General features: G+C 38.7%; 1 protein-coding gene across 1 annotated transcript; it reads left to right on the top strand.

The window, feature by feature from the left end:
• The first annotated feature begins 46,684 nt into the window (after window positions 1-46,684).
• LOC132106471 (11-beta-hydroxysteroid dehydrogenase type 2-like) lies at window positions 46,685-58,594 on the top strand. The gene is made up of 5 exons (XM_059512180.1): window positions 46,685-47,220; window positions 53,419-53,631; window positions 54,530-54,715; window positions 56,386-56,523; window positions 57,361-58,594. The coding sequence occupies exons 1-5, from the start codon at window positions 46,947-46,949 to the stop codon at window positions 57,792-57,794; spliced, it is 1,245 nt and encodes a 414-aa protein (XP_059368163.1). The 5' UTR covers window positions 46,685-46,946; the 3' UTR covers window positions 57,795-58,594.
• Window positions 58,595-72,089: the final 13,495 nt, after the last annotated feature.

Here is a 72,089-nt window from a genome sequence, read left to right as displayed (position 1 = left end):
ACCCACGTCGCCCTTGATTCATAGATGGCTCTTTCCATTTTTTAAACAGGTTGATGTGATAAGTCTGCTTACCTCTGCCCTTATCTGGATGGTGTTTCCTTCACAGGTCCCATCTTCCTCACCACAGTGTATGGCTCTTACTATTTTGCCAGCAGTTTGTTGGTTGATGCTGGAATTATTAGTAGTACCTTATGCCACTGATGTAGCTGTATTTGTCTTGGGTTCTAGTCATGCTGCGTTTTCTGGGCTTTCTGTGCGTGTTTCAGGTTCTTTCTTGCCTGTTCTTTATAGCGTTCAAGCCGATGCCTCAACTCCAATACATACTGAACAATGTCCTTTTCTTCTTCTCTGCAAGCGGGATCCGAACAGCACATTACAGCAGATTCCATATCAGGTCCAGGGGTCCTAGATTGAGGAGCTTCATGAAAAGCATGGGAGCCATTTGTCCCAGTCATGTCACGTGTCTTACACAAGTTTCCATAGCATGTTCCTTTTTTTTTTTTTTTTTTTTTACAATATATTTATTTCCTTTTTCAGTTTGCACATTACAGCAGATTACACATTTAGTAACAATGTAAATACAGCAAACATTTTACACCCTGTTCTCCCACCCATCACCCCATTCCCGTACAAACAAACAAACAAAAATAATAAATAAATAAATATGAATAATAAATAATTAATTAAATTAAATTAAATTACAATTTTAAAGATACCTAAATCAAGTAAAGAGTGTTTCCCAAGTCAATAAATAAGATCATGATAACACACTACTTCCTCAGAGCTTGTTGTAGCAGGATATCAACATCTTCAAAAATGTTTTGTTTCTTTTTGCAATATACATGATCTTTCCATTGACATGTTTGATGACATTTCTTTGATCCCTTTTCAATTCTCGGCTCATTAACATTTTTCCAATTAAAGGAGCATTTCACCCATGGGAACATTGATCTTCATTGAAAGTGGGTCATATATGTAGCCGAAATTTATTAAAACTTTCGAATTTGGTGCCTTTTTGACCGAGTTATTACAGAAAGTAACTTTAGGGCTCATTTGTATGTAAAACCACAACTCCCACAATGCAACACATTTGCACAGCTCCACAAGCCACTCCCACTAATCCAGAACACCGCTGTTAGGCTGTTAGGCGATCACAAGACATTGAGGACACAGTTAGCGATGTATGGTATTTACGTGCCACAGTAGTAAACAATGCCACAGTAAGCTTTTTGTGCATTAAAAAAGGTACTGCACAAACAGTTTACAGTTGACGTTACGTAACCTATTAACCGGGAATCATTTTGTGATAATAATGCTTGAAGAAATTGTGTACATTTCACAAAATGAATAATAAATAAAATTGAAACACTTATTTTACAGTTAGACGTCCATTTGTCCCTGCAGGCTTCGGCTGGCGTTTCCAGTTTAACTTCGGAATTCAGAAATATGTCTCCAGGACGCCTCTGTCCATATGCGGGGCGAAACTAGGATGGTTCACAACGCAAATATCTGTGTCCTTTTCTGCCTCAGACATTTCTTCGAGGAGAAATTGGCATCTTTCAAATTCTTGCAGCAGACGGACTCGAGCTCTGTGTCCGTAGGCGCACAACGAGAGCACAGGCACCACCAGTCCGCACCAGCTCGAGCACGCCCGGGCTCCTCGGACGCGACAGGCAGGTCTCCGGCCTCGGCTGCAGCCGCCGCCTGCTGTTCCTCCATCAGCCTCAGCTGCTCTGCGCTATATTGTGGCTCGTATAGATAGCCACGAACATCTGTTTCGAGCAACAGACTTTGAAAATCCTCTTCTTCCGTATCATGAGTTGTTCCTCCAGCCATTCTCGTAAATCTGACTCCATAAGCACTTGTTAGCTTAGCTACATAGCTTCCAAACAAGATGGCGGATTTTCATTTTCGTTTCTGTAAGTTTAGTCCCACCCACTGATCTGTAATAGGCCTGTAGGGTGAGTGGGTCCCACACCCTGGAATAATAATAAGCTAGTGTCTGTAGTCTCTACACTTTTCAATGAATTTTGACTTCCTGCTTATTATGACGCAAAATGACGATTTTTACGTCATAATAAGCAGGAAGTAAAACACTTAAATCCTTATTTCTCCCATCTCAGGGAAAAACAAAGGAAAAATCCATGATCATTATAATATATGACTGGGTTTCTAACAATACAAAGCTAAATGCAAATGGGTGAAGTGATCCTTTAAAAGCAATTATTCATTAAGCTTGTAAAATACACATTTCAATGAATCTGACCTCTTTAATTTGTAAGAGAGGACTTACAGGATATATACCCAGAATAAAAAGCTTAGGATCCAGTGGTAATTTCTTTGACAGAATTTGGTCAATCAGATCAATTATACATTGCCAAAAAGACTTCACCTCACATTCCCATATGCAGTGGTACAGTGTACCTTTTGCCACATTACACTTTATACAGGTATCAGGAATATTATCATTAAACTTGTGCAACATAGCCAGAGTTATATGTGTTCGCATCAGCCATTTATATTATATGAGTTTCAAGCTACTGTTGATTGTTTGTATCTGAGCCTTCTTGCATGCCTCATTCCAATCCTCTAGAGATATTTCATCATTTATATCTTCTTTCCATAATCTTAGTTTAGATTCTGAGGATTCATTAGACCCAGACACAAACAATTCATTCAAAGAGGAAACTGAACCTTTATCATAACAGTGACCTATAATTGTTGCCTCTAGTGGTGAGATTACAGGAATATCTAATGAATGATTTTGAGATGAGGATATAAAGCTTTTAAGTTGCAGATATTTGAAAAAAAATGGGTCTTTGGAATGCCATATTTGGTTAATATTTCTGCAAAGGACATAAATACTTCATCCTCATTGTACAAATCATGCACTTTCCTTAACCCTTTTTCAGCCCATATCTGAAGCCATGCATCATATTTTCCCTGGTTTAAAATTAACATTACCCCAAATAGGACTGAAACGTGACCATTAGGGGTTTATGTTCAAATATATACAAGAATCGAACCAAATGTTAATCATGTTCAATACAATAGGGTTGTCTGTGTTTTTTCTAAGGTATTTGTGATCTGCCGAATACAAGTAGTGCAATGGTAACCTTGGTGTAATACAGCATGATTCCAAATCCATCCAAGCAGGAGGGTGTCATCAGATGAGAAATAAAACATGATTGTATGCAATTGGGCTGCCCTGTAATACCACTGGATGTTTGGACATTTAAGTCCTCCTCGATCAAATGGCAGGTATAATAAAGATAAACGTAGTCTGGGATGTTTATTTTGCCAAATATAGTTAGTAAACAATTTCTTGATTCTAGTAAACAAAGATGAGGGAGGGGGAAGGGGAATATTTTGGAATAAATAGAGAAATTTTGGAAGTATATTCATTTTTAGAATATTTATTCTGCCAATCATTGAGATGGGTAAAGATGTCCAGCATTCTACTGATGAGGTAGTTGCTTCCAAAATTGGTTCATAATTTATCTGAGCAATCTTTTACACCTCATGAAATATTTTTATTTCCTAAATATGTAAAATTATCTGTTGAATTGAAAAAAAAATTATTTTTCCTCTCTGTTTCATTAAGTAACATTAAATATGATTTGGAATAACTTTACAGTATATAGATATTTTTCCAAAAGTTTCAATGAGATCCAGGAGTGCGGGGACAGAGCTACTCAGATTTGTCAGGAACAAGATAATGTTGTCTGCAAATAATGCTAATTTATGTTCCAAATAACCCTTTCGGATTCCATGAATATCATTATGCGCCCTCACTGCTATGGCAAATGGTTCTATTGCAAGGATAAATAATAAAGGTGAAAGAGGACTCCCTTGTGGGCAGCTCCAAGAGATACTAAAAAATTTAGAGACTATATTATTGGTCAAAACTTCTGCAGTGAGCCCAGTGCAAAGTAATCTTACTCATTTAAAAAATGTATCACCAAAGCCAAAGCGTGTGAGCGCTTCAAGTAGGTAGTGCCATTCGACACGGTCGAAGGTCTTCTCTGCATCAAGGGAAAGTAAAGCAGTATCTTTCGCCCCTCCCTGGCTATGTAAAATATCGAGCACTTGTCTGACATTATGAAAGCCCTGTATTCCTTGAATAAATCCATTTTGGTCCTCTCCCGCCACCCAAGGGAGGAAACCCTCCAATCTTTTTGCAAGAACTTTGCTAAGTATTTTTGTATCTGAATTTAAAAGGCTAATTGGGCGCATGTTTTCACATTTTGTATTTGGTTTCCCTGGTTTTGGAAGTAAAGTTATTAGGGCACTCCTCATGGATGTAGGGAGAAGACCATTCTTGAAAGACTCCTGGAACATCTCCAAAAGGGGTCAAATTAATTTGGACTGAAATTTTCTATAAATATCTATAAGTATGGCATAAGTATTGGATACAGTTAATTGCATCTGCATTTTCTTTTCCTGTTAATTCTCCATCTAACACTTTAATTTCATTTTCCGAAATTTTAGGAATATTAAGGTTAATTAGAAATTGTGTCTATTTATCAATTCTGGGAGTACCCTCAGGGGTATACGCTTTCTCATAAAATACCTTGAAGGCCTCATTAATCTAGTTGGCATCTACAGTACTATACTGTAGTTTTACCGCTTGGATCATCAATGTAGTTAATAGACTTTTCTGTTTGTTGTTGTTTAATTCGCCATGCTAAAAGTTCCCTCTGGTCATAGTACGATTGTTTATGATTACGATTGTTTCATTAAATTAATTGCTGCTTTGTTAGCTGACAGTTCATTGTACTGTGATCTAAGTAAGAGTAATTGTGCATTTGCATCGATAGATTTAGTTTTATTATTGTAAAGATCTGTTTCAAGTTTTTTTATTTCTGTCTTAATTTCCATTAAAGTTCTCTTTTTCTTTGAGCTGGTAAAACTTATTATTTGACCACTAATAAAGGCCTTAAATGCCTCCCATCTTATACTAGCTGATGTTTGAGAAGTGTTACATGCAAAATACAAGTCAATTTGTTTATCTAAATAATCTATAAATGAGGGGTCTGTAAGCCATCCTGGTTGAAGGCACCATTTCGGTGAATCCCTCACAAATTGAATATCTGTATAAATAAGTGATATAGCTGCATGATCCGATATTACTATACTACTATAATAACAGTCATCATTTTTTTAAACAAGTTGTGTTGAAACCAAAAAATAGTCTATACATGAGTAAGATTTATAAGTGCTGGAGTAACAAGAGTATTCTATTGCATTAGGTTTACTATGCCTCCATATATCCAACAAATTTAATTCTGTATTTAAATTGTTTATTGTCTTCCTCAATCTATAGTGAGTGTTATCTAAACCTGATGATTCATATCATGCTGGATCTAATGTACAGTTGAAATCACCAGCTATTATATATTGCCCAGGGAGATTTGACACAGTCAAAAACAGATTGTTATAGAATTTAGGGTCATCTTCATTAGGACCATACACATTTATTAGATTTATATTTTTAAATTATAGCATACCCTGAACTATGATATATCTACCTGCAGGGTCCTTAATTATATTTTTAATTTGTAGTGGGACAGATTCATGTATTAATATTAGAACCCCTCTAGCATGAGTGGTATAGGAAGCAGACAACACCTGACCCTGTCATCTTCTTTTTATTTTAGAAATATCCCCACACAATCAATTAGTTTCTTCCAAGAAAATTATTTTTGATTGCAAGAATTTTATCCTGTACATCACTTGCTTAACCTTTGTAATTTTGTTTAAACCCCTACAGTTCCATGAGGTAAATTTTACCTTCAAACTACTAAACATTATTTATATAATATATCCTTAAGATTTGTTTTGATGCAATAAGACATTTTGATGGAAACACACCTGAACATAGCACAAAAAAAGAAAGAAATAAAAAAAGGCAAGAGAAATAAAAAAATGCACACCATATACCAACCGTTTATGACCGAAACGGGTCCACACATTAAAGGGTTAATTGCTTCTCAGGCACATAACCAATAACCGATGTCTGAGGCCTGAACTGAAGGGTGGACAATATCAAGGAAATATCAAATAATACTGTTGGCCATGTGTTATGGGTTGAACGTCCCTTATAAATGTCATGGCCATGTTTTCCCATTCCACCTCATGTCAGTTTTTATTGTTTGTAACTATGAAAATAAACACATATTTGGCAATGAGAACTTGAAAGAAAACGATATGTAGTAATAATTAACGTTAAATGCCTCCACAGAGAGAGAGCATGTAAATTGTTGTCAGACTGCAGAAAGCATAAAGCCTGGTTGAATATGTATCCATTTAACAGAAAAGCTCTGATTGGGCTCTTGATATCTGGCAACCATGAACATGAATGCTTGTATTATAGTCTTGTCTTGTAGAGCAGTCTGAAATGTTTTCCTCCACATTTTCCGACAAAAACCCACTTTGGTAAAGTTTTTGTCTTTTAACTGCATTTTAGTCTCGTCTTTTTTTCATCAGCACTATTGCATGTTGATATAGTGTCAGTTATAGTTTAATGACCTTATAATAATTTCGTCATCGTCTCACTTTAGGGGTAATAACTTAGTTGACAAACATTTTTCATCATAGATTTCGTTAACAAAATTAATACTACTGCTATCAAAAGTGACCAGCCCATGGAATGTTGTGATTGAGGTGCAGGATAAGGGGTCTACAACATTTAGGAACAATTAAACTAGTAACAAAATTGGCTTGCAAGAACAACACATCATTCACAATCACATACTTTTCATCACACAGATTTAAACCTTAGCTTTAAGGACCTCCACAGGGGCCATAGGCTCAGGGAATGGAGTACCCAGATACGAGCGGAGCTTGGCCACTTGGTGGGACCATAAGTCTGAAAAACATAAATACAGCTATTACTACAAAGCCATTAGTCAAATCAACTTCAAACTTGGTATGCAGTGTCTTTGTCCACTGTGCCACAAGTGTGTATGAGGGCATTATTATATCACAAGAAACATGGCCTCCATAGCCAGTAAAATTTGAGCACCTATTAGACAAGGTTAATGGAAGCCAATCGGAACCAAACTCAGTGGGCATGTTCTACTCATGACCCTAAAGGTCTACAAGAATTTTGAAAGAAATTGGCCACTAGTTCTTGCTAACAAGTTTTATGCCTCTGTAATCACATGGTGTTTCACACATCCACACAATCATCAGATAGATCTCCTAATACTGAACAACTTTGCCTCATAAAGCCTATAAAATCTAAATGGAAACTCAAAACTTTGAACACATGCGACTGATGATTCTCAACAAGCACCAAACCATATTGCGTCGAACCATATTGAGTCAAAAAGGCTTCAAAATCAATATTTTTATGGTAAATGACCTCGAATTGCACATAAATTTTCATATATTCACATTTACTCTAAATCTTCATATCCTATAATATAGCTCCTTATTCTGAACAATTTGTCTCTAGGACCACTGCTGTCAATCAAATTGTTCTTTAATTATTTTAGATTGTTTAATAAACCTACTTTTGTGAACTAGTCCTTGATTTTCAACTCAAACTCAATAAAATCAGTGCAGTACAATTCTCTGGAGTCTCTGGGTCAATATTTATGAAAACAATGTTGAATATCTGCATTTGGACTGTTATAACAGGGCCATTTAATAATAATATGGTCTTTACCTACTGTACCCAAACCTATAAATCCTAAAAGAAAACTTAAAACTTCACAAAACTAAGTCCATTCGTGCATCACATGATTCTAAACAAGCATGCAAACTTTTATGGAGAATGAATGTTAATTTGCAACTGTTAATCATCTTCAACCATTTTACACCATGCAGGTTTAACCTTAACAGTAGTGCTCAATACTGTCAGACTTTCATCATTCTTCATCACCTGAATTAAGATGATCAAATTTGAACACATCCACCACACAATCAGACTTTAGTACTGCCTTTTACTTAAAGATTGATCTGAAGTTCAAAGCAGATTTAAAATCAAAATAAATAGTTTATAGATACTGTTTTTGAAACCAAATCGTTGCATAACTACAGGCATCTAACTGCATCTAACAATGGTTTGGGGAAAAATAGTTAATAAAAAAAAAATAAAAGCATATACAACCCGAATTCCGGAAAAGTTGGGACGTTTTTTAAATTTTAATAAAATGAAAACTAAAGGAATTTCAAATCACATGAGCCAATATTTTATTCACAATAGAACATAGATAACGTAGCAAATGTTTAAACTGAGAAATTTTACACTTTTATCCACTTAATTAGCTCATTTAAAATTTAATGCCTGCTACAGGTCTCAAAAAAGTTGGCACGGGGGCAACAAATGGCTAAAAAAGCAAGCAGTTTTGAAAAGATTCAGCTGGGAGAACATCTAGTGATTAATTAAGTTAATTGATATCAGGTCTGTAACATGATTAGCTATAAAAGCTTTGTCTTAGAGAAGCAGAGTCTCTCAGAAGTAAAGATGGGCAGAGGCTCTCCAATCTGTGAAAGACTGCGTAAAAAAATTGTGGAAAACTTTAAAAACAATGTTCCTCTACGTCAAATTGCAAAGGCTTTGCAAATCTCATCATCTACAGTGCATAACATCATCAAAAGATTCAGAGAAACTGGAGAAATCTCTGTGCGTAAGGGACAAGGCCGGAGACCTTTATTGGATGCCCGTGGTCTTCGGGCTCTCAGACGACACTGCATCACTCATCGGCATGATTGTGTCAATGACATTACTAAATGGGCCCAGGCATACTTTCAGAAACCACTGTCGGTAAACACAATCCGCCGTGCCATCAGCAGATGCCAACTAAAGCTCTATCATGCAAAAAGGAAGCCATATGTGAACATGGTCCAGAAGCGCCGTCGTGTCCTGTGGGCCAAGGCTCATTTAAAATGGACTATTTCAAAGTGGAATAGTGTTTTATGGTCAGACGAGTCCAAATTTGACATTCTTGTTGGAAATCACGGACGCCGTGTCCTCCGGGCTAAAGAGGAGGGAGACCTTCCAGCATGTTATCAGCGTTCAGTTCAAAAGCCAGCATCTCTGATGGTATGGGGGTGCATAAGTGCATAGGGTATGGGCAGCTTGCATGTTTTGGAAGGCTCTGTGAATGCTGAAAGGTATATAAAGGTTTTAGAGCAACATATGCTTCCCTCCAAACAACGTCTATTTCAGGGAAGGCCTTGTTTATTTCAGCAGGACAATGCAAAACCACATACTGCAGCTATAACAACAGCATGGCTTCGTCGTAGAAGAGTCCGGGTGCTAACCTGGCCTGCCTGCAGTCCAGATCTTTCACCTATAGAGAACATTTGGTGCATCATTAAATGAAAAATACGTCAAAGACGACCACAAACTCTTCAGCAGCTGGAAATCTGTATAAGGCAAGAATGGGACCAAATTCCAACAGCAAAACTCCAGCAACTCATAGCCTCAATGCCCAGACGTCTTCAAACTGTTTTGAAAAGAAAAGGAGATGCTACACCATGGTAAACATACCCCGTCCCAACTATTTTGAGACCTGTAGCAGAAATCAAAATTGAAATAAGCTCATGTTGTGCATAAAATTGTAAACTTTCTCAGTTTAAACATTTGCTATGTTATCTATGTTCTATTGTGAATAAAATATTGGCTCATGTGATTTGAAAGTCTTTTAGTTTTCATTATATTAAAATTTCAAAAACGTCCCAACGTTTCCGGAATTCGGGTTGTACATCAACTCAAATGCGGTTATCTAATAAGCATGTGTCCTATTTTGTGTACTAAACTCCTGAAACATTGGTGTCTTTCTGAAACACTGCTGTCTCTTTGTATATGATATGATGATAGTTTCTCAAAATAAGTAAAAAATGCTCATGAAGTGACTGTTCTAGAGATTAATTTCCATGAGGGGCGGACTGGGAAAAAAAATAGGCTGGGAAATCTCACACTCATACACCCACAACCGATTCTGAAACATGGACAACACTATTTTGTGTAGGGACCTGACGTGAAAAAGATTTGAATCCTTAGGTTGGGGACATGCAACGTAATTAAGAGTTCTCTCCTGAACTGCACCTTCACTTCCATTATCCACCCATCTCTCTCATGACTTTAATACTGAAGATTTTTATTTGACTTTTACCATGTTTTGTAAGTGCAATTTTGTTTTTTTGGCAAATGAATTTCCACTTGTATTTATTTTTACTACAAATTCCATAGTTAAACCACGGTTAGTGCCATACCATAGGCTATATTAATTTTCCTTAGGGTTGTGTTTTTGTATCCACTAGCTCCCCCTAAACCTATGATAAAATATGATGATTTGTCTGCTAACTTACTACTGTAACATTACAATAGATAATAGTGACGTCGTTTATACAGTATTTTGAGTGATTGTGAGCAATGTGCTGCTGCTGCTTGACTAAGTAAACAAAGACAAAACTACATTAGCATATTTACAGATGAAACTGACCTGCACCTGAAACCCTGAACAGAAGTGTCGCTTCTCTGCTCCAGCTGTGCGCTTACACAGTTCACTCCGGTCTCTCTCTCTCGCATTGATTACTCGGAGTCTGATCCAATCCGTTCGGCGGAGGCGCAGAGAGCGCGCGAGCCCAACCATTGCCAGTCACGACTAACCGATTCATGATTTCTTAGAGATTTAATTATCGAATGGCGGATTCGGAAATAATCGCTTTAGTACATTCGGCCTGCAATTATACAATAACAATATTAAAGTAGAAGGCCAAATCGTCTGCCAGGCCACCGGGAATAGTCCCGGTTCTCCCGATGTCCAGCCAGCGCCTGATTTCCACAGACACGCAGAACGTGCAGGATTCATATTCAGTCTTTTTGCGGCTTAATATTCACAGACATCAGTCCATATCGGGTTTTGATTCAAGTGTACTGACCTACTTTTGATTTATTCGTCCAAAATGTGGCATATTGCGTCCGCGTTATAGGCTGAATTCCATTTTTATGACTGGATTCGAATGTGTTTTCCGCGTCTCGGAGATTATGGGTCATATGTCTTAGTGCAATTTGGGAAAGAAATAAGCTGTATGTGGATGTGTGTAAATATTCAAATGTAATCCTCTTTGTAATCGTTACAATTTTCATAAGTAACTGTAATTTAATTACTCATTTTTTCTTAGTAACTGTAACTGATTACTGTTACATTTATTTTGTAATTAAATTACGTAACGCCGTTACATGTGACTAGTTACTCCACAACACTGGGCATAAGTATGTATTTGTTCCAATTAATTTTATAACCAGACAGTTTACCAAATGTATCAAATAATTTTAAGCATTCCTTAACCAAATCTCTGATGTTTGATATAGGCAACAGAACATCATCAGCATAGAGTGAAATTTTATGGGACGTATTCTTACAACTTATTTGAACTATTGCGGGATATTGTCTGACTGTTTGGGCCAAAGGCTCTAATGATAAGTTAAAAAGCAAGGGTGACAGGGGGCAACCTTTACGAGTACCGCTGCCAAGATAAAAGGAAGGGGAGATGTAAGAACCAGTGAGCTCTCTGGTTGAGCATTCAGAATTAATGGTTTTGACTGCTTGAAGAAAAAAGGAGCCAAACCCAAAATGCTCTAGGTCAGACCACAAAAAGCTCCACTTAATTCTGTCAAATGCTTACTCTGCAAACAGAGGAAGGATTTTAGAGAAAGCTGTATATGAATCTGCTTGTTGAATAAGAAGAAGGAGCCTAAAGAAATTGTCTACAGCAAATCTCCCCCTTAGAAATCCCTTTGACAAACGACAATCAGCAGACTGGAAGTTCATTCATTTTGAATGGAAACTAGCGCAGGAGCTGCGTGGAGTTCCGATCTTATTCGTATGCGGTACAATTTCTGTGAAACTGTGCTTTAGAATAATTATGGAAGAGATAATTATTTTATAATTAATTAAATCATTATTCATGTTGATGAGCCCCATAAAACATACTGTTTTTATTTTAGGGGTTGATTTGTGATGATGCATTCAAACATTAATAATATTCATTAAAATGATTAATTATACCATTGTAAATATTCAGAGGTAAAGGTTGCTGCAGGACCAGTTTGAAAGTTCTGTGTGACTGCCACTAGAGCGAGAAAGGCAACAGTCATGTCCAAATGTTGTGTGCAGTGGAAAGGTGGCTTTATGCAATACAGATGCATGTAGTGTAAATAAGGGGTTGCACCGTGTCTACACCGGATTCGACAGTTGTCATGCCGCACCGCAACAGCTAAAGTTTGTCTACACTGAACGCGAAAATTTGACCATTCTTCATCATTTGAATTTTGACTTAGTACGTCATACAGTACATACTGTACATGTAGAACGAGGCAGCAGTTTACTGTCGGGGATATGTTGTGCCCAGTGTAGACAGCATCACTGATTTTAATGGGTTCTATAGTATTTTGTCACATCGCACTGTGCTGCTCAAATCCGGTGTAGACACGGTGTGAGGTAGTGGTGCAATGGGTCACAAAACTCACAGTTCAGATCATATTATGGATTTTGAGTCACGAATCGAATCATTTTTCGGATCAGCAAAAAGATTTATTAATACATGACTGAAAGCTTACTGAAAGCTTACTTAAAATTAAAAAAAGTTAGTTATAAAAAAAGAAAAATTACACAAATTACAAGCATCTGAAAACAACATAGCGCAGTTACATATAAATTCAGTAATAGTATTCAGGTGCAGAAATATAATAATTAAGTGTAAAATAACACAATAGTGCTCACTGCACAAGTTAAATACAGATTAATATTTGTTAAAGCTGTGGTGTTATTTGATTAACAGACAGAAGCATATGTATGTATTGGCTGCTGTCCCTTTAAGACAAAATGCACTGGCCTAACACTGACACACATCCAGTTTCTTTTTCAGCTGTTTAATTTCACTTAAGACATAACCGACTGTGTTAAGAATATTTAGGAAAATGGGTATTTTAACATAACTTTGTGTGTATGTAAAAGAGGAGTCAATTCAGTGTCCACGCGGTGTCTCTCTTTCTGCGTATGCAGCAGCGGCTGAGCACACAGAAAAAAGTGGGCATGCTAAAATTGCTTGAATGTGTAAATTGGCAAGAGAAAACGTGCAAATGATAAACTTTCAGTCTATGATGGTTAAAATTAACTGTTAATCCGGGAATCGCATGCGTGCCAAACCATGGGGCCTGGTCTGTACGGATCACGGATCATCTACGTTCCGTTGCACCCCTAGTGTTAGGGCCACCCCAAATGCTGTGTTTCATTTCAAAAGCCAAACTACTTTGTAACGTTATATGACCACTTTAATTAATGTGTTAATGCGATAATAACACGTTACTTTGCCCAGCCCTAATTTAAACAGCATATTTATTTTTTCTCTAATGACCATGCATACAAAATGGTCTATACTGCTTTAAATTTTAAATTGATCTCACCTTTTCTGTCTGAATGGAAATAAACAGTTAGTCACGTAAGGCCAGAAAGTACTTTAGAATTCAGAACAAAACCAGCTTGCTTACTATTTATCATGTATCTTACCATTTATCATGTACCTTACTATTTATCATGGCCATTTATCATGTAATCCACATCTTAATTATGGTATTATGCATGTGACTGAAATCAAAGGGAAGATAAAAATAAACCTTTGAATAGTTCAAATAAATTCCTAGAAATTCAGTAGGTCAGACCAGTCAGAAATATGATTGGTGTCATACTATGCCCTTCTATAATGAAAAATTAATTTTCCCACTCATATCTGATGTATAATGTACAGTGCCCTTCGATAATATTGGCACCCTTTGTAAATTTGAGCAAATGTGGCTGTGAAAATAAATCTGCATTGTTCGTCCTTTTTATCTTTCATTCAAAAAATTCACAAAATTCTAATATATCATTGTAAGTAGGGTGGCCAAACGTGTCATTTTTATGGTACACGTCCTGGCCAAGATTTCTATATTTGGCTTTGTTTTGCAAATGCAAATACATGTACAGATTAGAAAGTAGCCTAAAAATAGTAGCCTATTCGTTCACTCAAATTGAAGCAGCACTGCACAGATCGATCAGTGTTTGACCTCAAAGTACCACGAGAGTGATTTGAAAGAATAAGGAGCTTCTGCTCTCTTTACCTCTCATGGATGTCATATACCGATTGTTCTGCGCAGCGCAAACAGCCAAAACCTGCATATTTGAGACAATATAGAATTCCTTGCCAAGACATGTCCCATAAAAATGACACGTATGGACATCCTGATTATAAGATTTCTCCCATAAGCAGTCAGATTTAGATTTTTATCTACTGGTATTTGATAGAATCCATGATGCCATGTACCTGAACAAGATGTCCAGGGACTCCAACAGAACAATAGACCCACAACATTAAAGACCCAAAAGCGTATTTAACTGCTGGCATGGGGTACTTTTTATTACTGTTTGCACTAAACCCATCTGGTGGAGTTTGGAAGTATAATTCAGAGTTATTTTACTCATAAGAATTTTTTTAGGGGTGCCAATAATTGTATGAAAAGAAAAATTATAATGTGAGTTTCCCCACACTTTCAATGGTTTTGATTCAATTTACAGGATATAATTTTGCTGAAAGAAAGATCAAAAAGATAAACAATACAGATTTATTTACACAGCTGGCTTCGCTCATATTTTTAATAAGCATGCCTATATTAGTGGAGGGCACTCTATGAGGGTACAGTCCACCCCAACCCCCATTTTTTTCAGCATGCTATATTTGTAAAGATAGTTTTATCAGATGCATATAAGCTTTACAGATCTTTATTTTAAATGTTTTCCATGCTTTTTCAATGAACAGTAAACAACTGCACATTCCTGTGGAAAAGTCCTTATGGTTTACAGGCAGCAGGTAATGAATGTCACAATTATAATGACTTAGGATTGTGAAGAAACTGACTCTGAAAAAAAAAACAGGGTTCCTGCTGACCTGCGTGAACATGCCATAGCCCTGTGAACGATGAATTGGGATCACTGTCAGAGCGTCATGGGTGCTGCCCCTTCCAGTGCCCTGTGCGAGCCACCTGTGCCCCTATTTGGTGTAGGCTTGGGCTCAGAACAAGTAGTTCCACTCACCATTGTCAAAGCACAACCACACCAAGTGAGACTTGATAACACTGGGAAAATTTACCCATTCCACTGGGAACAGGGACACTGCCGAAGCCCCATCCTTCCTACAGGAGTTTTCAGAAGCAAATACACATATAGCATCCGTTTAGGTGTACAGTACATGGAGAAATTCGAGGTTATTGTAACTCTCTTGAGGTGGCAGAAGTCTTCCAGGGAATCACGGCTTTATCGTGGACTATACACATATGAGTACTGCTTATATGGAACCCAGCCGAATTCATGTGTGTGATGTCGTTGCCTGGCTACCAGTTTCTCCATAGCTGGCTAAGTGGAAGCACACTATTTGATCAAACAGCCAAGTAAACAACTATACAACGTTCAATATAAAAAAGAAAAAGATGTCTGAGACAGGTTGGTCTGTGGAGGAATCATTTGCGCTTATTGATATTTTACCCGTCGTCACCTTCTGTTTATTTTATTTTTCACGTCAAGACTAGAGTTGTCTTTTTTTTCTTTTGTTATTGAATGAAGTAAATATCAGATTAAAAAACAAAAAATAGTCCCAAAAACAGAAATATCTGATTATCGTCCATATACCTGTTTATAAACCAAGGGAACAACTGATGCATTTTTATTGCATTCCAAAGAGCTCCGTTATAAGCACCACAGTGGAAAATGAAACAGTATCAATCCAGATCGGCATGGAATGGAACAGCTTAAGCCCGATAGTGGAAAAGTGGCTTATGAATCACCAATAAGTGAATGTCATGATTCAGTTTATCTGTAAGAGTAGGCAAAAATGCTGAAGACCTCATCTGTGTGAAAGCACTTTAAATTGAGTGAGGACAAGACAAAAGGCAGTGTGCCAGATATGCAATTTGATTTTTGCAATCTGTCTTACCACAATAGCACATCAAGTTCAACAAAATCAAGTTCTGTAAGTAGTTCACTTATAATAAAATTTTGATGTAAAAAAAACGAACTGCTTTTATCCACCATGTTAATCAGTAATTTTACACATGATAAAAATGTGCACTTAATTTGCATGGAAAATACTGCGATCCAGTACAGAATGATACGACAGTAGCCCAGGCTTTTAACAATTTGTCTATATTAAAAGTATTGCTCTTAACAGACCTGTATGTTTTGTATCACAAGTGCAGTGTCCGTTTCAAACATCCAGCCTCGAGGGCTCGGACACGGTGGAGGTTTCCACTCAAGCCCTACCCCCTCGGCGGCCCGGGAAAGCATAGCCATCATCTCCGGATCCGATTCAGGCTTTGCTACCATCCCAGAGGGTGGCAGCATGGCCAAATCTTCATTGGAGAGCTCACATGGGTGAAACGGCATCCTTTATAAGGACGATCCATTGTCTTTATAAAGACACACCCGTGGAGCTCCTTTAGAGAAATATGCTCTTTTAGAAATGTTCTTTGTGAGTATAGCCTCAAGAGCGCAACCCACTCAACTCTGGAATGACCATTGCTGAAGCACTGTGTCGCTAACACAGGAAGCTTCCAAGAGCGAGCTGAACTTGTAGTTCACAACTGGACACACAGGTGAGCAGAATGATACTGTCACTCGGCTCCGAAGCAAAACGCTGGTATGCATTGCACCTGCTGCCTTATTATACTCACACTTTGATCAGCAGTAGCTGGATGTAATAATTGAGAAGAGAGGATGCCATCCTCTCAGAGGACCTCAGATGATGCCAACCCTGTACCAACATACAAAACTACCAGATTTTCTGTAAAGCTGCTTTGCAAAGATTTTTATTGTTAAAAGTACTGTAGAAATAAATGTGAATTGAATTCAAAAATTCTACTATACATTGATATTGCAGATGACCTGTGTCAGTAATTTGTGTTTCACCATTTATCTTTTTGTGCAGTACCATTTATCTTTTTTTTCTTTCTTTTTAAGATTATTTTATGTTTCTTACTGACATGGAGTGTTTAAAAATAAAAAAAATATTGAAACTATGTATATGCCCTAACTTCACCTCACTTGTCGTAAACTGCATATCCATCCTGAAATTCTCTTGCCTCCTCCATAACAAATCGTTTCTTCTATTGCCTTTGATCCTGTATTTGAGGAAGTATATATTTTACCACACCCTAGGAGTGTACAGAACTGTCCATTGCAATGGTACAGTTTGGCAGTGAATTGTTTCATTTTTTATATTCTACTGAAAATGTAAGCCATAAGTAACTTGACAAATTGATGTCAGAATTTTCATTTTTGGGTGAACTGCCTCATTATCATTAACCTACTTTCCATCTTTAACAACTTTGCAGGATGTGTATACCATTACTGACTTAAAGGAGCCAAGAAAAGTGAGTCGGTACACTTTGAGTTTACTGACCTGTGCACCTTATTAGTACAATATCCTAAAAAAATGCAGCACTTAAAATATTCATTACAGGTCAGTGAACCCCAAAACGCTGGTAACTAGGACATGACACACTAAATGGAACTGCAACTGAGTGGGAGTTTTCAAACAGCTGCTGATATAACAAAAGGTCCCTCTTGACTCAGTTGTGCTGGGCACCAACATTATTACTCAGATAAACAGATCCTTCCAAGCTTCTACAACTATAATGTTTAGTTCTATGATGCAAAATATATAATTAAGATTAATTATAAATACGATTAAAAGGTAAAAGATTTGTATTCTAATGATTGTAGTACTTGTTTTGTATTTATGTGTGCTGTTTATTCCAATAATGTAAGAAAAAAAAAAAGTAACTTCACACTGATTGTTCAACCAGGAGCTGGCTCAATCCCTGCTGTGTTAAGCTCATTTAAAGAGCACAGTGACCCTGGAACTCACATGGAACATGACCCTATTCAGTGTAATACAAAACACCCCAACACAATATGGTCACCAAAAGAAAAAACAAACACATTGCCTGAGCCAGATAAACTGCCAATGCTTCATCAGTAACTGAAAATCCTCCAGGACGCTTTTCCTAGAAAAAAAGGCCCTCCAGGGGATGTTGCCCTAATTTTGGATGAAACAGGAATAGTAATCATCTAATAGTAATCATTGTTCGAAGGCATCAGATGCACATTAAAAATCAGTCTGAGGCCTGGGCTGATTTAATCCAAAACAAAGCTTTCTTTGGCTAGTATAATGATTTCTCTGTCAAAGTTTTTACTTTTTTTCACCAAGCAGCTGAAGGTTGTCAACTGATGTGGTGAGAATGAGTGAGCGTTCTGGCCTAGATTGTGGTGTGCAGTGAATTATGTATTGAGAAGCAAAGGACTTTGAAAAAAGACTTTGAAGTACAAGGAGGCTGTAGGTAAGCAGGCATGTCACTGCCTGGTCTGTTTAAATCCTGATAAATTAAAATTGTTTTAATTAAAAACTTGTCCTCCATATTGGTTATTTTTGTCCTGTAGAAAAATGATGTCAGAATGATTAGTCTCAAGTATTGGAACTGCTTGTCCACATCATTGTGTGTGTATTTGTTGCCCAAGCTTGACTTTCAGAATTACAATCAGTTCACTTTGCCTATTGTAGTCCAGCAGCAGCCCATCTGAATAGACAGATCAAGTTTTTGGACAAATAACATTAAAGAGGTGTGTGAACTTGCAAGCACGATGTCAGACACTGTAATATGCTCTGGTCCCCTCCCTGCTTACCGTGGTGATGAGATGCATAGCAGATTGTCATCACTCAATGGCTGGATGTCTAAGTGGTGCCCACAGAATAACATAGGTTTCATAGACAATTGGACGAGCTTTTGGGGCAGACCTGACCTGTTTAAAAGAGATGGTCTTCATCCCTCCTGGGGTGGCGCCACTCTTCTCTCTAGGAATATGGCAAATAGTCTTAGTGTTTATACTTGACTAACTGGGGCCCAGGTCAGGAAGCAGACAGACTGGCTAAACTGACCGTCTGCTAGCCGCCTACCGTCACAGAGGTCAGTTAATTCTCAGCACATAGAGACTTTTTCACCTAGATATCACACTATAGAGACTGTGTCTGTTCCCCGAACTAGAAAAAACAAAAAACGTCCAAACCAAGTTAAGATTAAAAGTGCCATGTGCAAAAATTTAGCTAAAAATATTCAATAAATGACCTACACGCATCAAAAGTATGAGAAGAAATAAGGGCGATGATGTCATTAAAAAAATGTAAAGTTATAGTTCTGCAGAGATATCAACCTTAATTAGCAGTAGCATTACTAGCCCCGGCCCGACAGGTGTTGTAATACCAGTTTCGGCCATGGGAGGCGGTATGCGGGCAACATAACCACCAGCCAACCTGCAATACACGAATAACTCGCACGGCTTGTGGGCGTAATCTAACCTGATGTCAATCATGTGGAAAGTACAGCCCACTACTTCATGTGACTTAAGCCCTTGGCAAGAGACAACCACCCGCTACAGGGAAACAACCTCGCTCGGAATCACAAATCAAATCCGATAAGAAAAGGAGCCGAACCAGAGTAAACAACAGAGTAAACCAACTGATGGACCTGAAAGAAATTAGGTCCGACACCGAACTTGCAACATTTCTTTTGGATTGGTAAGTTAGATGCTGTTAGTATTTCGCTAGAAGTTTGTTTTATATGTTTGTGTATTTTTTTTTCGGGAAGTTATAACATAGAAATGTATCGAAGGCTGTTCTATAAACGTGCTAATGTTAGCGATGGCTAACCGTAGCTGCGTTTGATAATTAGCTAGCTATAACTTATCCATTTTTTTATATCATAAGTAACCTGCTCTGTCTAGTCAGTTGGTCTTCGTGTCCTCTTTGCTTCGTGGTTTTTCTGTACGTGAGAAAATTGATGTGTGGCGTGAAAGCGTGTGAAAAGAGTCAATTGCGTGTGTCTCACGGTGAATGCTTGTGAGAGTTGGCAGCTCTGGTTACGTTGGTTGGCGCTAGCTTGGTCAACATCAGTTGTCTGTCAGAATTCTGTCTGTCAAATTAATTTAATTCCAATAATGTGTATTTACAACTCAATATGAACAAAACGAATATGAACATATTCACTGGTAAAGGTGAAGGGGAGTAGCTTGAAGATGTCATGTTTCAAAATCACTTGACATCACCCAATGTTCCTCTGGAGGCAAAACGTCCTCTTATAGCAGCGGTTTCCAATTCCAGTCCTCGCGCCCCACTGCTCTGCATATTTTGCACGTTTCTCTTTGTTAACACACCTGATTCAGATAATCAGCTCGTTAGAAATGAACTCCGTGCATGAACTGTTTTTCAGATGTTCATTGCTCCCTACTCTCTAAGCAGGGGAAATCTGTTGAAGTTTACCTCACATCGAAACATTCATTCACTGATTTGTGCTGTGCAGCGTCTTTAAACATGGACAACTGTGACATCATATACCTCTGTAAATCGATACAATTTAAATTCACGTCTTGCACACTTCAATGCACTTTGATTGGAACATATAGCTACGTTCGCTTCGAACTGGAATCATGGCTGAATATCCTGTGATGTCCACTTCACAGGGCACTTATGTTCGAATAGAACAAATGTCTGAAGCGCCAAGAGAAACGTTCAAAATGTGCAGAGCAGTGGGGCGCGAGGACTGCAATTGAGAACCGCTGTCTTATAGGCTTCAGCTATGCTCTAGGGTTGTTGTGAAGGTAGGGGCGGAGCATAGAGACTATGCCGTTTCTCGTTTGTTACTCTAGAGTAGACCAATTCACTTTATTGAGGCATACTGCCCCCATCTGGTATGGAATGTGGAGTATGACTTGATTTTTTTGCCAGATATGACAGATGGCACCTTTAACAATTTAATTGAGGTTCAACAAATAAAAAACAGAAGCAATATGGATAAACAAATGATAAAGCTTGGCTTATTGAATATCAGATCCCTTTCTACGAAAACACTTTTTGTAAATAATATGATCACTGATCATAATATAGATGTACTCTGTTTGACAGAAACCTGGCTAAAACCTGATGATTACATTATTTTAAATGAGTCCACCCCCCAAGATTACTGTTATAAACATGAGCCGCGTCTAAAGGGCAAAGGTGGAGGTGTTGCTTCAATTTATAACAACGTTTTCAGGATTTCTCAGAGGGCAGGCTTCAAGTATAACTCGTTTGAAGTAATGGTGCTTCATATAACATTATCCAGAGAAACAAATGTTAATGATAAATCCCCTGTTGTGTTTGTACTGGCTACTGTATACAGGCCACCAGGGCACCATACAGACTTTATTAAAGAGTTTGGTGATTTTACATCCGAGTTAGTTCTGGCTGCAGATAAAGTCTTAATAGTTGGTGATTTTAATATCCATGTTGATAATGAAAAAGATGCATTGGGATCAGCATTTATAGACATTCTGAACTCTATTGGTGTTAGACAACACGTTTCAGGACCTACTCGTTGTCGAAATCATACTCTAGATTTAATACTGTCACATGGAATTGATGTTGATGGTGTTGAAATTATTCAGCCAAGTGATGATATCTCAGATCATTATTTAGTTCTGTGCAAACTTCATATAGCCAAAATTGTAAATTCTACTTAAGTATGGAAGAACCATCACTTCTAACACAAAAGACTTTTTAAGCTTTTTAAGTTATCTTCCTGATGTAACCAAATTCCTTAGCATATCCAAAACCTCAGAACAACTTGATGATGTAACAGAAACTATGGACTCTCTCTTTTCTAGCACTTTAAATAAAGTTGCTCCTTTACGCTTAAGGAAGGTTAAGGAAAACAGTTTGACACCATGGTATAATGAGCATACTCGCACCCTAAAGAGATCAGCCCGAAAAATGGAGCGCAGCTGGAGGAAAACAAAACTAGAGGTATTTCGTATTGCTTGGCGGGAAAGTAACATATCCTACAGAAAAGCATTAAAAACTGCTAGATCCGATTACTTTTCTTCTCTTTTAGAAGAAAACAAACATAACCCCAGGTATTTATTCAATACATCCATCCATCCATCTTCTTCCGCTTATCCGGGGCCGGGTCGCGGGGGCAGCAGTCTAAGCAGAGAACCCCAGACTTCCCTCTCCCTAGACACTTCCTCCAGCTCTTCTGGGGGGACACCGAGGCGTTCCCAGGCCAGCCGGGAGACATAGTCTCTCCAGCGTGTCCTAGGTCTTCCCCGGGGTCTCCTCCCAGTGGGACGCGCCCGGAACACCTTCCCGGGAAGGCAACCAGGAGGCATCCGGAACAGATGCCCGAGCCACCTCAGCTGACCCCTCTCGATGTGGAGGAGCAGCGGCTCTACTCTGAGCTCCTCCCGGGTGACTGAGCTTCTCACCCTATCTCTAAGGGATCGCCCAGCCACCCTGCGGAGAAAGCACATTTCGGCCGCCTGTATCCGGGATCTTGTCCTTTCGGTCATGACCCAAAGCTCATGACCATAGGTGAGAGTAGGAACGTAGATTGACCGGTAAATCGAGAGCTTCGCCTTGCGGCTCAGCTCTTTCTTCACCACGACAGACCGGTACATCGACCGCATTACTGCAGAAGCTGCACCGATCCGTCTGTCAATCTCCCGTTCCATCCTTCCCTCACTCGTGAACAAGACCCCAAGATACTTAAACTCCTCCACTTGAGGCAGGAACTCTCCACCAACCTGAAGTGGGCAAGCCACCCTTTTCCGACTGAGGACCATGGCCTCGGATTTGGAGGTGCTGATTCTCATCCCAGCCGCTTCACACTCGGCTGCAAACCGTCCCAGTGCATGCTGAAGGTCCTGGCTTGATGGAGCCAACACGACAACATCATCCGCAAAGAGCAGAGACGAAATCGTGTTGTCACCAAACCTGACCCCCTCCGGCCCCTGGCTGCGCCTAGAAATTCTGTCCATAAAAATCATGAACAGAACCGGCGACAAAGGGCAGCCCTGCCGGAGTCCAACACGCACCGGGAACAAGTCTGACTTACTGCTGGCAATACGTACCAAGCTCCTGCTCCGGTCGTACAGGGACCGGATAGCCCTTAGCAAAGGGCCCCGGACCCCATACTCCCGGAGCACCCTCCACAGGCCGCCGCGAGGGACACAGTCGAATGCCTTCTCCAAATCCCCAAAGCACATGTGGACTGGTTGGGCAAACTCCCATGAACCCTCCAGCACCCCGTAGAGGGTATAGAGCTGGTCCAGTGTTCCACGGCCTGGACGAAAACCACACTGTTCCTCTTGAATCCGAGGTTCTACTATCGGCCGGATTCTCCTCTCCAGTACCCTGGCATAGACTTTCCCAGGGAGGCTGAGAAGTGTGATCCCCCTGTAGTTGGAACACACCCTCCGGTCCCCCTTCTTAAAAAGAGGGACCACCACCCCGGTCTGCCATCCCAGAGGCACCGTCCCCGACTGCCACGCGATGCTGCAGAGGCGTGTCAGCCAAGACAGCCCCACAACATCCAGAGACTTGAGGTACTCAGGGCGGATCTCATCCACCCCCGGTGCCTTGCCACCGAGGAGTTTCTTGACTACCTCGGTGACTTCAGCTTGGGTGATGGACGAGTCCACATCTGAGCCCTCAGCCTCTGCTTCCTCAATGGAAGACGTGACAGCGGGATTGAGGAGATCCTCGAAGTATTCCTTCCACCGTCCAACGACATCCCCAGTTGAGGTCAACAGCTCCCCACCTCTACTGTAAACAGCATTGGTAGGGCGCTGCTTCCCTCTCCTGAGGCGCCGGACGGTTTGCCAGAATCTCTTCGAGGTCGACCGATAGTCCTTCTCCATGGCCTCACCGAACTCCTCCCAGGCCCGAGTTTTTGCCTCCACAACCACCCGGGCTGCAGTCCGCTTGGCCTGCCGGTACCTATCAGCTGCCTCAGGAGTCCCACAAGCCAACCAGGCCCAATAGGACTCCTTCTTCAGCTTGACGGCATCCCTTACTTCCGGTGTCCACCACCGGGTTCGGGGATTGCCGCCTCGACAGGCACCGGAGACCTTACGGCCACAGCTCCGAGCGGCCGCTTCGACAATGGAGGTGGAGAACATGGTCCACTCAGACTCAATATCTCCAGCCTCCCTCGGGATCCGGTCGAAGCTCTGCCGGAGGTGGGAGTTGAAGATCTCTCTGACAGGAGGCTCTGCCAAACGTTCCCAGCAGACCCTCACAGTACGTTATTCAATACAGTGGCTAAATAAACAAAAATAAAGCCTCAACAAGTGTTGACATTTCCCAACACCACAGCAGTAATGACTTTATGAACTACTTTACTTCTAAAATTGATATTATTAGAGATAAAATTGCAACCATTCAGCCGTCAGCTACAGTATCACATCAGACAGTGCACTATAGACCCCCTGAGGAACAGTTCCACTCATTCTCTACTATAGGAGAGGAAGAATTGTATAAACTTGTTAAATCATCTAAACCAACAACATGTATGTTAGACCCTATACCATCTAAGCTCCTAAAAGAGGTGCTTCCAGAAGTCATAGATCCTCTTCTGACTATTATTAATTCCTCATTGTCATTAGGATATGTCCCCAAAACCTTCAAACTGGCTGTTATTAAGCCTCTCATCAAAAAACCACAACTTGACCCCAAAGAACTAGTTAATTATAGACCAATCTCAAATCTCCCTTTTCTGTCCAAGATACTAGAAAAGGTGGTATCCATTTTTAGGCTGCATTAATTAGGTAAACCGGAATCGGAAACACTTCTCATAACACCCTATGTACTTGCTACATCATTAGAAGAATGGCATCTACGCTAATATTTGTCTGTTTCTCTCTTGTTCCGAGGTCACCGTGGCCACCAGATCCAGTCTGTATCCAGATCAGAGGGTCACTGCAGTCACCCGGATCCAGTACGTATCCAGACCAGATGGTGGATCAGCACCTAGAAAGGACCTCTACTGCCCTGAAAGACAGCGGAGACCAGGACAACTAGAGCCCCAGATACAGATCCCCTGTAAAGACCTTGTCTCAGAGGACCACCAGGACAAGACCACAGGAAACAGATGATTCTTCTGCACAATCTGACTTTGCTGCAGCCTGGAATTGAACTACTGGTTTTGTCTGGTCAGAGGAGAACTGGCCCCCCAACTGAGCCTGGTTTCTCCCAAGGTTTTTTTCTCCATTCTGTCACCGATGGAGTTTCGGTTCCTTGCCGCTGTCGCCTCTGGCTTGCTTAGTTGGGGACACTTCATCTACAGCGATATCGTTGACTTGATTGCAAATAAATGCACAGACACTATTTAACTGAACAGAGATGACATAACTGAATCCAATGATGAACTGCCTTTAACAATCATTTTTGCTTTATTGACACTGTTTTCCTAATGAATGTTGTTCAGTTGCTTTGACGCAATGTATTTTGTTTAAAGCGCTATATAAATAAAGGTGACTTTGACTTTGACAAATGTGATTTTGACCCTTGAAAGCTGAAGCACAGATGGTGCAGCATTTAGGAGTACATTTTTTGAAGTTCACAGGAGAGGCATGTGTAGACAGGTTCATTGACCTGGTTCCTGTCTAATGTGGAAAGATTTTGTAGTTTTTATGAGAAGGTTTTATAAGATTTGTATAAATTGTTGAAAATTATGACTAATTGATGTGCTACAGAGATAAAAAAAAAAATATTGGATGTAACTTTTAGATAAGACGTTAAGTGGTACTTCGATTTGCATGTCTAAATTGTAAGAGAAATGTAAGAGACATAAAAAATGTGTGTGTGTGTGTGTGTATGTGTGTGTATGTGTGTGTGTGTGTGTGTGTGTGTGTGAGAGTGTGTTTGTGTGTGTGTGTGTGTGTGTGTGTGTGTGTGTGTGTGTGTGTGTGTGTGTGTGTGTGTGTGTGTGTGTGTGTGTGTGTGTGTGTGTGTGTCTATGAAAGCCACACAGATTGCAGAAATCCCACTCAGCCAATGAAGGGGGCGGTGGGGGTATCTGCAAGTGGATTCTTATAAACACTTACGAGAAATGATGCCAGTGTTCCATTTCACAGCCAAGAAAACCAGCACATGGTGTGACAAGTAATGCTTTAAGCATAATGCAATAATAAGATATACAGTAAAAGTAAACCTATCTATGCACAATACTTTGATCAAATGTGTATGATTAAGCTCATAATCGTAGCAATAACTAGTAAAATATTTGGGGTATGCTGATTTTAATCACAATAAACAGGCATGTAAACACTCAGACCAAAGTGTGCATGTGCTTGTGATGTAAATGATGTCATGCTCCCGCAGTGATGCATGGATTCGTAAACATGGCGGTAATGAAGGCCTCGCAATTTTGAGGTGCTGAAGAAACTGATTTCATTTTGCCAACGTTGCACAACATGAATATAATGCAATATATAGATGGTTGAAAACAACAAAATGGAGAAATTTTTGTAGCATCACTGATAATGGGGGTAAAAATAACAATTCATACACCCTCAGAAAGCTTTCACTGGGGCAGAACCCTTTCAAAACCTTATTCACCCACAAAAGGGTGCACAGTAGTACCATACATTTACATAATTAAAGTCGGGTTGAAAATATACATATTATTACTTAAATGGTACATATTATTTTGTTTTTTATTTTTATTATTACCTTTTTTTCTGAGAGTCTAACGATAATTAGAAAAAACTGCATGTAAACAAGAGAGGTTTGCTTGTGTCACAAACATCTAACTGTGATTATGCCTGATTATTGGAAATAATCGCATTATTTGTGAACATGTAAACAGAGTCTACGTTCTTATTTTGTTCCAGTATAACCCTGTTAAGGCATAATTGAGTGGATCAGGTCTTATGCTGGCCAAAGTTCTGAAGATCCAAAGCTTAAAAGATTTGTTTCTTGTTTATGATTTCATTTCAGTCACGTAAAAACACTAACACAACAGATTGTTCTTGAACTAAAATCAGTTTCAGTAGGAAAGGCCATTAGAAGATCTGTCAAGAGTGCAAACATTCTTTAAGCATCATAGCATGTGTTTGTGTTTACCGGAAATCCGTGAGTATTTCTAAGTTTGGCAGATTTAGTTTGTCCACTGTTTTTGTTAAAATCGATGAAGAGTGGATTACAATTTACCACACTGTTCTCAATGACTAGCACATTACACCAAAAACACAAACTGCAATGATCAAGTTACTGCATGCATTGTCCTTCTATCCGTCTATCTCCCTTTATATTCTATATTCTTATATGTTTAATTTTTAAATGTAAATCTTAAAAATCTAATTCCTACTTTGAAAAAAGATAAGTGCATTCAAAAATGTTCTGAAATTCATTGTATTTTTTAAAAGCATAATATGAACAGCATATAAGCAGTACAAAAATGACTGGTACTCACCATTATTACTTAAAAGTAATGTTAAAAAAAAACTTGAAATTGAATGTTTAAAATGTCACTGTGAGAACTTCAAGTAAATAGGTCATAGTGGTTTTCTGACTAAAAAGTTTGGGAAGTCCTGTTATGAAATTAAGCAGTGAAACATGTTTTGCAGGCTTGCTTGCATACGCATAAACACACATTCATATTATGCAGATAAGGTCTCTTTCATGTTTCCTGAACATGATGGCCATCATTTAAACATTTAGGGGAAAAATGTTGAAAACAACATTGAGAGATCGAGATTTGAAAGTTGAGATATAAAGCTCACATAAATAGATTCAGGGTAAGAGTAGAAACCAAAACAGGGTAGACGGTGGGAGGATAGATGGAAATGGGGCAAAGATAAAGTGGAATGAGGAACATAAAAAAGAATGTGTAGTTAAGAGAGAATGTTGCAGCTTCACTATGGAACACTCAGTACAGAATGTGTTGCAGTTGCAGATTATGTCACATTAATGCCTTAGCGTGTCTTTTGTGTTCGTTTGTGTAAACTCATTTGTTTTTGTGTATCATTACACATGTGTGAGTTTGTGTGTGTGTGGGAAGGGGGTTAGCAGATTGTACAAGTTGTGCTGTTTGGCAGATGTCCATTATTTACTCTGCAGTATATATCTGACAGATCCTAAGAACAAGCTGTCCTGGGAAAGGTTTTTTTCTTTTTTTTCACACATCTCTCTCACTCTTCTATCAAGTCTTTGTTCTTAGTCTAAGACACTGAAGAGGATTATCAATATGAAAGAGTTGAGTCCTTTCTCTCACGATCAGATAATCCTCTATATTTCATGCTTAATCTGTGATTTGTTCTTGTTTACCATATGGTTCCATAAGCACTTTAATAAGCAAATTTCATCATTCTTTGATGCTCCTTTTTCAGTTCTGGAGATTTGCATACAACATAAGCACAACTTTTAAATTTTACCAATACACACACACACACACACACATATATATATATATATATATATATATATATATATATATATATATATATATATATATATAATTTTTATTTTTTATTTTTTTAAGTAATTTACATTCACACAGAGCCAGATTATCCATAAGGGCACTTGGGCCCAACCACCAACCATTCACAACAACTAGGGGGGTATCGGGTGCCGTTTGTAAAGCTGCTCATGCTGAAAATAGCAGCAACATTTTGTCACATTTAGCTTCAAACAATGTAAAAAAAAAGGTATGAATTTTTTGACGGTCACTTTTTAGTACATTTACAACAATATTTGTCAACTTAGAGATATTTTAAATAGTTAAATATAAATATTAAATGTTAAACCTAAATGTTAAATGTTAAATCTAAATGCTAAATCTAAATCTAAATGCTAAATCTAAATCTAAATCTAAATCTAAATGCTAAATCTAAATCTAAATGTTAAATCTAAATTTTAAATCTAAATCTAAATATAAAATCTAAATGTTAAATCTAAATCTAAATGTTAAATCTAAATGTTAAATATAAATGTTAAATATAAATGTTAAATCTAAATCTAAATGTTAAATATAAATCTAAATGTTAAATCTAAATGTTAAATCTAAATCTAAATGTTAAATCTAAATGTTAAATCTAAATATAAATATAAATGTTAAATCTAAATATTAAATCTAAATCTAAATGTTAAATCTAAATCTAAATGTTAAATCTAAATCTAAATCTAAATGTTGAATCTAACTAACTACTAAATATTTAGCTAATATGCTAATTCAAAATGCCGGAAGTGCCAAAATAAAAGCTCGATGAGGTCAGTGTCTGTGCATCGTGTCAAATAAGGAACGAATAAAAATCATCTCATCCGAGGAAATTGACTCTTGGACATGGATCATCGTGATAATGACTACCGTATTTTCCGGACTATAAGTCGCACTTTTTTCATAGTTTGGCTGGTCTTGCGACTTATTTATCAAAATTAATTTGACATGAACCAAGAGAAAACATGACCGTCTACAGCCACGAGAGGTCGCTCTTTGCTGCTTAATGCTCCTGTAGTTTTTATATTTTTAACTCCACTAATGTGATTTTTTTTTATATAGAATTAGAAAACCCCAAATCGTTATCTCTATAATATTTTTTCAATTATTTTATGTGATTTTTTTTTCTTGTATAGGATCTCATATGATGAACACGTTACATTTTTATTTACTGTTTTATGGCGTTATGATTGTTATTGTTAAATACAACCGTCTTACCCTTATCTTTTATGTTATAAGTTTGGCAATAATCACAGCATCACTAACTCCACAGTCCAGTACAGTTTCTCTCAGCGACTCTGCAATGTCTGCACACGTCGAACAGCTGCTCGAAGATCTCACCTTTGGAGAAGACTGATGATTTTATACTAAAATTTCACAAATGTACACAAATCCTTTGATGGCAGCATTCCTTCATCAGTCACTCTACAGCAGATAAACATAATCTGTTCCTGTAACATCCAGACAAGAGTCAGTCTCCTCTGTGATTTATCTGTGATATACTGCATCTGCATGTTGAGTTAGTAAATGATGTAACTCGCTTTTTATCCAAAACAAATGTTCCTAAAATTATCAATATTGCAAATGGACAAATAAAATAGATAACCTGTGTTTAGTTACTGTATGTAGATTTGTTTGATTACATTGTAACAGTGTTGTCTCTGCGTTGTGTTGTGTTGAGATCAGATGGACAGCAAATCGCACTTTAAGATGTTTATTCTGTTGACAGTGAATATACAACAGCGGTGATCAGTTTCAGCAATCACCCTCGTGCATTCGCGGCCATTCTTACTCTCGACTGGCGCGAGTCTAAATGACTCTTTTACATAAACTACTACATAATAAACAGCAATTAATAACATATTTGAAACTGGTCTGTACCTGTTGACAGTGAATATACAACAGCGGTGATCAGTTTCAGCAATCACCCTCGTGCATTCTATTGGAAGTGAACATTAAACTTGATATTACAATACATATAACAGTGACACAAACCCAAATCATACAACATACTTCTAAACACACGTATAACTCAGTATTATCCCCTAAAATGGTTATATAATTACTCAAATATATTTAATACACGGAGCACTCACTCACCGCGGCCATTCTTACTCTCGACTGGCGCGAGTCTAAATGACTCTACCGGAACCAGTTCATAATTCTACCAGATCTGGGCGGAGAGTGCAATTAAAGGGCCATACATGAAAATAACTTTAGCAAGTGGAAATACATATTCGACCTGTTACACTCCCCCCTGCTGAATTCCACTTGCTTCTACACAGAATAGCAAAATAATAACCAAAATTACATCAGGTACAGAACCTCAAGAACCATATACATTAATAATAGAGAAGAGAAAAAAAACAAAACACAGAAAGTGTTCAAAATTTCGTGAAATTGTCAGTTCAATTCAGTGTAAACACTATTCCCTACAGGAATTCAAGTGGAAAGAGGGGTGGCCAATCCCCTAGACACTCTTAGATAAACATGCCCGTTACATGTTAGCTAAACAATGACAATTTCTACATTTGGACACACAAGTTGCTCAGCAGTGAGACATCACTCCAGTCTCAAATTAATAGATCACAATCTCTTAAAATAACCAAAATACATCAATATAAACATCACAGTAACATTTGCATTAACTAATACTGCAAAATGTATACCAGAAAGCAAAGAAAAGAAAAAGATGAGTTAACATACAAAACTCAAGCAACATACTCATGTTTACCCCAGAACTTTTTGCTGGTTCATTATCTCAATGAATCTCGTCACTGGTTTAAACAATCTACCAGCTCTGGATCTCACACGACTTAGTGAACTTCCAGCAGGGGAGTTATGAACACTGATATTTGACACTGAATTGTTTCCCTCAAAACAACCACCAATAGGCGTTGAAACACTCAAAGAAACATAAACAGATTTATCAACTTGCTCTGCAGAGGATTTATGTACATTCCTGTCCATACTCTCAACATCCTCATTACCCTCTGGTCCCAGCTGGGTAGTGTTAGAGCTGTCAATCACATTATGGTCTAATTCATTAGCCTGAGTGGCATCCACAGCCTGTGTTGGTTCAAAAACATCTGTAGCTTCCTCCACATTATCCAAGTCTGCATCATCAGAAGGTAGCTGTGATACCCACTCTCGTGTTCTGTAATTGGTAGCATCCTCAGACACATCAGCAACCACAGAATCGACACTCTCTGAGCCACTCAGGTGGCTTTCGGATGGCTCACCTTCCAAGTCATCATCAGGAAGTGGAAGAAAGTTAACTGGCATCAGAAGGTTACGATGTACAGTCTTCACAACACCAGTACCACTGTGCTGAATCCTGTAGGTATGACTGTCTGCATTAAGACCAACAACAGTGTACACAGTATTCTCCCAAAGGTCAGCAAGCTTCCGCTTTCCACGTGCTCCCTTGTTGGCAAGCAAAACTCTATCACCAACATTAATTGGTCCCCCCTTGACTCTCCTATTGTACAAGTCAGCATGTCTCTTAAGCTGTTTCTTGGCAGATGTCTGTGCAACACACATTGCCTCCTTCATATCTCTCCGAAGAGCCTGGACGTAATTGTCATAGTTTCCAACATCAGGATCGTCTAGAACAGTTCCAAACACCAGGTCAATGGGCAGGCGTGGAATCCTCCCAAACATCAAAAGGAAAGGAGCATACCCCGTGGTTTCGTGGATGGTGCAATTATACGCAAAAGTCAAAGATTTTAGTACTTGCGGCCATTTGTGCTTGGTCTTCGCAGGCAGAGCACGTATCATATTGCCCAGCGTCCTGTTCATCCTCTCGCAAGCTCCATTCCCCATTGGGTGATATGGAGTTGTCCTCGATTTTTGGACTCCAGCGACATTCAACAACTCAGCGATCAGAGCACTCTCAAAGTTGGCTCCTCTATCAGAATGGACACGGCCTGGGAAGCCATAAACACAGAAGTAGTTATGCCACAGTTGATGCGCCACTGCTTTTGCAGACTGATTAGGACACAAGAAGGCATTAGCCATCTTTGTGAAGTGATCTGTAACAACAAGAACATCCAGGGACCGGTTGGCAGAATCCTCCGCTGACCAAAAGTCTATGCAGACGAGTTCAAGGGGCTCTGTTGTAATGATGTTCTCCAACGGTGCACGACCCTCCGGTTCTGGTGTCTTGCTGATCACACATCGACGACAGCACTTCACATACTCCTTCACATCCTTCTCTAGGCCAAGCCAAAAGAACCTTTGCCGAGCAAGATACAGAGTCCGCTGCTGACCTTGGTGTCCTGCTTGATCGTGAATGCCTTTCAACACCATGGTTTTCACTGCTTCAGGCACGACATACAGGTAAGTTTTTTTCTTGGTGAAACTATTCTTTGAAACCCTATGCAACACACCATTCTTCATCAGCAGGTTTCCCCAGTGTTTCATAAACCTCAAGACAGCCTTCGGCTCGTTCATTCGTTCCCTCCTATTTGGCCTCCGTCCTCTCTCAACAAAGCAAATCACTCTTTTTACAACATTATCATCCTGTTGTATCTTCATTAGATAATCATGGGACAGCACATCAATGTCCGGCGATTCTGACGGCATTATCGCTTGTGGAAGGTGAGGCAGCAACAAGGCATGTGACTTGGAGTTATCATTATGCCTGCATGAGTGCAGAACAGCTTCCACTTCCTGCTTTGACATTGTTCCAGGTAAGGAAACTTTAGCTGTATGACAGGCAATGGCCACTCCTTCAGTATCAGAGGAACTGTCAAGGGGGTGAGTAGACCAACGGAAGACATCTTGGACACAGCCTGTGCGCACAGCTGCAGCTTCTGCCAGCAATTTATCATAAGGGACTCTTGTCAGCCGATGGAGTACACTAGGGTGCACAAAGGGCTCTCGACTCAGGGCGTCAGCAACTACGTTTTTTGGACCAGGAATGTACTTAATATCAAACTGGTATGGTGCTAGTTTAGCAACCCATCTGTGTTCACAAGCATCCAATTTTGCTTTGGACAGAATGTACGTTAAAGGGTTGTTGTCTGTCCAGACAGTAAATTTCTGACCCCTGAGCCAGTGATGGAATTTGTCACAAATCGCCCATTTCATGGCATAAAATTCTAACCTATGTGCAGGATATCTCGACTGAGCATAGGTAAGCGACTTGCTCGCAAAAGCAATCGGCCTGGCTGTTGTCCCATTGCTAGGAACCTGTGACAATACGGCACCAAGCCCATTACTAGAAGCATCTACTGAGAGTAGGAAGGTTTCATTGAAATTTGGATGAGCCAATAAGACTTGATCAAGCAAAGCCTGCCTTAATTTGTGAAACGCTCGACTGCATTCCTCAGTCCAATCCGAAGCAGACAACTCTCTTTGACACATTCGACGCTTCCATTTTCCACGAGGAACCTTTCTTCCAGCTGTAAGACTGAACAATGGTTTAGCAATGGCTGAACAGTCTTCAATAAACTGCTGGTAAAACACTACCATACCCAGAAAAGACCGTATTTTCTGCTGGCAGGGGACATTGGTACCCTCAACCATGAGATCATCCTCAGTGACAGAAGCAATGGCTGTGACTTTTTCTGGATCGGTAGCAATACCATCCGCACTGATGATGTGACCCAAAAATTTGACCGAACTCCGCAAAAGGTGACATTTCTTCGGAGCAAGCTTGAGATTGTGAGTCTTGAGACGCTTAAACACCATTTCCAAGCGCTCCAGTACCAGCTCTTCGGTGGGTGCAAATACCAGGACGTCATCCAGATAACACAATAGACTGTTGAAATTCTGATCCCCGAATATAGTCAACATCATCCGCATGAAAGTGGCCGGACTATTACACAGTCCCTGTGGTAAACGATTATATTCGTATAACCCAAAAGGTGATGTAAATGCTGTGTATTTCCAGTCATCTTCATGAACTTCTACATTATAGTAGCCAGATGTGAGGTCCATGGTTGAAAAATAGGTATTTCCTCCCAAAGCGGCAAGAGCATCTGCTTGATGGGGAAGGGGATGCGCGTCTTTGATTGTGCGAGCATTAATCCAACGAAAGTCTGTGCATATTCTCAAATCTCCTGACTTTTTCCAGACTAGAACAAGAGGTGATGCAAATTCGCTACTAGATTTTCGTATGATCTCACGTTCTTCCATCTCATTCAAAGCTTGCCGAAGTTTGTCATATTGATTTGGAGCAAGGCGTCGATACGGCAACCGAAAGGGCTTGTCGTCACTCAGGCGGATACGATGAACAAAGCCTGTTGCTTTTCCACAGTCCAACTTGTGTCTGGAAAAGATAGAATGATACTGAGAGACAAGCTGCACCAGTTTTGTTTTGCAGGCTGCAGACACTTCACACGACTCCACATCCAAGTCAGTTAAACCCAAGTCGTGTAAGACTGCCGTGTCATCAGCAGAACAGGAGTTGTTAGGTCCCAATTTGACTGGTAAACTTAGAGCATCGGTTACACTCATCTCATCCTGTCTGTCGGTTAAAACATCAGCTGTTCTCTGAACTTTTTGCTCTAAATCAAATGAGGAACCATCAGAAAACTCAGAACAGTCAAAATCCTGCAAAGCCATGCAAGGAAAAGCATCAGCAAGTGTAGAATTCCTTTTCAAAGTCACTGCTCTCTCTGAAGGGTTTATCACTTTAAGCGGAACCCATCCATCTTCACGCATCAACGCTACGGTTTTCCCGACCAGCACTGTCCTTGGCCTTGATTTAACTCTACTGGGCTCCAAAATGACAGCACTGCCAGCTGAGATGTCATGAGTGCTTTGCAGTTTGGCCCAAACTAGGTTTTCAGTCATGGGTTCAAGTGATACTGCCTTTTTGATCTTTACCGTTCCCAATAGGTCAGGGACAGGACCATTTCTCCACTTCTCCACATTGGCTAGTAAATCAAGTAACTTGCTTTGCTCATTGATATCACACTCACGTTCAGACGCACTTATTAAAAACTCTGAAGAACCTCTCAGCTGAAGAATCAAATGTTTCAAGAGATTACTGCCTAGGATAAGATCATCACCCTGGCCTTTGACTACCAAAGTTGGAACAGTGACATGACAGCCGTAAACATTCATATCCAGCTCGCACACTCCTAAAGGGTTAGTTCTGGTGCCTCCACATCCAACCAAAACAACATCTGTCGGGGCAAGTGAAAGGTTTGACAACACACCAGTACTCAGCAATTGAGGTAAGATCTTGGAGCTCATGGTGCAAGCCATTGATCCAGTGTCAAGCATTGCTCTTGCCTCTACCTTTCCACCAATAATCACTGAAGTGTAGAAGAGATCTTCATATGGCTGAAGTTTCTGAGTATTTTGAAAGACAACTGTACATTGAGAACTACACTCTTCGCAAACACTTTTATATACAGATTCCTGATCGTAATCCAACAATGATCGGGGGTCATCATTAGGCCTTGCACTCACCCCCTCCACATGCAGGCCTAGTCGTTTCCCGTATGTGGAACAGCATCTGTCTCAGGCATCACACTAGCAGTGAAGGCTTTGGCTTTAGGACACTCTGCACGTGCATGACCTGATTTGTAACAAAGAAAACACAGATGATTTGCTCTGCAGTGAAAATGGGTGGTGTGGCCAACATCTCCGCACACCTCACATGGTAGAGTAGGCCTCACTCTGATTCTCTGTGACTTAAACGCATGCCGCTCTGTGCCAGCCTGACGACTTGATTGCCCATGCTCTAAGACACGTTCCAACATTGCTAAAATTCGCTCCATTGGTTCAACAGGTTCTGTAGGCTGAGTTTGACATAAAACAGCCTCAGGTTTAGCAGCTTTGCTAACCTTTGTTTCAGGAGGCTGGACAGCAACTTCCTGTTTCAAAAGAGAAATGGCCGGGGACGCTCTAGAAACAGAGCCACATTCAGGAGGCTGGACAGCAACTTCCTGTTTCAAAAGAGAAATGGCCGGGGACGCTCTAGAAACAGAGCCACATCGTCTCTCTCTTCCATACTCCTCCAAACGTGCATGAACATCAGCCGCCGTCCATTGTTCCAAAGGCCTGCATTTGAATATAAGGGAAAGCTCAGGGTCAGGACAATGTCTGATAAACATTACTGTGAGCTCATTGGATAGATTGTCAATCTTCTTGTCCTGTCTCTTTAAACAGTCCTCAGCCATATCCATGGCCCTATTCAGCCTCAGCCAATAGTCAAAGGGATCCTCACCAGCGTGTGGAAGTGTGCCATAAAAATCAGCTAATGGCATGCTAGAAAAAGCTGTGTCACTGAAATGTTGTTTCAACAAATCAAAAATAGGACTCGGGCCTTTGCACAAATCAATTGAAGGGTTACTACGCAAGCCCACCCTCACAACTTCACGAGCCCGCCCCAAAAGCCTACTTAGGACTTCATCAGCTTGTTCTTCGATAGGCGTCCCTATCTTGCGCAAATATGACAGCACTATGGCTTCCCACTCATGTACAGTGTACGGCTCAGCTCGATCACCCCTAAAACAAACAGGTTCCTTGATTTCAGATTTTAGAACTCTGCTCAAAACAGATGAGTCTGCACTACTTGAACTGCAGACTTTAGACTCTAAACAGGAAGCAATGCTCTCCCCAATAGAGCGTCCCATTCGCTCTACCATCCCCACTATTAATTCCATCGACTCATCCCCTCTCAAGCTGGGTTGTTTCAGTCCACCTTCACTGAACTGGGGGGGTGGAGGACTTGAATTGACATTTACATCTTACACAGCCTCTAAGGCAGACATTGGAGTAGATGTAACAGGAGTATAATCAAGTCTGCCTCTCCCAACTGACGGCATAGGAGTAAACATGAATAGACCTCTACCCCTTCCAAAACTGTTGTCTGAATCCATATCCTATATTGACAGTAGCACTGATGAACAACAACAACAACAAAAAATATATATATATATATATTACTCAAACAAAAGGAAGAGAAAAAAAATAATTCTACCCTTTTTTTAACATAAATATGTAATTGTATTATTTCAAAATTTCAGAAAAGCACTTTCATAAAATTCAGAGTCCAAAGTTCAGTCAAAATGAATTTGCTGATGTTCAGAGTTCAAAGTTCAGTCACAATGAATTTGTTGATTTTCAGTCTCCCCAATAGTACTTTTCAATAACCCAGTCAAAAAACAAAACAAAAAAAATATATACGTAATTTTTTTTTTTTTTTTTTTTTTTTTTATATATATATATTCTTCAAAGGTTAATCTTCAATGGCTAGTATTGTCAAATAAGCGAATGTTGCCTTCAAATGGATACCACAATACCAGAACTTTGTTCCTCTCTGCAGTGAAACGTGTTCCTTCACTCCACCTTGTGGACAAAAACGGTATTGCAGCAAACAGCTCCGGCGCGAAAACTCTCGTCACCCACGGCACGAACTCCTCCGGAAATCTCCGACCAGACGACCCACCACGCTGTTTCCAGAGTCACGGTCACGGCACCATTGTAACAGTGTTGTCTCTGCGTTGTGTTGTGTTGAGATCAGATGGACAGCAAATCGCACTTTAAGATGTTTATTCTGTTGACAGTGAATATACAACAGCGGTGATCAGTTTCAGCAATCACCCTCGTGCATTCGCGGCCATTCTTACTCTCGACTGGCGCGAGTCTAAATGACTCTTTTACATAAACTACGACATAATAAACAGCAATTAATAACATATTTGAAACTGGTCTGTACCTGTTGACAGTGAATATACAACAGCGGTGATCAGTTTCAGCAATCACCCTCGTGCATTCTATTGGAAGTGAACATTAAACTTGATATTACAATACATATAACAGTGACACAAACCCAAATCATACAACATACTTCTAAACACACGTATAACTCAGTATTATCCCCTAAAATGGTTATATAATTACTCAAATATATTTAATACACGGAGCACTCACTCACCGCGGCCATTCTTACTCTCGACTGGCGCGAGTCTAAATGACTCTACCGGAACCAGTTCATAATTCTACCAGATCTGGGCGGAGAGTGCAATTAAAGGGCCATACATGAAAATAACTTTAGCAAGTGGAAATACATATTCGACCTGTTACACATGACTTACACTCATCTAAAGCAGTGTTGACAACAATGAGTGAACTCAGATGCCTGTTTCATGTCTGTTAAATGTGCTCACCTGCAATACTTATCAAAGACTATCCTGTCAGATGATAGACATTTAGTAATAGTCTTCAAGATGTATATATGGTTTACGTAAATCCACTTTTGAGTCGTGTACTTAATGGAGCTCCCCTGTTAGTTATTCATTATAAAACGTGTTTTTACAGCACAATCACAAATATGCTATATTATGTAAGTAACAAACAGGGTTTAGATTAAGCCTGGATCAGGCCATGGCTCAATTAGTCTTGCCTGTGAAACCGGAGGATAGCGTCTTTACACCTTTTGCTTATATGTTGCTGACTTTACACCTTAGATTTAATAGATTATTAACTCCAAAATCAATACCACTGTATGAAATTAACTTGTAGTCTTAAATTTAAATATTTATTTCATGAAAAAAATATATTCTCACCATTGTAACTCACAGCAAGCCGTCATAGGGGCCGTTCACATATTGCGCCTAAAACGCGTGGAAAACGCTAGGCTCGCCGCTTTCTCCTTCTTTCCAAAGCGCTCGGGCAGTTACGCCCCTGAGGCGTCTGCCTTTGCTAAGCAACCATGACGTGCTCTCTCCATGAAGATGCAGAAATTTCAGCAAAGGAAAAATGGATTTGCAGCTCTAAAAATCCCTTGCAGTAGCTCTGCTACTAAATTCATTTCAAAATGACAATCCTATGTTCAGCTGTTCCTTCATCTTGGCTGAGCTTTCAACGTTGTTAAGGAAAGGATGAAGCTGATTGGTTAGTTCTTGTCACATGACCGGCGCTGCACTTGCGGCATTCTGAAAAGTTTTCTGAGATGTTTTTAACTCGATGCGCTGCGGACCATAGACTGTATAAAAACATGGACGTAGTGTCCGTGACGTCACCCGTAGACTCCTGAAGTGTGTTTTTGAAGCCTAATGGGCCTTTCACACAGGACGCGGTATGCGCGGCGCTGGCCGCTTGCCGCTGGGTTCAGCGTTGCCCTTCAGATACAACGCGTTTGCGCTGCGCTATGGCGTAGGCAGAGTTTTAAAAACTTTTAACGGGAGCTCTTTCATAGTCTGTTGTTCCTCCTTTCGGTCAGCAGCAAACATGTATCTGTCCCGTTGTAAGAAGCGAGCGATAGCGCTAGTCCCGCTGATGAGAATTAAGAGAGAAGCAAGACACAGCTTTCCTGACAATGTCCCTATACTACCTCAAACTTGTATCGTACAGCTCAGGAAATTCTGACACACACAATACTAGCCGTTCATCCATTTTGATTTCCGTGCTTGTTTGAATCCCCCGATTCTATTGGTCACGCTGGTAATCGTCACAGAGCGCAGTGGCAAAAGTTGAACTATTTTGAACTTTGACCGCGGCGTGCGCGCAAGCACGCAAATGATGCGCACCGCTGCGCTTGCGCTTTGGTCGACGCAGCAACAAAACGTACTTGTGCGGCGCAAGCCATTGAGATGAATGGGTTTTATAGCGCAGCGCCGCGCATACCGCGTCCTGTGTGAAAGGCCCATAAAGTGTGTAGAGCGGGCCGCGCGTCACCGCGCGACTCTCCCAGACAATCAAAAATGGGCAAAAAGGCGGGAGCTAGTTGCTGTAGCCACACCCACCTAGCACGACGGCAGTGTCAGCAGCGGCAATCCACCTGTCACTCAAGTGGCTATGCCCTTAATTATGCAGAACTTTAAGTCTTAATATAATTTAAACGGATGAGTTATAAAAAAATTCACCCCCCTCACAGTTGTCATGAAGGGCAAAATTAGCTATTTAAACCAAAATCATTTTTTGAACCAGGCTGTAAACATGTTTTTTCCTGCTGTAAAGTTGGGCATTTTAACATGGGGAGTCTATGGAACTGACTCCCTTTTGCAGCCAGCCTCAAGCGGCCAGTCGATGAATTGCAGTTTTAGTCACTTCCTTATTGGCCTCACGAGAGAGAGCGGGAGGTTGGCGCTCGGTGCGGACGCGCCTGGAAAAAAAGGGCGCGCCGCTTCCATTATGAGCGGGCATACCGCGCACCTACATTCGAAATAACGAACTTGAGCGCGCAAAAGGCACGATATGTGAACGGCCCCATATTTGTCTTCTTTCCAGTTTAAAGGCGGTTGGCATCCAGCTTATTGGCGCAATACCGCCCTCTTCTGTTCCGGAGTGTGGCTCAGATAATATGTTTTCCTACTAAACGTACATATCACTCACATTGTTCCCTGACATTAATATCTACACACACTAGTGCACTCTTCAAATACAGTTTCTCCAAACGTGTTTATTATTTTAGGTAGTCATTATCAAGATAATCCATGTCCAAGAGTCAATTTCCTCGGATGAGATGATTTTTATTCGTTCCTTATTTAACACGATTCTATAAACACACACTGACCTCATCGAGCTTTTATTTTGGCACTTCCGGCATTTTGAATTTGCATATTAGCTAAATATTTAGTTTCAACCGAAACATTTAGATTCAACATTTAGATTTAGATTTAGATTTAACATTTAGATTTTACATTTGGATTTAGATTTAGATTTAACATTTAGATTGAACATTTAGATTTAGATTTAACATTTAGATTTAACATTTAGATTTAGATTTAGATTTAACATTTAGATTTAGATTTAACATTTAGATTTAACATTTAGATTTAGATTTAACATTTAGATTTTGATTTAACATTTAGATTTCACATTTAGATTTAGATTTAGATTTAACATTTAGATTTAACATTTAGATTTAGATTTATATTTAACATTTAGATTTAGCATTTACATTTAGCATTTAGATTTAACATTTAACATTTAGGTGTAACATTAATATTTAAATTTAACTATTTAAAATATCTCTTTGTTGACAAATATTGTTGTAAATGTGCTAAAAAGTGACCGTCAAAAATTCATACCAGTTTTTTTAAACATTGTTTGAAGCTAAATGTGACAAAATGTTGCTGTTATTTTCAGCATGAGCAGCTTTACAAACGGCACCCGATAGGGGGGCACCACATGACACAAGCTTTAAAAATATTTTTCGTAAATTGTTTTATTATTAACTTGAAATTCTTGAAAGACCATACATAACTCGTTTATGAACACTAACTGAACAACAATAATAATAATAATAAATTATAAATAAATAAAGATTACATGACCACTATCATTCCCCCCTTCCGTCCCCAATCTGTCAGAGTTGAGTCCACAACAAGTACGCGCAAATGTGTCATTTTTTTAACGGCTACAGAAAATGAATCAAAATGGACAGATGTCAATTGAGTGGTTTTGCAAAAAGAAAGTTAAAGAAAGACAAGGACGCTAGGCGTTAAGCTACAATTCAAAATGGTCCAGGGATCGAACGTTTTTTTTAAACGAATGAAGAATGAACTCAGGACGACAATGACACAGAAGCGATCGACTGCACTCTCCCTGTTTACCACTGAATCGGACGCGGTCAAAGAAATGAACTTTTGGGATGTAGTAGACACATTTGCTTGCGCAAAATCAAGGAAGAAGCAGTTCTGCTAAAGGCAAAAAACCTGATAGATTTATTATTATTTTTGGGCAAACGTGAATTGACGCTGTCAATGAAGTGATGTACATTTTGAATTGAGACATTTGAATATAGTGCTCACTGCTCGTATGCCTACATGTATGTACCGTATTTTCCGGACTATAAGTTGCACTTTTTATCATGGTTTGGCTGGTCCTGCGACTTATAGTCAGGTGCAACTTATTTATCAAAATGAATTTGACATGAACCAACTTGAATCAAGTTAAAACATTACCGTCTACAGCTGCTCAGTGCTCCTGTAGCCTACACTGAAAACATAGAGATCTCTCGCGGCTGTAGACGGTAATGTTTTAACTTGGTTCTTGGTTCTAAAATAAATGCGACTTATATATGCGACTTATACTTAGGTGTGACTCATAGTACGAAAAATACGGACAAGGTAATGAATTACATTTGAGAAATCACCTTAATTATGTCTGGGGGGGGGGGGGGGGGGCTTTTGAGGTATAAGCACCACACTGTCTTAATACGGCCCTGCACTCACATGAGACTCAAGTCATATTAGTATCCTAATAAAATCTGTTTTGTTTTACATATCAAGGGTTTCCTGTGAACTTTCCTGTGATAAAGCTTATAATATATATCTAACTATATCTAAATGATTTGTGGTTTGTATGTGAAAGGCTGTCAAAATGTCCTAAAGACAAAACTCAGTTCTTTGCTGTAACCTGCCAATAAAGTGTCATAACCCTGATGGGGTTATGTATAGTGTAGTCATTCAGGAATGTCCTAGACCTTCTCAACCTGAATGATGTCGTTATTGTAAAACAAAATGGAGCTTATTGAAGTCAACATGTTTTCTTCCTGACTCAAATATTGTGTTATATACAAATACACACACAATTTTCAAAACACTATAGGAAGAAATTTATAACTGGCAGTTTTAATATAAACTTTATCAGGAAGAAGATTTTGCATAAACATGGCAGAAATAATTTTGGCAGCTGTGTGTAAAGCACACCTGCTGAACTGAAGGAGGTGGTTGGGAGTTGAGTGGAGTGATTTTAGTTAGGAATGTCTTGCCTGTAGCATCTTCATTCCCATTCAAGCTCTTCAAGAAGAATGAAGATTTGCATAACGGCTGTTTTGTCATTTCAACCATATGTACATGAGATATTTACAATAAAACAATTCCTCCCTTTCCACTTTTCTTTGTTTGGAGCTAAAAAAAACACCTGAAGGATTCTCTGGTCTGATGAAAAAAAGAGAGAACTTTTTGGCCTTAATTCTAAGCAGTATGTGTGGAGAAAACCAGGCACTGCTCATCACCTGTCCAATACAGTCCCAACAGTGAAGCATGGTGGTGGCAGCATCATGCTGTGGGGGTGTTTTTCAGCTGCAGGGACAGGACCGCTGGTTGCAATCGAGGGAAAGATGAATGCGGCCAATTACAGGGATATCCTGGATGAAAACCTTCTCCAGAGTGCTCAGGACCTCAGACTGGGCCGAAGGTTCACCTTCCAAACAAGAGAGGATCTGCAAGGAGGAATGGCAGAGGATCCCCAAACCCAGGTGCGAATAACTTGTTGCATCTTTCCCAAAAAGACTCATGGCTGTATTCGATCAAAATGGTGCTTCTACTAAATACTGAGCAAAGGGTCTGAATACTTAGGACCATGTGATATTTCAGTTTTTCTTTTTTAATAAATGTGCAAAAATGTCAACAATTCTGTGTTTCTGTCAATATGGGGTGCTGTGTGTACATTTAATGAGAAAAAAAAGAACTTTTTAGCAAGTGGCTGCAATATAACAGAGTGAAAAATTTAAGGGGTTCTGAATACTTTCCATACCCACTGTATATATATTACAACTTTATTTTTATTTTTTTTATTATAACTTTATTACAGAAGGAGTAGACATTAATCTGGTTTCTGCCATGACCTTCATCCTTGTTCAGTCAGGGTTGTTGAAAGGATCCTGGACCCTTCCTGGAGGTCTGGGATAGGCAGATTGAGGAATGGTTTTGATCTTGACCCCACTTAAATGGCCTTAAGAATGTACCATTGACCCCTGCCCCTTGGGTAGCTTCAATTACACTCTGTTACTAAAGGGAAGGATTTTACCTGAAATCCATGCCAGACATAACACTTCTGAACCTCTGTGACAGATAACCTGTATCAGCAGAGCCTTGCACTCTGGGTTCATTTCTGCCTCTGTCATAATATTCAATTACCGTGGTGGCAGTGGCTCAGTGGTTCATGTAGGTTGTCTACAAACCGGAAGGTTGGTGGTTCAATCCCTGGCTCCACCTGACCAAGTGTCGAGGTGTCCTTGAGCAAGACATCTAACCCCAGCTGCTCTCGACGAGCTGGATGGTGCCTTGAATGGCTGACACCGCAGTCGGTGTGTGAATGGGTGAATGTGAGGCAACTTGTAAAGCGCTTTGGATGGCCATGTGGTCTGTTGAAAGCGCTATAAAAATGCAGTCCATTTACCATTTACTTCTATTAGAAGTTAATCAGTTTGAGCAATTGAAGATGGAAAGATATTATGAAATACTTCAGGACCTAATACTCTGTGAGAGATTGTGTTGATTTGTTTATTCACAATGGGTCTTGACGACTCCTATGTTCAATATTACATCCAACAACACAACACAACACAATGGCAGACTGATGACGGCTCACTCAGGTCGGATCTAAGGTAAGACACCAGTCCAGCCTGTGCTGAAATGCTACTGTCAATCAAACGTGGAAGGGGCATGTCTGTGTATGACTGGTTTTGTAGTCCAGGGTCGCATAATATAATAAAGAATTGAACTCTTCTGTGTGAAATTTGAAAATATATATATTTATAGAATTTCTTGATAAGTAACACAGCACTGTAAAAACGTTTTATCAGGTAACCAAAAATATTCATTATTTAATTCCATTCAAGGGTTAAAAATAGGTAAAAGTTTTGATCAGCTAGAAAAAAAAATCCAGAGGGAATGCTGACACTGATATATTGTCTTTCTGTATTTTGTCCACCAACTTTACACACAAACATGACTTAAAATAAAGAAAACAGAAGCCCAGTAACCATCTTAAAACACAATTTTTTTGTTATTTTGTCATGTAGCTATTGTACGCAAAACATAAATACTTTAAGTTTTTAAAGCTCTTTCTGCAATATCTCCTCTCTTTAAAGCCATTAAATTTATTGAATGTTCTTGGGCCAAAACATTTTCTCCTGAAGGTTTATCTTTCCAGGAGTGATAGTTGTACAGCTCTCTATCGCCCCCATTAACATACAGTGATAAACTTGAGAAGGAATCTCACTACTGTGACCTTGTAAATATGAAAAAGCATATCAGCACTTAATTTGTTCATGAAGGTGCATCTATTTCCCATTTTATGTCTTCGTATAAGCACTTTTTTAATCTCCCTTGAAGGACAGAACTATTCACATGCAATGTGTAATTATAAACTAATATCTACCTTATTAGGCATTCTGGACCTATAATAATTTTCTAAAATGACCTCTGGTGGAAAACATTGAACCTGTCAAAATGATAAAAGCTTGTCTTTGTGCCAAAGGCTTACATAAGTGTGATCAAAAGGCAATGCTTGTGTAGCATGTGTGGCACAGGACTGACCAGTGGTGATATGGATGAATGGCAAAATGTTCTGTGACCTTCAAAAGTCATTCACTCCAAGGCCAAGAAAAATTGTGTTCGGCACAGCATCGAAGCAAATATGTGCAGAGAACACTTTCATTTCTTTAAGGGCAGGGCTTAGAGATGAATAATGTGGTTTTGAGTTTGTGTTGTCTGAGCTGCATGAAGGAGGAACCGTGTAATTTCTTATGATGTACTGTACTGTCATGTGTAATTAGATAAACTCAACTAAATGTATATTTAAAGATGACTGTCTGAATATTTCAGTGATATTGTAGTTTGAATATTTTAGTGATATTATATCATTTTCTTGGATGTTGTGTCATATCTTTATAAAGACGTACAAAATATCTGAATTTAGAAGAAGAGTCAGTGGCCCTGTAAATAAGATCCTTCTCTCCCCATTGCACAAACACAAACACTTTCTCTGCTTTTCATCTGCCAGCCACACTTTTTTCCGGTTCTGCTGCTTTCTTTTGTACATTACTGTGAATAAACTTATGTTTAGTGTAACTTTGAAAGGAGCAGCAAATTACACCTGCTGGGCTTATAACATACACACTGATGCCAAAACACATCAAAGGGACATTTCATGGATTAATCACAGAGGAAAGACCGCATACGCGTGAGGAAACCCAAGTACAACATGTAGTACAGCCAGTCACAGTGTGTAATTGAGACCTGCAATTCAAGTCAAGTCTTAATTGTTGCAATGCACATTGTATCAAAGCAGCTTTGTAGAAAAAGACTGTAAGGTCCTTTTCAATTTAATTTAACATATGATGTCTTTTTCATATATATATATATATATATATATATATACACAATTCTGATTACTAACAAAAGAAAGTTTTCACAAGTGATTGTTGAAGCCAAACAAAAGGAGTAACAAGGTGGAAAAGACATGAAGAGCACATGACTTGCTGGAAGGAAGATGTATGTATGCTGGGGGTGGTGGAGGGGGAGGTTACAAGGAGCTTTGGCTATTGGGCTTTGATTACATCTGCTTGAGCATAGTCCCTCCCCTCTCCTGCAGAGTAGACTATATATACACACACGGATTCAGAGGAATCTGTTCACTAGGTCTTACTCTCCTACTCAGAGTTGGAATGTGTGAGATCTGTGTGTAGCCTGCCTGAGCTTGAGATTGTAGGGAACCGAGTAGGCACATGGTTGCTCATTTGTAAGTGTGATCCCACTTGAGAAAGAGACAGTGATAAAGAGAGAGCGAGAGGAAAAAGAGGGAAAGTTGCCAGAGTCAGTATAAGAGAGACAGAAAGAAAAAGAAAAGAAGCAGGGAGAGATTACAAAGCATTTCCACCTGTAGTACAATGGAAGACTGTGCAGTGTCTTTCTGGATTTACATCGGAGTTATGTCCATCCTTGTTGGTGGAGCGATGAAGAAGTTTCTGGCATTCCATATCGGTGCCATGCCCTCAATGATGGCCTGGCTGGGCGCCACTCTTCTGGTGGAGAGACTGTGTGCCTTGTGCATGCCTGCTGTTCTTGCAAGACTGATCCTCTGTGTGTCCTGCTGGCTGTACTTTACATGGGCCACCCCCAAACCCCTCCTGCCAGTTGAAGGCAAGGCTGTCTTCATCACAGGTAAGAACAAACAAAAGAAGTAGAACAAAAACATAATTAAGGCATACAATTAATAGGAATGTGTCATAGTTTAACCTGAGTTTATATTTAGTGCTGTGTGTAACTTTCTGTCATTCGTGGCTGACTCAGAGGATCATTTTATATTGACCTGTAATGCACGTGAATTGATAAGCAGATATTGTACAAACAAATGGGAAATGTAGGTCATGCTGGGTAGATCCTGTTGTGCAAAATTGCCACAATTACATTAAGATTGCTGTTGTTTTTGTGTCTAGTGATTCAGCAACTTTAAAAGCTAAAATACGGATGCACTGTGACATCTGCATTGTGACTGAACGAGCAACACATTTTTTCACTTCTTGTCAGCATATGCTATGATTGGGAAGTCCCAAATTAATTACTCTCCTGATCAGTCACTTCGGCTCACCAAAACATCCTGTCTTATGTTTGAGTACTGTAGATCTTGATTCAGAACACCCCGTACTTTGTAAAATGACCTTCTCTATCCATTGATCAAATCATGCTGAACTGATGTAATGTTCAGCTCAGTATCATTACTGAACCATATTTAAGGCAATGAGGAAAACACGTGGTACAACTTAAATTACATCAGTCATGTGTCTTTCTATTCAAGCTAAGCCAGGTTTGAGTGGCATTTGTAGGATATGCATTCTGATTGTCTAATCTAGCTGATGTGTTTGTTGTGTGTTAACCTTTATTGTGTCCTGCCGGTGAACGAGAGAGTACTCTAAGATGATTTGGCTTTTTCGTAATTGGCTGAGCTAATCTGATTCTAAGTTAAATGGTCTTATGCAACAAAAATGCAGTGTAAGCCATAAATCAAATCAAAGAGCTGCTGTGTTGTACCTGCTGGTATACTTAAAGCTCATTTACAAATTACAGCTGTATTTCTCCACTTGCACCTTTGTAAACTGCTTCTTTAAGGGCTCTTTGAGGCTCCTGCAGTTGCACTGTGTACTGCTTTAAAAGGATATTTCACTCAAAAAAAAAAAAAAAAATTCTGTCATCAAGTACATTGCCCTTCGTCAAGTGACCAAGATTTTAAAGATGGTTTTGGTTTATGGCTTCTTAAACATAAAAAATAATAGAAAGTTATATTATCTCAGTATCAAAACAATAAGGATGTTTGCATGTACATGTATGAGATTTGCAACCAGCAGCTCTTAAAAAAGAAACTCACCAACACTGTGGAACTGCCAGACCTCGAGGAATGAAGGCAGTTTTGTGTTGATTTATTTGACTGTTAAGCGGTTTTAGAATTCCTGTTTAATCTGGATCATAAGCTCCTTCAATAGTTTTGTTCTTCACTTGAGCACGTATCTTGTATTTCGGTATGATTTATTTATCTACTAAAGCCCAAACCAGCTCTATCATTTATAAACAATTGCTTGATTACTAATTATTCAGCCTCTTCTGCAACCCAGGCAAACCACAAAATTAAAAAAAAATGAGAGGTACAAGCACAAAATGAACCCTGAGTCAGTTTGAGTAAATGATATGTACTATATGTACAGTATGTATGCATGAATGCATGTGTATAACCCTATGTATCGCACATGTGTGTCTGCATACTGTATTATTATCCTGGGCTTTTAGAATGAAAATGTTATGGTGTATTTTCCATCACACTAAACAAACAAACCAGTTAAAGTTTTTCTGTTAATCATTTTATATAGTTAAAGGAGCTATGTGGAGGTTTTTCCTTAAAAAAATCTTTAAAAAATAGAGTTTTCATTTGTACATGTATGAGCCAACCATGATGTAAAAAAAAAGAATGACACCTCGACTGTCCACCACGGTTGCCTCTATCAGCCTGTAGGCTCAATTGTGTGTGGAGGAGTCGGGCCCGAATTGGTGCGAAAATTCACAAAATGTGACGTCATGCGCGTTCTCGTCTACTTGGGCTTACAACCGTACGGCACGCCAGCCATTATAGTAAGCAGCGGCATTAGTCTTTTCAAATGGACTCTGCGGATGGAAAGAAGTGACCAGCCTCCAGCACAATTCAGACACCCACGGACACTCCTCGTAAGTAAAAAAAAAAAAAAAAAGAGCGTGCGCACTGAGAACGAGCATGAGACTGGCTGCAGTTCCTCTAACGGCCACTGGTGTCAGTAACGGTTAGAAATTTCAGAACCTACGGAATGCTCCTTTAAACTACTGATGTCAGTTATCTGAGCATGTTTTTTTTTTTTTTTTTTTCTTAAGCTGCCATGATAAACAAACAGGCATGTCCATTTCCCTTTAGCTGGTTCACTTAGCATTGCAAGGGGTTTACATTTATTCAGTTACTCCAAGGCAGCTTATGTCTTTTTGATGCACATGGGTTTCTCAGAACTAACTCATATGGGTTCCTTAAATCCCCCAAAGCTGTCTGCTGTCTATTGGCATGGTAACCAGCAACCCAATCAGCCAACTTCATTGCTTGTTTTAATACATGTACACTGAACCAGCATGAGCTTCTGAGGTTGGCACAGAACACTGATTGATTATGTTTTTCTTCATGTTCTTGTCTTAGTTTCTGTACTACCAGCTAGCATGTAATGACATTGTATTGTACTTTTAAGTAAAATTTCTGATGGACATTATATTTTCTCAAATTACCCTTCTCAAAGCTCTAAGTCACTCTTATGCCAAAAACCAAACTAAAGTGGAAAACCTGTAAACCTCTTACAAAGCCAGCAGAAAGACACAGTCAGGGCTTAAAATGCTGTGAGGCAGGGGGTTAAGGTTACAGAATTGGCTGACTACACAAACTAAAGTCGTTAGTTTGGATAGAGTCAAGCTGGAAAATCGCCTATAGACTACAAGGCCAGTACACCTTATACATGTTAATCACCAGCTTTGGAAATATAATGTTAAAGTGTGTTATCCACTATGCCAGAACTCCCAACATATAAACTTCTGTAATCCTGACTTCTAATTAATCAGAGGCATCTGTTCCTCAAAGAATGCTTCCTTTCTTGATAATGAAGCCAGCTTTCTTTGATTAAAACATTTTTATTGCTAAGGAGGATTTCTATAAATTGCCCAATAAAGGGAACAATAAAGGGAATCTTGCTATATGTCGCTTTCTCTCAATTTCACATTGCCAGTGAATCATGATGACTGAACCAAGCTGTGATTAACACCAGGTTCTAGCATCATGAAGGTGTGAACTTAAATAAACACATGCTCTCATCTCTTCATCTGTCCGCACTAACATTTGCTTCTTAAGACTATCCCCAATTGAGTTGTGGACATTTGTAAGAATTAGGCTAATCGGTGTATAATTCATTCAGAACCCAACATTTCTATGAAAAGTATGACGTCAATCCGGATCTGTAAATGAGCTACTAAGTACCAAGTGACATTAGTCTGTATGTGTGATGAAGGGCAGGGGGAAATCTGATCACTTAGCATGAGGCACACTCCATTGTGTTTACATGCTGAAGACAGCAGGAGGAAGCACGATTAATCCCACATTATTCAGAGACCTAAATGCAAGCCATTCAGGTCACAAGTGAGTGAGGCGAAAGATGTTTTTACCTTGGTCCCAAATATTACTTAGATAAAAATATATATATATATATATTTAGACACTTAAGCTTCACTTAGAAGTGTATAGATAATGTAGAATTTTAGTTGATATATATATATAGTATTATTTTTGTTATATTTTCTTTGAATTTTCTTATTATAAATGTATAAATATTGTTTATTTTAATAATTTTATAGTATTACTATTATTGCTATTACTATTATTATTATTAAAATATTGGCTGAAAAAAAACTTTCTTGTTCATGCCCATATTTAATGTCTCCAGAGAACTGACTTTATATATACACTAAACATGATCTTGAGTAATTGATTGTTTAAAAAAAATATTTAAAAAATTAAATAATAATAATTAGTTCTAAAAGTCTAGCATTATTTGTTTTCAAATTGGTTTGATATTTTGCTTATATTGCAATGCCATTCAGGGATTTTTAAGTGTCGTAAAGTGTCATGCACATTTATCTGACGTCTACAGTTTGTGTCTGCCTCCTTCCTGATTCAATCCCTCTCTGTCACCCTCACAGTTTTTTATTTCGCTCTTTTTTTTGCTGAGGCCAGGGAAGTTCCATGTATTGCTTCACTGATCAGCACACAGTGCCAGTACCGACTGTCCTCCAAGCCCTGTGGGCTTCACTGCAATCACATGTGTGTGTGGGAATTCAGAAGTGGCTCATCAGGGCTCTGGCAGGCCTTTTCCTTACCCAATGTTCCTGGAGCAACTCCAGAATGCAGGCCAGTTGAGTGTGGGATGAGATATGCTAGACCCGAGATGTCTAATAATACCCATATCATTGTTACATAACAGCACACGGTAAATATTTGGAGGAAAAAGTAGGGGAGGGACACATTTGGTATTTTCGCCAAAGCTGGTCAACAAGGGTGAAGAGGTTAAACATAAAAGGAAGGTTTAGGCCTAAGTGTGGCATCATGGGGCCAGAGTTTAGAGAGGACTGATTCAGCACAGATGCACAAATTAGATGTAGACAGACCTCAAGCTATACTTTACCACCAAATATTTTTACATTTATTACTCATATTTCATTAAGTAGATTAAAATAGCAAATAATTCAATATAATGCACTATGTAGCACATGGGATTATTTAATGCATAACACATGAGATTTGTTTTTGCTGTCAACATCTAAAATTGAAAGTTTTTATCAGTGTGTAAGTGTATATTTTAGTCAGACTGATGAAAACAGGTAATAATATATTACATCCGGGGTCTTCAAAGTTTTTTTCAGGGCAAGGACCCTTTAGGCGTGAAAAAAAATAGTCCAATATTTTGAATTTGGACTGCAATACCTAGTTCAACCACTCGGTGTCAATCCTACGTAAATACAGTACATTTAACTTTAAAAAATGATTCGTGGCCCTAACGCTCGTTGGCCCTGGCCCTGGCCCTGGCACGCACTAGCACACCCGCTTTTGATCCGACAGTGGAAAAATAATAAAATTATCATTTTATAATAAAAATCTAATTGTTTGCCACACATTTACAAATTCAAGGTGAAGAGTGAGGCCACTGACCTCTGGACAGTGTATAAAAATTTGCATGCATCACAATTTTATTATTGTTTTAGGATCATAACTTTGACTTCCCTGCCAAACTAAAGAGACACAAAATATAATACCGGTAAGTTTAGTTTGGATGGAAACTATTTTCCAAGCAATCATTGTTTTTGTTTTTTTAAAGAACAAAGATTATAAAATCTGGCACTCAAAGAAAACATTAATTTCTAAAGCCCAGCGGTTCAATTATCTTGTAGACCTCACACTGAGAGAAATATTTATGTGTGTGTTTATTCATGTCACTTTTGTTTCCAGAATCTGTAGTGCACTGGCATTCAGTTCCAAGAACAACTTGCACATCAGGGATAGGAAAAGAACAGAAAGTCTACAGTTGCTCTCCTTTTTTTTAGCATTCTTCTGCATGTTGAGGGTAAAGTTCCTGTGGATTTATATGTTATATGTACTCAAATGACCCTCATAAAGATCAGATGTTGAATTTCCTTATTAATGTGTCGTTCCCTGCCACCACTTCTGTAAATGTGTGTGTGAGAGTGTCAGATATCAAACTCATGTGCATGTATTTGTAACCATAACTGCATTTGTTTCTAACACACCGAGTCCTGATTTGCATTTTTAGCATTTTAGTAATACAGCTCTCAAACCACAAAGTCCTCAAATCGAAGGATGTCTCTTTCATGTGTGTAATCTAGTAAAGAGATAAGAGAGTTGTGTTTCAGAGATTGATGCGTCATACTATCATGCTACTTGATGTGGGGGGGGGGGGACTTTATATAACTGTACTTTTGCTTCCTGTTGTACTGTTCTGATTTTGCTCAACAATATAGGTGTACAGAGGTCATAGTAGTGAGATTACAATACATGTTACCAATGTTGATGATGCTTCTTCATCAAGCTTTCACTCTTGTTCCAGTTCCCTAAAACGGTCTTGAGTGTTCAAAAATGAATCCAAAACAGCTATTAGGGTGATGATAATATTGATGTGGTCTTGCATAAGATGCCATTTAAGTGAAATTACTGGGAAATTTTGCCAAAATGTGAGTATTTAGAGTGTTTGGATTGTAATATATTGGCATAACATTCTCATGTTTTTTCCCCCATCTCTGTAGGTTGTGATTCAGGGTTTGGCAATGCTACAGCAAAGCGGTTAGATGCCATGGGGTTTGAAGTGTTCGCGACTGTATTGAACCTGGAAGGAGAGGGAGCCAAGCACTTGCGCAGAGTCTGTTCATCATGTCTTACCCTCCTGCAGGTAGACATCACCCAGCCTCAGCAGGTACAGCAAGCCCTGCTCGACACCAAGGCTAAACTTGGCATGAGAGGTGAGGATTTACTCTTGCACTATGCCAGAAATGCACACACACAATCACACTCCAACGTGAACATAAAATACCCCTGAATGTTTGTATATCTGAAAACTGCCAACAACGTTTGGTTGCCCTGAATAGACTTTAACCAGCTTGTGGTTTCCATTAATGTTTCTGTTGAACCAAATTTGGAACTATGCTATCAACAAAGCACCTCATTGAATTACCTTTAAAGTAGTTCAGATAAATCAAGTCATTTGTGCTCCATGGGCAAATTTTTTTGTCAGTGCTGTTTACTTTACAAGTGATTCAGGGTGGTTAGGTATATATGTGCTTGTATGTGTATGTAGTGTGCAAGCATTTTTTGTTTATTTGGTTTTTTTGTGTGTGTGTGACCGACGTGGATGTTTATTCTCAGAGAAACTGTTGGCAAGAGGAGGGGGTGGAGTGGAAGGGTGGTGTATAATTTGGCACTACATCAAGGGGATGATTTATTTTCAAACATACACCTCATAGCCCCAGGTGGCTTATGACATCTTCTTTTTTTCAAGAACAACAAAAAAAAAAGGTTTTTTTTTATCCATGCTGCCTTTTTCAAAACTCAAGGTGACTAGTACAGTATTTTATTCTTTATTTCAATTTAGAAGCTAATCTAAGGGAAAAGTTAGGACATATACAAATGCTCATACAGTACATCTTAATATCTGATGTAGTTTTGTAATTCTTGTTATTTTCACCCATACACCCTCAAAAATAAAGTTTCCAAAAGATGCCATGAAGATGCCAGTCATGCCATAAAAAAAACATTTGGGGTTCCCCAAAGAACCTTTCTTTAACGACAGTAAACATTTTTTTTTTAAATAAAAAAAAAATCTACAGTATATTATACCTATGCATGTTTTCTTTCCTCTAGATTTGTGGGGGCTTGTTAATAATGCTGGATTGTGTGTGAATATTGGGGATGTTGAGCTCTGCCTGATGTCCAACTACAGAGGATGCATGGAGGTCAACTACTTTGGAACACTCAATGTCACCAGAGCCTTCCTGCCACTTCTCAGACAGGCTAAAGGCAGGATTGTGACAATCTCCAGCCCTTCAGGTACTGTTCACGTACAGATTCATATACATAACGTACATATAAGTTCTAACAAATCAGCTAAGGCTTTTATACAGATATTATACCCTCCCCGTCCAAAAATGTCACACACTTCAATATTTAATCGGACCACCTTTAGCTTTGATTACGGCACGTATTCACCGTGGCATCATTTCGATAAGCGTCTGCAATGTCACAACATTTATTCCCATCCAGAGATGAATTAATTTTTCTCCAAGATCTTGTATTGGTGATGTGAGAGTCGGACCACTGCGCAAAGTCCAGCACATCCCAAAGATTCTCAATGGGGTTAAGGTCTGACTTTGGACTCTGTGGTGGCCAATCCATGTGTGAAAATGATGTTGCATTCTCCCTGAACCACTCTTTCACTATCTGAGCCAAAGAATCCTGGAATTGTCATCTTAGAATATGCCCGTGCCATCAGGGAGAAAAAACGAATTGATGGAATATTCAGGTAGTCAGCTGACCTCATTCTTTGGACACATAACATAATCATCCATGCAGTATTATCCAATGGGAGGATCTTACCTATTTGCTTAGTTCAATCCAGGTGGTGACAGTGTATATCCAAGCCACTCTACACAGAGTTCATCGCTAATAAAAGAGAAAGAAAAGAACAAGTAAATTAAATTGTCCGCATGGTGATATTTTTATGAGTATTTTCAGGTTCTTGTTTCAGTGCTAAATCTAATCAGAAATCTATCCCTCTCACTCTCTCTCTCTCTCTCTCTCTCTCTCTCTCTCTCTCTCTCTCTCTCTCTGCAATCTACATAAAGCTGCCAGCACTTATAAATGGATCTCTGTCACTCAAATGTTTATTTTATGCCTTCCATCTGGCTTCATCACACCTAACCAAACACTGATCGGAGCCCAAACTGTAATCCACCTGATTTCCTTTCTTCTCATGTGTCCACTAACAATTCTATCTGAGAACAGCTTTCTGCTCAAGCTCATGCTGGAATTCCCAGTTGAGAAAATCAGTGTACGTTTAGCTTTGCCTGGCTCCCCTGATTTTATCTCCATTTGTTTACTTCCTTCGTGCCAAAACAGTATGATACTATGAGTAACAGCCTGGAGCAGGACGCTGTTGATTTCTCTGTATACTCTGGCGCGCAGCCCTTTTAAATAAAGATGTCTCCATCAGTGCAGTCTCACTGTGGAGGAAAACAAAATGTTTTAGCTGTCATGAGCAGCAGATGCTACTGTCACAATACAGATGAACAGTCATTCTCTCAGAGGACTTACAGGAGGCCTTTTGTCTTAAAACATCCTGTACATCCTCCCAGTGATTTGAACACAATTAAGCATTGTAGTCTGCAAAGTCTTGAGGCTAAATTACGCGTTTAATAAACTTTTTATATAGAACTTCACAGAGATTATTGGTTTCCACCGTTAAACTGATGATTGTCCTGGCTTTTTTTTTTTCTTACATCTTCATTACCCCTATGACATTCCCTCATTCAAAAAACACCACAACTTCTGGACTCTCGGAATGTGTCTTTATCGGTTTTCAGACAACGTGGTAGATTTAAAACATTAATGTTGTAGCTCTTCTTAAGTAGTTTTTTTCAGCCTGCTCATTAAAATGTTCAAGGATATCCAATGCTGTAAACTGTGATTAAGATATCTCTATTTAATGTTTGTTTCTGCAGGTGAGAATCCCTTCCCTTGTTTGGCAGCATACGGGGCTTCAAAAGCTGCTCTGAATCTTTTAATCAGCACACTTCGTCATGAGCTGAAGCCGTGGGGTGTCAAAGTCTCCACCATCTTACCCTCTGCCTTTAAGACAGGTGAATAAAAATTTTACAATGACAAAGTTACATATACCAAAATATTGTATACCTCCAGTTTGATGATTCACCTATCTGTATACTGCCGATCTCAAGTCATGTCACAGTGGTTGTAATTTAATGAAATTTAGACTTTCTGTTATCATAAAACACACAGTGTTTAGGTAAATTGCTTGGCAAGGTCTAAGGCCACTTATATGGACAATTTGGTGTATAAACTGCAGATGACCTTTTTAACATCTAGTTCAGTTAACTGGTTTGAAGATTTTATTTTATAACGTATTGCAAGTTAAACTACAGGCAAGAAGTGAATCCTTTAATTCCTCCCCTTCTAAACACACTGCATTATTAAAAATACATTTTTAAATCTGAAAATATTTGTACTTTATTTATTCTTTGTTTTTACAGTTATGTTTTAGTTATGTATTTATTATTATATCAAAAGAAGAAGAAAAATTTGCAAATAAGTTGTTATCAGACGCTTAACAAAGCCTACCTGCTATAAAAGCAAAATATAGACACCACTGCTGTTTCCTGGTAAATTGGCCCACCAGATATTCTTATCCAAATGGGTTACATCTTGAGAGATTACTTCCACGTCGGTTAAGTTCTCATCTGATTTGTTTATTAACATCTGAGCCTCAAGGATCCATCAGGTTTGAGTCCTTCTTTACACGCCGACTGAACAGATAGTTCGGCCAAATGCAGGTTTGGAATTACAGTATAATTACTGAATAAAGTGTTCCCAGACCTGTTTATGTCTACAATCTGTTCTGGACCGATTTCTCCCCTATATTCATGTTGCATCATGCTTTCTGCCATTTCCTTCACTTGCAGGGCAGAGCAGTAATCAAGAGTACTGGGAAAAACAGTACAAGAACCAGATCCAGAACTTGCCAACAAGCCTTCTAGAAGAATATGGGGAAGAATACCTGCTGGAGACCAAGGAACTGTTCCAGAGTTACGCAAAAAAAGCCAATGAAGATCTGAGCCCTGTCATCAACACCATTGTGGACGCACTCCTCTCTCCTCAACCCCAGGTGCGATACTACGCCGGATCGGGTGTAACTCTCATGTACTTCATCTGCAGCTACCTCCCTTTTAGCGTCAGTGACAAGTTCCTCCAGAAAGTCTTTGTACAGAAGAAAGTGATGCCTCGAGTCCTTAGGAAACAACCAGGCCTGAGCCTCATCAACAATAACAACAGCATAAAGGAGAACATGAATAACAGTAACAACAACAACGACAGCTTCACAAAGAGTATTGATTAGATCTGGTAAAGAGTGTAAAAAACATTGAAGGTGTTCTCAACTAATGTGATCTACTTCTAGAGATTAGTTTCCATTGGGTATACTTTATTTTTCTCGTCTTCATTTTGTAGTACAAATTGTGTAATATTTTGAGAGGATGTCTGAAGTGCACCAAATCATATGTGGTTAACCCAGATCTTAAAAGGCAATTGACACTCTTGAGCATCATGACGATAATAATAAAAAAAAGAGGTCATGCCCACAGGCCATATTTACTGTATAGTGAATACAGTGAAGTTCTCAGGTGAGGCAAAATCCAAACAGATAACATACGGATTATTTATTCTGCAGAAGACATAAATTCTGGGCGTTCACCATGGAGACATCTTAATTGAGTTTGGTGTGAAATTTCTATTTCACTAAGACATGGATGATCATTAACAGCCAAACAATCTAAGGCTCTCTTTCCATACAGCACTGCAGAGGCTGGTGATAATGTTACTATGATCAAACCAGTCAAATTGGTCAGAGTGCAACTTTAAGTAAATATATTTTTTTAAGCGACCAATGGGCTGAAGTGGCTCCTAAAGACAGAAGTTATTTTTTTAAATGCATTTTACTCCATCCTTTAGCATTTATTATATATTTTAAAAAAAATTCTGTCACATTTTTGTTGGCATATTTATGCCATTTTGTTCTTATATAAATCACTTAAACTGTGGATTTTATACAAATATTGAAAAAATATCAAAAAAAAAAAAAAAGTAAATTGTTCCCTTGATCATTCTTAGAGTATATTAAAGCTGACTTTTTATAATAAATGATCTGGGTGTTTTTGTATTTCCTGTCGGAGAACATAAACAATGGCTTCCTTTAGCTGGTCAAAGATCTTTGTCAATGCTAAATGACCTTCTCTAATCACTGTACTAAAACCCAGCCACCCACTTCTGCTGTGTTAATTAGCAATTGTGTGTAGCTATGCTAATTGCAAATTTCAGTTTGTGTAATGAAGCCAGAGTCTTACAAGCTAGATATAACAGAGCTACAAAAATGTTGCGATACAGTTTTTCTGTATAAATTATAAACTGTTCAGCAAAGGTACATTACATTTATCTAAAACCACAATAAAAACATTCACAGAATATTTTGAACTTTGTATTCATCAAAGAATATTGGGGGGGAAATGGTTTCCACATATATTAAGCAGCACAACTTTGTTTAACATTGATTGTAATATAAATGTTTCTTAAGCAAAAAAAATGCATATTAGAATGATTTCTGAAAGAGCATGTGACACTGAAGATACAGTTTTCACCAATCCTCACGTTGTGTGTCAGGTTGGGAAGGCCTGAGCAGGTAAGTATGTCACATGATACACATTGTACATCATGTTGTATTAAACACACCAAGTTAGGAGAGAGTGCCCCCCCACCCCACCTGCAAGTTTTGTTTATTCATTTAGCTAGTTTAGTTGGGTTTGTTTATTCATTTAGCTAGTTTAGTTAAAAACACTGAAGATTTTTGTCTTTCTACATTTTTATTTTGGTAGTTAGCTTAGATTATAATACTAGCTTGCTGTATTTTCTTTAATTTATTTGTTTTATTTGGCACCTCACATGCTCCTACTTTCCACCATTTTGCTTTGTCATTGTGATGTTGTTCCCTGTTCTTTTGTAAACACTGTAAATACTATCTCTCCACCTTTCGCTGAGCACTGCACACCTTAGAACAATAAATAGTTTGAGCGGAGTTTGCTCTGAGAGCGTGCACACACACTTTACCAAATGTCATTTTCCCAATTACCTCTAGCCCAACTTATTCCTTATAACTTAAGGGATGCAACATTTATGGGGGCTCGTCCAGGATCTAAACAATTCGATTTTCCCCAGATATTCATTTTGTGTGTGTGTGCGTATATCTTTATGTTGGTTTGCGCTGTAATAGACAGGAAACTTTTGTGTGCAGTGCTATCGGATATAGTGAAAGTGGCATAAGTGAAAACATGAGTACCTTTGACTAACAGTCATTGATTGATAACCCAACTTTAGATAAATTTGGTAGGTGTAGGAAGGATGATTTATTCTCTGACCATTACGGGATCTCTGTGGTGAGGCAATAATTAAAGAAAACAATTCAAAGTGATTTTTCAAAAACTGGTTGAACTAAATGTGCTTGTGTTGCCAGATGCAGGTGACAGTGAGGCCACCCAGTTGGCTGATAATACGTGTCCAAGTTGCCCGGTTATGTCAGAGAAGGCGATGGCCGCCGAGGTGAAGGAAGAGCCATTGTCTAATGTTCCATGTTATGAATCATCTCTACTTGAGAGAGTCTGGACACTTAACTGAGGATTCTTTGACACATTTCAATTCAATTAATTTCAAAGTTTTTTGACCAGAGCACAACATGCTCATTTCTCGGTAAAAGTCAAATTAGTCTAAAATAGCAGATTAATATTTGATACAGTCGCACCAGTGTAAGAACGTTCATCGAGTCATATCATCAGCTGCTAAATTCAGTTCTGCATTCACTGGCTGGTGCTGAGCCGGAGACAGACGCGCTTTTACAGCACTGCGCATTATAACCAATCCCACAAGATTCTGTTGAGCTTATGAATGCAATGGCCAATCAAAGGTGTTCTGATGAGTCATCGCTAAAATGCCGGTGCTTCCTTCACTCGCTCGCTGACTGAATACCTCTTTCTGGTGAAGGTTCTCGTCAGAAACAACAAAGTTCAGATGTGTGTACGAATATGTCAATACGATATTGATTTCACAGTGTTAATAGTTTCAGTGATTTTAATGGGAGTTTGTAAGAGTGCTTGAACTCTAGACTGTCAATGAAAATGTTCTTTGATAATGTAAATGTTATTTGCTCTCTTTCTGTACAATGAAAGATTAGTAGTTTTTGTATCACATTAACTTTCAATGTTAAATTCATATTTAATATAAAGTCAGTCATATTAAAAACATGTTATGGCATGACACCCATATCTGTTACTTAAGTGAATGGACAGGTTTTTATGCATAGTTAATAGATTACATTATTAGGCTACTTTGACCATCGCATATTATCTAACAATTTATGAAGGTGAGAATCGAGATATTTCATGATATATTTTTACATGTTAACCTTGGGAGATATCATCAGATAACATGGTGTTAGCTTTCACTGTTATGCTGATGATACTCAGCTCTATATATCTTTGCGGCCCGGCGAAACATACTAATTTGAAAAACTAACGGAATGCATAGTCGATGTAAAAAACATGATGGGCGAGTAATTTTTTACTGCTAAATTCAGAAAAAAAGGGGTGTTAATCATAGGACCTAAAACCTCTGCAAGTAATAACCTAGAACTCTGTCTAAGACTTGATGGCTGCTCTGTCATTTCTTCATCATCAGTTAGGAACCTAGGTGTGCTATTTGATAGCAATCTTTCTTTACAAAGCCACGTTTTAAACGTTTGTAAAACTGCATTTTTCCATCTAAAAAATATATCTTATTTGCGACCTATGCTCTCAATGTCAATTGGAGAAATGTCAATTCATGCGTTTATGACCTCAAGGTTAGATTATTGTAATGCTTTATTGGGTGGTTGTTCTGCACACTTAATACCATATTTCCTGGACTATAAGTCGCACTTTTTTTCATAGTTTGGCTGGTCCTGCGACTTATAGTCAGGTGCGACTTATTTATCAAAATTAATTTGACATGAACCAAGAGAAATTAACTATGAGAAAGGAACCAAGAGAAAACATTACCGTGATGGTAATGTTTTCTCTTGGTTCTTGGTTCTAAATACATGCGACTTATAGTCCAGTGCGACTTATATATGTTTTTTTTCCTCATCGTGACGTATTTTTGGACTGATGCGACTTATACTCAGGTGCGACTTATAGTCCGAAAAATACGGTAAATAAACTCCAGCTAGTCCAATGCAGCAGCCAGAGTTCTTACTAGAACCAGGAAGTATGACCATATTAGTCCGGTTCTGTCAACACAGAACCAGGAACACGGGAAGTTGTGGCCTAGTGGTTAGAGAGTTTGACTCCTAACCCTAAGGTTTTGGGATTGAGTATCGAGCTGGCAATAGCACAACTTAGGTGTCCTTGAGCAAGGCACTTAAATGGCTGCCCACTGCTCTGGGTGTGTGTTCACTGCTGTGTGTGTGCACTTCAGATGGGTTAAATGCAGAGCATGAATTCTGAGTATGGGTCGCCATACTTGGCTGTGTCACGTCACTTTCACTTAACACTGCACTGGCTACCTATTAAACATTGTATAGATTTTAAAATCTTGCTTATTACTTATAAAGCCCTGAATGGTTTAGCACCTCAGTATTTGAATGAGCTCTTACATTATACTCCTCCCCGTCCGCTTCATTCTCAAAACTCGATAATACCTAGAATATCAAAATTAACTGCGGGCGGCAGATCCTTTTCCAATTTACCGCCTAAACTCTGGAATAACCTACCTAACATTGTTCAGGAGGCAGACACACTCTTGCAGTTTAAATCTAGATTAAAGACCTATCTCTTTAACCAGGCTTACACCTAACACACTAATATGCTTCTAATGGGAACCGGGAACACTTCCCATAACACCCGATGTACTTTCTACATCGTTAGAAGAATGGCATCTACACTAATATTAGTCTGTTTCTCTCTTATTCCGAGGTCACCGTAGCCACCAGATCCAGTCTGTATCCAGATCAGAGGGTCACTGCAGTCACCCGGATCCAGTACGTATCCAGACCAGATGGTGGATCAGCACCTGAAAGACAGCGGAGACCAGGACAACTAGATAAACCCCAGAGACAGATCCATAATCAAGACCTTGTCTCCTAGACAGCCACTGGGACAAGACCGCAGGAAACAGATCATTCTTCACCAAAGTCTGACTTTGCTGCAGCCTGGAATTGAACTGCTGGTTTGGTCTGGTCAGAGGAGAACTGGCCCCCCAACTGAGCCTGGTTCCTCCAAAGGTTTTTTCTCTATTCTGTCACCGATGGACTTTTGGTTCCCTGCCGCTGTCGCCTCTGTCTTGCTTAGTTGGGAACACTTCATTTACAGTGATATCCTTGACTTGATTGCAAATGATTGCACAGATACTATTTAAATTGAACTGAGCTGAATGATGAAATCACTGAATTCAATGATGAACTGACTTTAACTGTCATTTTGCATTATTGACACACTGTTTTCCTAATTAATGTTGTTCAGTTGCTTTGACACAATCTTTTTTGTTTAAAGCGCTATATAAATAAAAGTGACTTGACTTGACTATAGTTCATGCGTCTAGGAATGTTTCTAATAAAAATAAAAATAAATAATTAATGCTTAATAATAATTTGCCAATATGCTGTTGTGGCTGCTGTGTCACATGCAGCCCCCCCCCCCCCCCCCCCCCATTTGTGCCCCCTCAAAAATAATGAGTACATGACGCCTCTGGTAAATGTTATACCAAGAACTAAGCCTGCTCAAATTTCATGGAATCGGAACATTCAGAGAGCAGGGGAACTGGCTCAAAAAACCCACAGTTGAGAAGCTTAGCCTTTGGAGCAAGGTCAGAATCCTGGGAGATTAATTGGTAATCATGTTTATCTCATTAACTGCATTTATTGTTTTTGGAAAGAGCAGTCAAGCCTTTTTGATAGCTTGAAACAATAAGGAATAAATGGGACACATTGTCACACACCACATCACATCGGGTCCTGTGATTAACAAAGCAGCACTTGATTCATAATTGATGAGAACTTCGTTCCTAAACAATGCAAATGGTCCCTGCAAGTAAACTATAAATATAAGTGTCACTTGTGTAATAAACAGAGAAAAGTACGCTCAGCATCGCTCCCAGCTGCAGCAATTTGTGTTATTATCAGAGAACCATTCATCTTTCAAAATAAATAAATAAATACTTTCCTGCTGTTCATTGTTTTTTTTTTCAAAGCAAACTTTCATACATCATCTACTTTTTCTTTCCCCAACTATCGATTGTCCAACCACGCTGTCTTGTGCAATTTTACCAGACTGTGATGTAAAACTGAAGGCTCTTAGGGACAATGTGTCCAGCACCAACTTCCTGTTTCAGAAGGCAATACATCAACAAAAGAAAAAATGTAATCTTCTTCATGGTGTGGTTTACTATAAGACACACAATTCAAAAAGGGAACATCTCTATTAAACAGGAATTACACAGAATATTTTTGTTGTTGTTGTTGTTTTTTCACAAAGAAGAAAATTATATACTGTGATGATGTAACATATCACTATGATAAAAAAAAAATTAGCAATTATGAAAACCATTTGTAGTGACTGTCAGTTCTGCCACATTGAGATGTGGTGCTCATGTAGGCAATACAAATTCTGCATGAACTATCCCATCATTTACTGCTCTCCATACTGCCACTGTTAGTTAACAAAGCAAAAAGGCCTAAATTAAACAGGATACTGGACCCAGTGTCCTAGAGTTGAGAAATTTGGCACATAAGAAAGAAAAGCAAAGAACATTTTGAGAGAAAGTTCAGATCAATAATGCTAGTGGTGTCCTGAGGCAAGAGTTCAGCCAAATCTGAAAAGAAAAATTACTCAAAAAAGGGGAAAAGAAACTCACAAATGTTTCAAACACAAGTCAACTCTTGGGTGGTGGTCAGGTTTTTAGGACACAGGGCAGGAGATTGTGCCACTCAAAAAGGGAACATTAACACATCACTAACATAAATAAACGCTGTAGGCCAATCCAGAGTTACCTCACAGCTGGTTTCATTCATCATACATGGACTATCCGCACGATTTTCCATTGTAAATGAAACAATTAAAAGCAGATGCAAATAATTAGAGAGTAACTCTACCGCTGAGTTAACACTGCTGTGCATGCATGCGGCGTTGTACAGTAGCTATATGACGGAGGCGCCAGAACTGCAGCTGTAGCGCGATACTACATATTTCTTCAAAAGCATGTCGTGGAGACATTTTTATCATCCGCGATCAAAAATCATCATATCACACACCCCTAGCTGCATGTCTCATAAAACATAAAAAAAATGTCAATATGTGGGAGTAAGAGAAGACCTGACATACAGATAAATCTGACAACGCGAGAGAGATTCATTTCGGTCTGGTTTTCTGAGCACAGACACTGAAGCATAGCTACACACACAGAGAGAGCGCATCTCACAGCGAGCGAGTACTCTTTCACGTCGCATGAACAGAGAATTACACACAAAATGATTTTGAATTGTCAATTTTGACAAGTATTAACGTAAACACAGTTGATTACGTCTTAGGTCTAGGTTTTGACAAACATTTAATGATTGATTCGATTCTCATTCACAAGCTTTCGAATCGATTAAATTACCAATTTGATTCTATTCGATTCAACATTGATTATTTTGGATATATATCAGGTGCACAGTACATGGCAAATTTTCTCAAGGAAAATAAAAACTTAACTAATGCTGTTAAATACACATTAGAGTCATTTGGTACTACATACCATACTATAATATTGAAGGTTAAAACTGACTGATTTGTAAGCTATAGCATACACCTGTTAAAATTACACAATTAAGTTTTTACAATAATTTTAAAATGGTGGCCATTTAAATGGTGGCTGTCATAAACAAATTATGGATTTATTAATTTTTTATCATATAATTAATTAGTTTATCACCAAGTATGTTTGTTTCTGAGGTAAATATATGACATTACGAGACATTGTTTACAAGCTGTTATATTGATGTCTTAGCCTGGCTGAAACACTGATTTAGCGATTTCATAAGACAGGATATGTCTCTTACCTTCGGAAGTTCATGTTTATTTTGCGCTACGCGTTGCCGCGTCTGTTCAACTATGCAACACCGTGATGATGTCATATTTTCCGCGTGCATCCAAGCAAATTTGCGGTCTTGAAGAGTTTTGCATAGTTTTAGAAGAGTTTTAGGAATGCTGTTAGCACTTTCTTTTTCATTGATATTAAGCAGATGTAATTATTTTGTTCAGATCAAAAGGTTATGACATTGTATGTCACAATTGTAAACTTAAACTGTGAATCATTTAAGCGAGGTCTAAAAATATGTAAGATCTTTTTATAAAATAGGCTTCATTTTATACATATAGCTACATTTAACTAAGAATCCTGCAAGCACTTGAATTTCCCCCCTTTACATACAGCACAAAAAGTGTTTCAATAACGTTGAACAGGGACTGATTATTGCAAATGCAGATCCCAGTGTGTTCTGGTTAAACAATTTTTATTTATTTTATTTTATCCTAAAACGGCTCATTTAAACACACCCCCACATGGCTATGTCACTATGTGTAATGCAGCCAAAACTTCCCCGCAAAGAAAGAAGGCGTGTTTTCAGTAACCGCAGTTAGTGTTGAAGCAGCCATGTCAGGGAGATGATGTGTGTATCTAGGTGAAAACAAAAGCACTTTATTTGGCCTTCCTAAAGTAGATGCATTTAGGAATCTTTTAGATTACTTACAAAAGTACAGCAATGCATTATATGGATTGCTATGACAATCTGGCGCTTCTGAATCAGCTACTGTGAGTATGTTTTGTGATTAGTTTAAGTATTTGCTATCGAATTTTCAAATGCAGAGTTTTGTGTGTCGCGTGTGTGTGTGAAAGAGTGAGAGACAGTCACACAGTCGAGTCAACTGTCTTATCCGTCTGTGGCTTGTGTACTGCAAACTCATACGAGATTCATCACTGTGTCTCTCACGCCATTCTGTTCCCCTTTTGAGCTTGAACTGATTGTAAAACTAAGGAAATTATTAACTGTCTTTACATTTATTTTGAAAGATGAAGCTCATGATTATGGAAAGGGGCCTTACACCAAGTTTACAAAATAATGATCTTTTAAAAAAGCATCATATGACCCCTTCAAGAAATTATAACATTAAAAAAAAGACAATCCATATAGCGATCTGTCACTCCACATTAAACAGCATCAAAATGGCATTTATTTTTTGAATACTGAATTACAATAGACATAAATTTAAACCTGAGACTTTGTTCCATATTAAAAGCACCAAAGAACATTGCTTATTGTGATTTATTGGATGGGAAGTGCCCTTCAACGTTCCGTCTATTAACTGAAAACAGGCTACACTAATTGATTCTTGGGAAACAAGAATTGATATTGTTCCGTAAAAAAAGAGAATCGATTAATATCAAGATCTCTATATTTTTACTCAGCCCTAACATCTCAAGTGAACGTAAACAGCAGGGAGAAGGTATATGAGTACATTGCATCCATTGCATCTGTGCATTTGGTTTGAAAGGGACAGCAGGCTAATTTAGTTGCTATTGTCTGTGGCATTGATGTTAATCAAGCAACAAAGAGAGACAGAAAATCACTCACTGCTCTTGACTGAAAAACTTTAGTAGCCCTAAAGATTAATCAAAATGTATTTATAGAAATAAATGTCTGCTTGAAAGGATGTAGAATATGGTAAACAAGTTGCTATAAAGAATGCATAATTAGCCTATATAACCATTGGTATTTCATTAATAAGAAGTCAATTTTCTTGTTCTTTATGAGAATTTGTTTTATTTAATTTGAACATATAGGCATGTCGTGTGTCACCGCAGTTAGATCAGTGTCGATCGTGATAAAACCTTGATATCAAACCTATATAATGAATTTGGACATTTTAAAGAAATGCTTAATAAATGCATTAAAGTGTAACTAAACCATTTAGGTTTTAGCTGACTAAATTTACTGTAGATTTAGTTGACTTAAATTACACTAAAACTAAAAACAATTCAGATGACAAAAATATGACTAAAGCTAAATGGCATTTTAGTAAAAAGTCTATGACTAAAAGTAAATCAAAATTTGCTATCAAAATGAACACACCCCACATGTATACGTGACTGTGTGGGAAGATTTGCATTACACCGCCCAAATGTTCATACAAAGAAGAAGACGTAACTTTGATTCTCGCTGTAGTATTGTTGTTGCTGCCACAGCCATGTTGTGGAGATGCTGTGTGTTTCATTGTGAAAGTGAAACTACTTTGTTTGGCCTTCCAAAAGAGGATGATGTCCGCTTCATCATGTCTAGAGCTGATCCGTGCTGGTCGCTGAGGAAATACATCAACTGCGCACTGTGGATCCCCGGATCGGCTTTCACTGTGGACGAAGTGGAGTCCAGCCCAGGATGTCACATGTGTTTGCTAGTAACCCGCTGGCCACTCCTTCGTGGAATCAACCAGCTGCTCACTCAATCCACCAGCAGTCAAGAACAGTTTGCCGCTTTTATGTTTACACGGTGCGATACGCAATGCAATGCAATGCAATGCAACGCAACGCAACGCTACGCATAAAGCGACAATATAAGTCATTATAATCATTAATTATGTCCCCACTGGATGCAACAAATGCCTCGTTTGTAATGGGTTTGATTGTTTTTGTCTCATCGTGCCGGGAACATGGAGGAGCAACAATAATGTACAGTATGTGGAAGATAATGTGTTTTTTAACCTTAAACCACATAAACACACTGCATTACACCAAATACACCAAATAATGTTCTTTTTAGAAACATCATATGAACCCTTTAACCTTAAAAAGGGTGAATGACTGGGCTGCTTGCTATAAATTTCAGACTGTTTAAAGTTTAGCATTAAAAACCTTTGCAGGTGTGCCACATGTTTTAAGGCCATGGTGTAATTTGCCAGATCTCCTCAGGAGCGAGGAGAGCTGTACACTGTCTCAGCGCTGCAGATGTTAAAATCCAGCACAGCACACTTGCCAACATCAACACACTTAGTTCCTAACATTAAGCATACTTGGAGTGATGGAAAATGGTAACGTTTGTGCTGGCTAGACTCACTAGGCTAAAGAACTAGATCCAAAACCATAACAGACTTCAAGGAACAGCCACATATGTCTGTTTCTAAGAATCTGCTCTCAGCTGTTTTTTGTTTTTTTTAATCATAGGAAGACGAAGCATGAGAAAGAAGACCAAAAAAAATTCTAACTGACACAAAATAGGACAACACTGACTGAGTAACATTTAAGAGGTAATGGCAATTTGAATTAGAATTTTGATTATAATTATATGAATTATTTTGCATTATCTGTCTCAATTTTAATTTATTCATTTATTTTATTTATTTAATATTATTATTAATTTTTTTTTTTAAAGATTATTTAAATTACTTATTAAGAATTAGGTGTCATTATAAGAGTTTCATAAGAATATGTGAATGTCTGTGCATTTTTCTTTTTTTATTATTTTCCCTATTTCCCCATGTGTTTTTGTATGTTACTGTTATTTTTGTTCTTCTTCTTCTATATGTGTTGGTGGTGGGTATTATCACAAAAGGAAAGGGAAAAAGTGAATGGAAGAGAAAGTAGAAGGAAAAATTAGTTTGAAAATTGTTAAAAAAAATTGTCTCTAAAGGAAATTTTCATTTGCATAATTGTATTAAATATGTTTGAACTGAAAGACATAATAAAATATAAAAAAAATGCATTATCATTTTATTCTAATTTTTCATAGTTTATTTTTGTGATTTGTGATGTGTGATGTGTGAATCAAAAGTGATATTAACAAAATTATTTTTTATCTAAAACTCAAATGAGTTTTAAGTTAACAGCAAACACTTTCCAAAAATATTAAAAACAAGCGTAAAAACAACCTAAAATATTAATGCCCAAAATGCAGTTTCCTTCTACAAGAATGAGGCACCATTTCCTAGATACTTTACTCATGAGACCATCTGTAAATCTCCTTGAATGAGCTAATGTCTCAATGAAAATGCTATCTAACATATCACCACATTCCAGTTCACGTCATACTCTTCAAAGCCCATTGTGTTCCCACTGTTTGTTTGTTTTCTTCCTGGACTGTTGGACACAATGTATAGCATATTTATTCACAGCATTTGCCACTAGGACATGGGGCCAGACCACAGGGGCATTTGTCAGATGCCCAAACTGAGTTGAGGGGCACAGAGGGGCTTGGATACCACAGGGCACACATGCCCAACTAATACAGTAGTCTTAGGCCTCAATAACATTCATTTCATCCATACAAATAAAGAATGGATTGGCAAAGATAGCCTTATTGTAATGGCATCTCACTATGTTCTCCCACTGGTTTACTGAAAATGAGGTCACATCCTTGATTTCGATTTTTTTTTTTGTAATTATAGCAGAAATAAATGATGCTATTCTTCATGTTCACTTTCGCAGAATGTCACCCGTTATCTGATGTAAGCTTTCGCAGCTTTGCATAAGCATGGGAATGTGATGTCAGTTCATGTGCAGTGAATGTTAAGCGGTTCCCACCCATTCAGACACAAAGGTTGCAGCGTTTTCATGTTTCAGGACGCCTATACGTCGCTTTTGTTTCACTGTGTTTGTAAGTGGAGGTCACTGGGTACAAGTCTGCATACATCAGCCCTCGACTTCTTCTCTTATTCACTACTTGACAATGGCCCACAAAAAGATCATTAAAAGACTATTTTTGCTCATCTGGTTTCCAGCAGAGATCTTCTTGTCAAAGAAAAAGCCCATGGAGATGAATCTTCCCAGTGCACTTGTAAAAATGCCAGTCAAATCCCAGTGTGGCTTGTGCAACCAGAGGGCCATTTCTTGCTAAAGCAAAGAAACTCACAAATATGTAGACATAACACCCATTTTCAATTCATCTTCCCTTCTCCACCAAATCCATTTCAAAATGTCTTTGAACCTGCATCTCCGGTGTGAGTGTTTTGCCAGTTATAGCAGGTGACAGTGTCCTGTATCTCAGTTACCTCCCATACTCTCAAAATATCATCTTTATTTATGTATCTCATTAAAGCTTACAAAATGCTTGTCCTTCCGGTCATTGGTAACACATGGTTTCTACCGCAGAAATACTAAAACTACATTTCCTAGTATCAGCAAAAAAAATAACCAAGGCCTCTCACCACTAATTATGGGGACGTCTAGAGGACGTTGGAGGGCATCAACCTGCTCAACTGCAAGGATTGGAATCCAATTATAGAATAGTGAACATGCTCTTAAAGGCTCAGTGACATAAGACTGGTTAGTATACTGTTTACTATACTTTTAACATTACATGAATTTAAATTAATAGTTCACCCCAGAATGAAAAATCTACCATTATATAGTCACCCTCGTGTCATTACAAATCTGTATGACTTTCTTCTGGAACACAAAATAATTAATTTTGAAAAATGTTGCCAACTAGTTTTGGCACTTCCTTTGTGTTCTGCAGAAGAACGTCATACAGGTTTGAGATGACATAAGGCTGGATGAAGTTAGTTGGTGTTCCTAGATACTTGTGTGACAGATGATGATTCAACAGAAACATTGTGCAACATGTATCACCTAATTCAAATCACACTGTTCCATAAATTCAAATGCATTTACAAAAGTAACCAGAAAAGTAATTACTTTTAGTTAATATTTTCTCATTTCGCTTAAGTCTGAGGCTTCCATTATATATATATATATATATATATATATATATATATATATATATATATATATATATATATATATATTGAACGGCATCAGATTTGGCTAAACTAATAATTCTTTGATTGATTTTTGGTGAACACGAAGAAGAGGAATACCACAATCAGTACTATAGTATTATGATGAAGTCAAAAGTGAACATCAACATAAGTCATGCCCTATATTCATATACTGAATTAAAGAAAACAGCTGTAGGCATCTGGAAGATTTATGCATTTTCCAGTACTATCATGACCCGTGTGGCAGTAAGAGAATAAACTCTGTTTAACCTCATTGTGCTCTTCTTTTGGCTGCAGTGAGATGGCTGCTAAAATAATTTGCATGCACAAAGATCGCTAGAATCCAAGCCCTTTTCTGTCTTCTGATCTGCAAAAGGTCCAGAGCACTGCAGAACTAAAAGGCTGCGATTGTTTGCAGCAATTAAGCGTTTTTAATGAGGCCTGAATCTTAATGTTTTAGCACGTAGAAAGAGCGAGGATGGGGTCATCAGGGAGTGATCCAAATCCCCCTAAAAATAAAAAAGTGATGTTCATCCAAACAGAAATACAAAACTCTGTGTACTGCGTGGGTGTTTAGAACATCACTAAGCCCCAAGACCATTTCTTATCTATGGATGTGAAACACAGATAACCAGCCATTCAACTGCATGTTTAAACCAAGTCAGGTATTTACAAAAGCTCTGTCAGTAAGTGGCTGGCACGGCTTTCACATGTTAAGATACAGATTTGCTTTTGGCAGAGTTAATGTAAACATGGCATCATTAGCCCGAGGCCTATAGTGAGTTATGGCAGACTCTAATCTTCCTGTCAAC

Source organism: Carassius carassius, chromosome 2 (genome assembly GCF_963082965.1).
Source record: "Carassius carassius chromosome 2, fCarCar2.1, whole genome shotgun sequence".
NCBI lineage: Eukaryota > Metazoa > Chordata > Actinopteri > Cypriniformes > Cyprinidae > Carassius > Carassius carassius.
Note: the sequence above shows the minus strand (reverse complement) of the source record. Positions and strands in the feature narration are given on the sequence as shown.

Excerpts from the sequence above, each read along its gene's own strand:
- LOC132106471 (XM_059512180.1), top strand. The coding sequence starts at position 46,947 with ATGGAAGACTGTGCAGTGTCTTTCTGGATTTACATCGGAGTTATGTCC. Across the intron at positions 47,221-53,418 it reads CAAGGCTGTCTTCATCACAG|GTTGTGATTCAGGGTTTGGC; the intron begins GTAAGAACAAAC and ends CCATCTCTGTAG. Across the intron at positions 54,716-56,385 it reads GACAATCTCCAGCCCTTCAG|GTGAGAATCCCTTCCCTTGT; the intron begins GTACTGTTCACG and ends TTGTTTCTGCAG.